The sequence below is a fragment of the Mytilus trossulus genome, chromosome 1 (assembly GCF_036588685.1).
Source record: "Mytilus trossulus isolate FHL-02 chromosome 1, PNRI_Mtr1.1.1.hap1, whole genome shotgun sequence".
Lineage (NCBI taxonomy): Eukaryota > Metazoa > Mollusca > Bivalvia > Mytilida > Mytilidae > Mytilus > Mytilus trossulus.
In genome coordinates, this window is record NC_086373.1 from 34,499,383 (window position 1) to 34,571,471 (window position 72,089).

General features: G+C 32.1%; 2 protein-coding genes across 3 annotated transcripts; both read right to left on the bottom strand.

The window, feature by feature from the left end:
• Positions 1–4,144: 4,144 nt before the first annotated feature.
• On the bottom strand, positions 4,145–28,169 carry LOC134722501 (carbonic anhydrase 1-like). Its single transcript, XM_063586125.1, has 8 exons — positions 28,098–28,169; positions 22,982–23,005; positions 21,639–21,803; positions 13,940–14,097; positions 12,497–12,592; positions 10,437–10,503; positions 4,954–5,111; positions 4,145–4,593 (listed from the first exon to the last, which is right to left on the bottom strand). The coding sequence occupies exons 1-8, from the start codon at positions 28,141–28,143 to the stop codon at positions 4,447–4,449; spliced, it is 861 nt and encodes a 286-aa protein (XP_063442195.1). The 5' UTR covers positions 28,144–28,169; the 3' UTR covers positions 4,145–4,446.
• A 9,271-nt stretch (positions 28,170–37,440) lies between these two features.
• LOC134722512 (probable thiopurine S-methyltransferase) lies at positions 37,441–55,750 on the bottom strand. Of its 2 annotated transcripts, none has more exons than XM_063586136.1 (9): positions 55,638–55,750; positions 42,782–42,908; positions 42,280–42,372; positions 41,268–41,397; positions 40,701–40,756; positions 40,034–40,108; positions 38,995–39,080; positions 38,521–38,565; positions 37,441–37,956 (listed from the first exon to the last, which is right to left on the bottom strand). In XM_063586136.1, the coding sequence occupies exons 2-9, from the start codon at positions 42,904–42,906 to the stop codon at positions 37,844–37,846; spliced, it is 723 nt and encodes a 240-aa protein (XP_063442206.1). In that variant the 5' UTR covers positions 42,907–42,908; positions 55,638–55,750; the 3' UTR covers positions 37,441–37,843. The 2 variants fall into 2 exon arrangements, with proteins under 2 accessions (XP_063442206.1, XP_063442213.1); XM_063586143.1 differs by lacking the exon at positions 55,638–55,750 and adding an exon at positions 44,986–45,248.
• Between the last annotated feature and the right edge of the window lie 16,339 nt (positions 55,751–72,089).

Sequence of the window (72,089 nt, forward strand, 5' to 3'; positions counted from 1 at the left end):
CCTCAATATCAACTCTTTCTACTGTAATTGGCCTTTTTAACTTTATTTGATTCCAGCGTCACTGATGAGTCTATTGACGTAAATATCAAATTCCAATAATGGTATCTGTGAAATGAAATACTATTTATCAAGATGTGCAACCATTGCAGCAACAATTGAATCCTTTTATATAATTATTAAATTATCCGACAAATTTCATTATTTTTCATACATATTCGTTTAACAATTGTTGAATAAAGAAATAAATAGGTACACCTACGGGTGCGGGAATTCTCGCTACATTGAAGACCCATTGGTTGCCTTCGGCTGTTGTTTGCTCTAATTTCGGATTGTTGTCGCTTTGACATATTCACCATTTCCTTTCTCAATTTTATATATATTTTGATAAAAATACCATTTCATTTTCCAGTCATAGGTTCATCCGAGTTCAAATTTAGTGTAACCAAAAAAAGACAAAATTCCGTTTGAAAGTTTAGTAGGTCTATTCAATTGAGTTTTAACATAATTTAATATAGTTTTAAAAGCCTTCGATTAATACTGTGACCACCACTTAAATGTAAGCCTCAGGACATTTACCAACTCTAAGCGGATTAGTCATTTCTAAACTGTTTCAAGTTCAATAGGAGAACAAATATTTAAATTAAAAAAAAATGGTCGCTAGATGAAAAGCAAGTACGGGTTTCAAATCTCTCATAAATTTATTTGAATGTTCAAATCAAGTCTCAATTAAGCACATTGACCGAAAGACGGACCGACAGACCGTGTGATACATATATACTTCCTTCCAAAACAATTTATCTGTATGGGTATCAGAAACCTTGGCAAATCACATGGTAAACACAAAAACGAAAACCTTGAATTTCCTGCACTGTTTTGAATACCTAAATAACGTAACTTAAGTTATCCTCAAAAACAACGTTATATTGCTGCGTCTTCCAAGTGCTCCTCAAAATCTCATTAAATAGATAAAGGCAACAGTAGCACAACGTTGTTCACTTGTTCTCGTCTTCTATTTATAAATCAATAACAACTTTTTTCAGCATGCAAATCCGGGCTTCAAAGTCATTGTAAAACTTCCTTCTTTATGGGCGGCGTAAATCAGATGTTGATACTTAGAAATAAAAAAGATCTGTTAGAGAGTACATACTATCTACGTTTCTTTCCTGTAGTTTTTAAACAGCTGTTTATTCTACCCTTGATACAAGTTTTGCTAATTTGATAGACAATATGAAAGAATTGGTCCTGCTTTTCTCATCAGCAAGTATTGTTTTAGGGAGGGATAAATGCTACTTTGTAAAACATATCATTGATTCAAACATACAATTCTCTAAAACTGACATTATCTAGGTTTTTGATTTTTATTTATTGATCATATATATTTCGTGTGAAGGGCGTGTTTTTAGCAAACAATCGGCATTCCAATTTGAACCAACTGTGCTTCTTTTTTTTCGGCTTGTTTCATTATTCAAACGAGGCTGTCTTCAAACAGAAGACTCTTATAAAGAATAAAAGAAGCTGGTATTTACGTTCTATAGATGATGTCCTCTCACTAAATAATTCAAATTTGATAACTATGTTGAACGCATCTATTACATCAAATTTGAAATAAAGGAATCAATTAAATCTACCTCGTACTCTGACTTGCATCTAGAAATTGAAAATGAGGTTCGGTTGAGAATAACATTTAACAACAACAAAAAAGAAGAGATAATTGAAACTTCCCAGTTGTGAACATTCCATTTTTATGTAGCAACATTCCAACAGGTCCTGCATATGGAATATACATCTCCCAGTTGATACAAAATTCCAACTCTTATATTTTCTATCATGATTTCCTTGATAGAGAGTGGTTTCTTACAAGGAATGTATTGAACCAAGGGTTCCAAGTAGTCAAGTTGAAATCATCCCTTCATAAATTTATTGGACGCCTTCATTTTTCTATGCCGTGTTTTGTGTGAATATATCTCTTCATTATTTGAAATAAAATTGTCAATTCGTTTTCGACTAATGAATTTGGATGTTTCTTTGGTTTCTTTCGTTCCTCGTTTTAAAATATATTTCGTCCCTCGTTTTGAAATTTATTTCGTCCCTCGTTTTGAAATATATTTCGTCCCTCTTTTTGAAAGATATGTTTACACATCCGTCTATAACTAGTTTAATGTCACATTAAGGTGGTACCCAACACCTGCACTTTAATTAATTTGGCTCGTTTAATTTTCATAAAATTTTGTCAAAGTACTTACTTTGACCCTTTAACAAAAACATAAGAATTTTGAAAATTTTGAACCAGCCGTTTAGTCGGAAAAATTACACTGGTTATATAGCAGTTTGACAAACACCAATTTTGATCATTGAGAAGCTCAATTTTCCTTTGACAACACAGCGTAATTAAAACGTTTAACTGATTTTACAGAGTTATCTCCCTGTAGTATTAGGAACCACCTTAACTGTAGAGTATTACAAGTGTTTCAAAACGAACCTGAATTGTTGTAGTTTAGAAATGTTATTACGTAATTACAAGTACCACACCACCAGTTCAAAATCCCTCTTCATTGTATATTCATTCGTTTCCTTTTTTTCAATTTTTACATCTGTCTAAATAATTTACCTTTTATATACTACAACTTAATAAGAACCATGCGTATCCTGAATTTCATCTCTACAAGCCAATAGTCATAGTCTTGTTTTTGCTATTTTAAGTTATTATTTGTCAATTACATTTTTTAAGATACGCTAAATATAAGTAAAATTCATAAAAGGGTAATTAAAGAAGTCGTCTGACATTTTGGTTTAAATAAACAGCAGAATGAACTCAACATTGTGAATATGTTGGCCCTTTCGTCTCTTTTCTTCTCCTTTTTATAGCGTTTTTTCATATAATAGACAAAACATACATTTTGCACATTTGTACTAATTCTAACCATGTCGGTCATTATGGTTAACGGGCAAGCAGGGTCATTGGACATATATTTCATAAAACTGAATGATGATTGCGGACAACTTTCGATAAATTTGGCCCAGTTGTTTCAGAGGCGATTCTTGTTTTGTAAAAGAAAACCCATGATAACCACGACAACACCAATTGACGACGAGAATAGATAATTTGGTCCAATGGACCAAGTGAGTTAAAAAAGCAAGGAAATTGCATTTTGATTGACAGTTGGAAATTCATTTAAAAAAAGTCTTTAGTAAATACTTCAACATGATGAGATGTCCGGTTTTAAGGGCAAAATTCGAGGTGGCAAAATTCATTGTACCTTAACATGTGAATTGGGCTAATGGATATATTTAATTTTGCTGAACAGCAAAATACTTTCAATTTTTATGTCAAGTCATTATATTAAACGACCCGGATTCGACAACTGAAGTAAAACAAGTACGATCAAGATAACAACTGAATGCGGTCATCAATTAAAACCTCTGTACCAGACATCTTATGAGAAAGGCTCAAGTTATACAATGGATCATAAAGTGTTGTAGCCGACCTTATGTACTAAAAAAAGTATAATAAATCTATTTTAATTTTTAGAAGGTTTTTTTATATCCAATAGTTGCTTTGAAGTTTTATAAATATATATACATAGAAATATAAAATTTTATATATTTAATATAGAAATGGAAATGATTTAATATATTTAATATAAAAATGAAATGATTTTAGATTTAGATGAAGTAAAAATTATGAACTATGACCGTTTTTAACTTTGATCAGAAAATTTAGGTACGGTCAATTAAGAACCATGCTCATATAAGAAGTCATTGCCGTGACTTCGGATCTTAGAGAGATTAAATATTGCAATTTTGCATTGCAAGTTCCTACGTTGTCCAATATTGATAATGTGGTTTATAGAAAGTTTGATCTCTTCTGCAAAGTGTGATATAGTCATAATTTAAACATTTGAAGGTTTTCTTGCAATTGCTATTTTATTATATTTTGAATAATTGGTGTAAATGTAGGTATTTTATTGGAAGCCATTTTCCTGCATTTACTTTCTTTGGGACGCTTGAAATTGTTTTTTTGTGTGAAGTAAAATACAATCCAATCAGTAAAGTTATGAAGAAATGCTATTAAAGTCGGTGGTCCGATTTTCAAGGTCAGGACTTTATATTCATAAGAAACATGAGAAGAAGTTGTATATTTATAGAGTCACAATTTTTATGACCTGAATATGTTCACCCTTCTAGTCATCCCAAATCTTGCTGTTTCATTACAGGATTGTAAACTATTTTACAACAAAAGAATCAAACAAATAATAATAACCTTGTACTGTAACATAGTCTTTTTAGTAGATACTTAATGTTAAAAATAGTATGTTTATGGCCTATAGAATCACAAAAACACGCACTATTTAATTCAGCTGCTTCACTATAAATATTTATTATCAATCTATTGAAGTATTGTAATTAATACGTTCAATTTGAGAGATGTTTCATTAAACCCAAAGTCTAAAAGTTGTTACTCCAAAGACTATTCGGCTCTTGGTCTTTACATGTGGTGTATACCTTTCTTCCATGAAGACCCTGAGTAGGGCGATTGTTGAATTTGATTAGATGGTTCCCGTTATCATCACAAAGGGCTCTGAACTTGTTCAACTGAAAAAGATAAAAATTTAAGTTCACCGATTTTTTTTTACTTTAACCTAGAAATTTAATACTCACGCAACACCAGGCCAGATTGAAAACTTTGACTTATAATAAAACTTTACCCCTTCAATAACAAAACGAAGTCCTTGCTGGAACTGTTGGATAAAAAAAAATAGCAACAAAAAGCGCTGATTATTTTTCTCAGAATGTGTGCTGAATTAATACATCCCTTTTCAATTATAAAAAAATATAAAAACTAATAATATAAAGTTAAAACTATTTAACTTTTCATTTCACATAAAAAAAAACGTACATCTTAATTGCACAATACTCTATAAAGTTTTAACTATTAATATTGTTAACACCCACCTGTCTCTCGGAAATTGTTTGCGGTTGTGACAAAATTGTCCATGTTACACTTTCGAAACAACCAGGTGTGGTGAGACTGCCATCATATCTATAGAAACAGCGGGTGTTTTTCGGCAGAAGGTTTGAGAGTGACAACGAATCGATACTGCTTTCAGAATCTGAAAAAAAAATCGAATTTTATGAATTTAAAAAAAAATTCTGATGTGTGAATTTGTTTTAATGTTTTTTTTTTTATTAAAAAAAACTTTTTTTTTTGTTAAAACCATTGCCAATGCCTCTGTTACTTCACTAAAGGTACAATATGTGCAATACGCATTCCAATGGTTGATTGATATATAGAAATATGATCGTATGAACTTTTTCGATCCGTCAGAAAAGCCCAATGGACTTTTTTTAATTGAGAAAATGCATAAATACGTAGGCATGTCCGGTTGAAATGAGGATGTTCAATACGATAACTTGGGAATGTAAAGTGCAAGAGAACCAAATCTGTGAGGAGCCAATACGTCAATTTAAGTAAAGCAGAATTCTGTCCTTATTCACCAAACCCTAGTACTATAGTGGAAGTTGAACTGACCCTCCTTTTATTACGGGTCGCGTCTCTTTATAGAACTTAGATATTAGAAGTTATCAAAGGTTATATGAGATGTGCTGTTTATTTGTTCTATTCTAGTTCTGAGTATGAGTGAAATGTTTACCACTGGGCGATAGTCAAACAGCAATAAGTCAATAATATAAAGGTTAGATATTTTGCAATGTATTTTCACGTTGCAAATTATGATTTAAGGGCATCCGATACATCCGAAAGAAGTCAAAGGGAAAATGTTTGACATGTTTTAGAGCGAAAACATCGATACTGTTGGTGATAAAATAATAACAAAAACAAATGTTACAAAAATATGAACAGACTCAAAAATGTGGTCATAACTAAAACCTTCAGATGCAAAACCAAAATGAGTTTTTCGATTTCCTTCATTAAAATTTAAGAAAACATGTACAGTTGACAAAATAACTACTAATAACAGATAAGTCATTTACTTTAAGCATAACTTTTAGCTGAGAGTATTATAAAGTATACATATATACTCCAAATAAACTCATCATAGATACCAGAATTGAGTTTTTTTATTTACGCCAGACGCGCGTTTCGTGTACAAAATACTCATCAGTAACGTTCGATTCAAAAAATGTGAAAAAGGTCAAATAAAGTACGAAGTTGACGAGCATTGAGGCCCAAAAATTCCTAAAAGTTTTTCCAAATACAGCAAAGGTATTTTATTCTTAATGTAGAAAAGCCTCAGTATTTAAAAAAATGAAAGTTTTGTTAAAACAGTTAATTTATAATTATGAACATATTGATGATACATGTAAATCAAGTCAACACAGAAGTGCTGACTACCGGGCACTATTAAAGATACAATACAGGGTATACCGTGTGTAAGACAATACAGATGACATTATTTACATATCGTGTAAGCTGTCAACTAAAGTTTGTCTGATTTATTAGGGTGTCAAATTCATTTGAACGAGAACAGATATTTGGACACAACACATCATCTAAAACACCGAAAGGTGATAATATATAGGTTACATTGCATCTCCTATCTACCCAAGGTCTCGTCATGATCGATAACAGATAACACAGAAGTAATAAATACTCTTTTCTTCAATTAATACTAAAATATAAAAGTAATCCGTTATGATAAGGCATGCAGGGTATCATTGTCTAAAATGCAATTAGTTTACTTCGTATCAAAAATACAAGACATTGGCATTTGTTTTTGTTAGTTCCAGATAATATGTTGATTTTAAGGCATGTGAAACTTGCTCTATGAAGTAACAAAACAGAAGAAAAGAAACTATAAAACTTGATATTCAATCAATTTATGATTTTGAGTCACGGAAAACAGATCTCATGTACGTACATTAAAGGGAACTGTTCTAAAACTTGACTTTGATATCTGAAAATCATTCCCGTTTGTATCCATATCATGATAATTAAAACATGCATTTTTTTTTAACTGCATTCCTGTAATTGAATCTTAACAGTTTTCAATAAACTTTCGGATAGTATTTCCTTTTTTATACCATTAGTAAAGATACACAATAATGATGCCGTCAGCATGTCATTTACACCTAAACATTATGCTTAATGCAATAAAATAGATTTCAATAGTTTAGGTTAAGGATCTTTCAGCTATTTCACCTAATGTTATGTGAAAGCATAATACATGCATAATATCACATTACATTAATGACATCTTGGTTTAAGTATTATATGTAATCTTCCCATATCTGACAGGCGTCAGCCACAAATATATTAGATTTTAATTCATGTTTTTCTCTGACTGCTTATGAATTTTTTACACTTAATATATAGTGGATGTACTGATTGCTAATTTAGTCTTAGATGCATGTCTTTTTTTATAAGTTGTTAGTGGTTTTAAGTGTCAGTAATTGCAAGTACTCTCAAATCTGTAATTGGTTAATTTTGGTTGTTAGGATGTACAAGTACCAAGCCACGTTCACTCTGTGTTTCTTTAAATGTATTTATATTTGTATCTATCTTATGAGTTTTTCAACAGATGTTTTTATTTCGATCTTATGTTTATTCACTGTCCCAGGTTAAGGGGTGGTTGGGATCCCGCTAACATGTTTAACCCGTCAAAATGTCAACTGTTCATCAACTCCTAGAAATATATAATTGCATATTAAACTCCTTGGGAACAAAAAGATATAAACTGTTTTGTATTCTGTGACTCTCTAAAGCTTTCTACAAAGTTTGGCATAGGGGCCTTATATGTAAAATGAAAGCTTATGGTATTGACGGAAACCTATTGAATTAGTTTCAGGATTATCTACACGACATAAAACAGAGAGTAGTATTAAATAACTTGTCTTCTTCCTTCTGTAATATTTCATATGGTGTTCCCCAGGGATCAGTTCTGGGCCCTCTTCTCTTTATCTTATATATTAATGATATTGCTATAAATAAGCTTACAGCTTCACTGTGTCGTCTATTTGCTGACGACACATAATTCAATTATTCTGGTAACGACGGAGAATAGATTAAAAAAAGGGACGAAAGATACCAAAGGGACAGTCAAACTCATAAATCTAAAACAAACTGACAACGCCATGGCTAAAAATGAAAAAGACAAACATAAAAACAATAGTACATATGACACAACATAGAAAACTAAAGAATAAACAACACGAACCCAACCAAACACTTGGGGTGATCTCAGGTGCTCCGGAAGGGTAAGCAGATCCTGCTCCACATGTGGCACCCGTCGTGTTGCTTATGTGATTACAAATCTGGTAAATAGTCTTAATTCGGTAGGTCACATTCATGAAAGGGAAGGGGATTGTAGTTACGACGTAAGGAACATATCTGATTTCATTTGTGAAACGGTTATTCCATAACGGTCAACCAACTCGTGATGGCGTCTGTAAAATTAACGAAGGGATGATTTCAACTTCACCATTTGGAACTCTTGGTTTAATAGCTTCCTATTGAGCAGTAACCCTCTATCAAGAAAATCATGATAGGAAATGCAAGCACGGGAATATCGTATCAATTGGGAGATATATACCCCATATGCAGGTGCTGCTAGAATGTTGCTACTTAGAAATGGAAAGTTTACAATTGGAAAGCTGAAATCATTAAATCTGTTATCGATCACGACTTGAAAGAGCTGGATGTTTGGTCTTCTAAATGGCTTCTGTCATTTAATCCAAATAAAACCGAAATTATGATTTTTTCAAATATTAAGACTCCAGACCTTAGCTTTTCCTTATATGGTAAAATTATACCATTAAGTAAATCTCATAAGCACCTGGGAGTTAATTTCAGTAATGGAACAATCATATTGAATGTATAAGTGCAAAGAAACACTTAAATGTTTTACGTAAACTTAAATACCGATTATCTCGAAATAATTTAGAAAAACTATACTCAGTTTTATTCGACCCATTTTTAATATGGCATTTGCCACGGATGTATGGGATAATTGTGGAATAGGCTACTCACTTAAATTAGAAATTTTGCAATTAGAGGCCGCAAGAATAGTAATAGGTCTACCAATATTTACAAAAACTGAAACTTTATATTCTGAGGTTAGCTGGGAATTCCTTTTTTAAAAGAAGAAGGAGGAGAAAATTACAGATGTTTTATAACATGAACTAAAAGCATGCACCAGAGTACCTATGTAATCTTGTACCTCCTTGTGTACAAAGTACAACCAACTATCCGTTGCGAAATGGTCATGATATTATTGTTCCATTTTGTAGACTTTCCCTTACTACTGAATCGTTTATTCCCTCTACTATACGTGAATGGAATAAACTTTATCCAAAATTCGCAGTTTCGACTTTATTTCTAATTTTAAGAAAGAATTAAAAAAACGATAGTTTATTATGATAAATTTAAATGCTTTATTTGTACGGCCCAAGGAAATTAAATATTATCTTAACGCTTCATTCTTAAACAATGACCTATTTAGAGCTAATATTATAAATGATTCTTCTTGCCATTGTGGGTCCGATATTGAAGATGTCTACCATTACTTCTTCGTTTGCCCAAAATACACATTACTAGTATGTAGAAAAAACTTATTCCATAACCTTAACTTGTTATCTGAAAACTTTGTTTAAGATGCAAAACTATTAATTTGCGGACACATTGAACTTTAGAACGAACAATATATTCAAATTTTCAAACATGTTCAAAATTTTACAAAAAGGTCAAACAGATTTCTTATGCCTTGATAGAACGTTATTACTACTGGTACGGAACGTCATCGGTGTCATCAATACACAAGTCATCGTCACAGAAGTATACGACTTTTTCTCGTTTTACTTTCTTTCCTCTTTTTCCACCTATAAAAGCTAGTACTAAATAGTATAAATTGTTTGCTTTATATGCATGTCATATTATATTTATATTGTATCTTTACTTTATTATATTATTTACTTGTGTCTAAACCGTTTTGCTTTAATTTAGCAAATAAAATATGTTTAAACTAAAATAACCCCACAAAAGTCTATATGTATGTACCTGTACCAAGTTAAGAGCCTGTGATTCAATAGTTGTCGTTTGTTGCATTGTTTAATATTTTTCGTTCATTTTGTTTTGTTCATAAATAAGGTCGTAAGTTTTCTCATTGGAATTGGTTAACATTTGTCATTTCGCGGTCCTGTATAATTGACTATGAGATGGTTTGTTTTCTCGTATGGTCTATGCCTAGTATAACATGACTACGCATGCGTCTGTCAATATCTTTATACCTAGTGTAAGAGTGTAATCACAAATAAAATGCCTATAGATGTTATAATGATTATAGAGTATGACCTGAAAGAAATTTTCTATCCTAAAGGAAATTTCGGACGCGATGACAATAACGCAAATCCGAAACGCAGTAGTCATGGTAGTTCAATTCATTTTTTTATTGTGGTTTTATTTTAATTTGAAATATACATACTTTTGGATTTTACTTTTTCTAAACCTTCAATTAGAGGTTTCAAGTCTTCGTTGTCTTCACCTGTAGTCTGCAATTGTCAAAATTATAAGTATCATTAATATGTACCTCATTTTCATATCAAAATTAATCATATAGTTTCTTATGTACCTCATATAGGTATTTCATGGTTTTGGTACTTTCCAAAATAAAAGTACGACCTAGATTCTAGCAAAACCTCCCTCATGTATACTCGACACTATAATGTTGGACACATATCATAAAACAGTTTAACATGTACCTTAAAGTTTTGAGTATTTCATCCAAAAGTGTATAAAATGAACATCATTTTCCAAATTCAAAATAACTGTTTGAAAGCAACGATATGTTCATTTTGGTTAGCTATGTCTTTAAAAAAAATTTGACAAAATAAATGTAAAATTTGCAATTATGCATTAGAATACTGTAGACTGCAATATATTGATATAATATGCAATTGCTTTTAAAATATCTAAGTTATGATAAACAGTGGTCTTTGGAAACTTTTAGATTTTGACCATAATTAGAAATACAGGGAAAATTTACCAACCTCAGAACGCTGACAATTAATGTACTAACTTTTAATAATATACAAGATTTTTCCTTTAAATCGTGGAGCTATGTGATTAAAGGTGGACAACTCAAAACCTTTTTAATCATTTTGAACGGATCGTGTTCAATATGCAAAACATGTTTCCAGTGGTCGTTAAGTAAGTTATTATTTCTTGGTCAGTGTAACTCGAAAACTTTCATCTGACTGCAACTTCAAATTAAGTTTAACTAAGGTAAATATGTGGTCACTAAAACTGTTGTTATGTAGTAGCAACACGAATGTTAGTACACGACGTGATGCCGGTGATGTACCGTATATTAAATTCTCAATTTATATTGCAAGTGTTAAATTCATATATTCAGCAAGTATTTTTCTATAGCTTTAAACTAAATGCAATGTCTTTAACTCAATGAGAATAAATTTAAGGACATACGATTTCTAAATTCTAAATTTCAAACAATGCACTACATGTATCAAAATACGTGAATTGTAAAAAAAAAAAAGGTATGGTCTAAATTTAACCGTATAAAGGTTTATGTAAAAATGTTGAGATAAATAAATGACCAGGTTTGTTTAGTTCATATCCTTGTGATACAATGTATGTCTCCTTGTAATTGGTAAATTAAGGCAACAGTAGTATACCGCTGTTCGAAACACATTAATGAATTGAGAAAAATACAAATCCGGGTTAAAAACTAAAACTAAGGGAAACGCATCGACTATAAGAGCAGAACGACGACACAACAGAAACACAAAATTAAAATGAATAACACACAGAAACGAACTATAATATAATAATGACCATTTTCCTGACTTGGTACAGGACATTATAAGAAAAAATGGTGGGTTGAACCTGGTTTTGTGGCATGCCAAACCTCACGCTTTTATGGCAATGTTAATTGACTTTTTTTTTTATGGGAAAGAGTTTCATAAATGCCATCCCATCCTAAAGTATATTTTTCCGACTAGAAAACATTTTGAAAACTTCTACCTGAATCATCTTGTTTGGTTCATACTTTCTCGGTAGATTAATTTTGCCAGACTACAATACACACTGATTTACATTTTACGAGTGACGATGTTTAACATTTGCAAGAAATAATATTTGCTATTTTTGCAATACCAAATACATGGATAGTCTATTGAACAATAAACACGTTTGAATTAATTTTAGTAACTTTTTTATGTGTTAATTTGATAGCAATTTACATTACACAATGTTTTAAAGTAGTTTGTTGATGTTCAAATCTTTTAAATCGATTAAGAGGAGACAACTCAAGGTAAAAATAAAGCTTCTATATAGTGTTTAGCATTTTATCACAAAGTGATTATTCATAGCTACAAATAAAAAGAACACTTTTAGCATTTTTTTATCATTATTTCTACATTCCAAGAACGGAACTTAGCATATTGGTAGTTCCGGGCAACATATTGGAATTAAACCTTGAGTTTATAGAGTTGCGAAGAAATAATGAATAAAAAAAGAACCCACCTCAAAGAGAATGGCGATGACAGCTAGTCCATCGCTGTGTTTCATTGCTTCCTGAATCGATTTGTAAGCCAGGTAATTGTAGTTCACAATATGCATCTGTTAACAACAAAAATACTTCAATACTAATGTTTTGCAGTGCTCCAGAAATTAGTATCGCCATCTCTACCCGATTAATACGGTATATGGAAACATATTACTTTTAGTAATCCCCCGTTTAACATTAAATTTATTCGTTTGCATTTGATAAACTAATAAAATAGAACGTAGACTTCTAATGGAAATATCATTCAACAAAGGAGTAGGTCCAGTAAGACCCCTTTTTGGCCCCAAAATATAGCAGTTTTACAAAATTGTTAAAATGTAAATTTTCAGTTATTTATTAGACAGAAGAATGCTTCTGCTACATAAATATGGGCTGTTTTTGACAATACAATACACATATATCTGGTACTAGCACCATTAAGTCGTGCTAAATTACTGAAATCCTTACAATTCAAGCATTTTAGTTAAATTTTGGACGGTGTTCGTGTAAAACAAAAGTGGCCGCATTCGTGTTCATCCTTAAAATTGAAATGTAAGTTGTATTTGATAATAATACATAACATATATAAAGGTTGAGGATAAAGACGGATGCGGCCACTTTCATTTTTGACCCAAAAAAATCTGAAAAGTGATATTTTTCGGCATATTTGGTAGATTTTTCATATTTGAGCTTGTATCAGATCGTCTTAAATGACTAAATCAGTTAAAATTTTTCACATAAACTAATCGAATCAAATGAAATAGCTAGAGTCTTAAGTGTTTAAAAAGTGTTCAAAGTCTTTCATCAGATGAACCTGAAATTTGAGGCCAAAATCGGCCCATACTGGACCTTCTCCTTTCGTGTGCATCCTGGAGTTACTTCTATCAAGAACGCCAAACCCGAAACATGTTAAAACCAGAGATGTAGCAACATTAGGAGCCTAATGTCCTAAAGTTACCCCCGTAAAATAATAGCCATATACGAAAAACATATTGGTGTTGGGTGACTATTCATAGTACGGCATTTTAGTCTTATAAAATAACTTTGCTCTACGATCATTCAAGTGAAGTGGCCTTTGTGGCCTATTAAAGTAGTTAACACTGGGATTGATAGTACAAATGTACGAGTCGCGCACGTGGCAGGTACGCTCGACAACAATCGATTGACTACGTAGGAGTGTCAGGTTTTTTTTTTTACCAAAGCCTGTGGTTCACTCTGGGATCCAGCTTCCTCCACTAAAAAAACCTGAACGCCACGAAACAAAACAGAAATGATAAAAGTGGCGTTTAAAAACTGATCAATGTAATCAAATCTTCCAAGTGGAATTATGAGATTAGATAATACCAAACCAAGAGATAATGACAAAGTATATTATTTCCATGTCTCAACCCTGGTTTGTGGGTACTTTATAAAATACTAACCTCCAAAGGAAACGATTGACCTTTTACCAAATGTTCCGATCCAGAGGAACTGTCTTTTCCCCAGTGGAAATGGAACTGCATGGTTTTAAAGATTATTCCCGGAAGATGGTTTCCCGTAACAAACACACTGTGATTTGGTGAATCCACTTTAACCACAGCTATACATGCATGAAAATGAATAATTATTTGGAATAAATAACATTTCAAAGCAATAATTATAAGTCAGAATGTCTCATGAAAAGAAGAGCTTAGTATACCCTTATATAATTGATGACTTGCTCTTGTTAACATATGAAGCAGACCCTTAAAAAAAGACAAAAAAGAGAGCCTCTTGCAAAGTTCTTTAATTACTATTATACTATATAAATTATAACACTGCTTGCAAAGTTTCACAACAATAGGATATACATTATAGACAATATGTTAAATTCTATACTCATCTTTGCGTGTTAAATTTTGACGTTAAAATTGGAAAATTTCAACTATCAACATGTTGGGCTTTAAAAATTAAAATATTGCAAAAAACTTCCATTTAAATGCCTTTATATATCATTTATTATGAACATAAAGCAATAGAGTACTCATTTGATTTATCAGACTTAGCATAATTATTCAAAAGTCAAATTTATATCGGCCTGGGCCTAAAAATTGAGGTTTTTCAATGAAAGGGGGCCTTTCATGAAGATGTAATATTTTCCAGCAATTTTAAATTTGTGAAGCTTTTTGGTTATAAATAATCCTTACATATGTATTGCATGTACTTGAAATGGAAAGAAAAGTTACAAATATCATTCATATTAGTTTAAAAGGGTCTTAAGCCAAGTAAGACTGGAAAAAAATAAGGGTCAATTTAGGCAGTGCCTTATATTTCCATTAAAAAATGCATATTGAGGCTATAAGAAATAAAAAAATGTCTTTTTTTTTTTATCATTTCTATACTCATGTGACATGATACAACAAATCTCAGCACAAAAAGGCTCTTGCAATTAACTTTTCTTGCAGAGAGTATGGTCTGATTCAAAGATTTTTGGCTTTTTAGTGAAAAACTTGAATGCAGTTTTAGTGTCAACAGGCTTACATTTAAACCACTTACTATCCTACAGAAGAAAAGAAAGATATGTGAAATGGAACAGGTACAATAGACATTGTAAAGTGCTTTTGGTTCAAATTTAGTGAGGTCTTTATTGTGGACTTCAAATTTTATGTACCAAGAACCCCACTTTTGACTTCATCCAAACAGGGCGTTAGACAAGGGTCATTTATACAACACGTTTTGCACATATTGTCTGAGATAATCTTCTTTTCTGTAGATCCTGAGTTCATAAACAAGTTAAGGAACTAGATAAAGGCATAGAAACACAAGTATTGACACATGAAAACCTGTCAGATAGAAAGTCAGGATGCCATGTACAAATGTATGCATTAATATTGAAAAAGCCATAAAATGCCTATTTTGACCATAAAATGCCAAAATTGGTAATTTTTGTAGACATTCTATAGAATAAAAGTTTGAATCCTTTAGTTTCATGCTATTTGACAAATTGACACCACCAAATCATTTAAGGAAGTTGCCCAAGTACAGATTCTATATTGACAGACTTCACCTCTTAGGTCCGAGAACACAATTAATTCGTAGTGCATTTCTTTTAGAACATAAAGGAAAATAAAAAAAAATCCCACCTGCGCTTTCTCAATGAAACTTTTAGTGTGTTGTACTACTTTTTGGACAAATTATATCAAAATTGTAGAAAACTTCATCGTCTCTAACTCAAAATATGAACAATTTTATCTTTAGGGCGTCTTGAAATCATTTGACAGCTTCCGAAAATCCTATATTTCAACCTTTTTCACCTGGACCAAATCACTTCTTTCCTTTTAAATTCGGGACCCAATTTTTTTTACAATGTAATTTCACCCCCCTACTTACAATTTGAGGCATTAAACATGGATAAATTAATTTGGAAGGGGTATTAAAATTAATGGCAAGTAACCCACTATTAACACTAGGGACTATATTCGTGAAAATCAAGGGACGGAACAACGAAAATCAAGGGACGACAATTGTGGTCTCGAACCATTTGTCTGTCTGGATTGTAAAAACTACAAAATCAGATAGTGATGAATATGCAAGTTTTCAACAATCCTGGAAAATACGAAAAATACACCTTATCGCTATTTAATCCAATCTCGGAAAGACAGTCAAATGTACAACTCCCTGTTTGGGTCATGTGGCTGAAAATAGAGGTTTTTTAGTAGAGAGCTGATGGAGTAAAAACTTTAGAAAGCGATCATCAAGAAACTTTAAGGGGGTGGCGGGTCTAAATCATTTATATAGGATTTCTCTATATTTTTCTATAAATGAACTTTATATTATAGTTAATAGAAAAATAAAATAAAAAAAGTCTTCCAAAGAAGCATATATTTATGTAAAGTGTTTTTTTTCTGTTGAAGTAATAGGAGAAATAAAGTTAATATCGAAATAAAAAAGAAAGTTATTACAGAAATCGCTCAAATTTTACAATAATTTAGTTTAAGTACAGCTTACATATGGAAATGATATTAAAAAATATAGGTCACAGATGAGTTGAAAAAGATATTTCAATTTTAAACCAAAAAAAATGGCATTTACCCACCAAAGGGAGATAATTTAGAACTTTTTCAATGATGAATACATTATAAAACAGGGACAAAACTTAAAGGGGGGCCCATTCGCCCATGACTCCTAGATTTTGAGCTGGGCCCCTAAACTTTCAGTTAAATTTTAGTTGAACATATACAAACTAATTATGAAATATCTGGTCTGGGCTCCTAGCTTGACATTCACAAGTTTAGTCCCTGTAAAAGTCATCTGGGGCCAACACAAATTTATTGTTTTGAATGATTTTTGTACCATATGATAAAGTAACAACTACAAAAGGTAACAAATAAAATTTGTAATGAAAAACAAATGGGTTTTTTTTCTGAAAATTTTATACCCTCGAGGCTCCTTAATATAGTATGATCCATTTTTTTCGAAATTAAAATTGAAGTAAAAAATTATTTTGTTTTAAGTTTTTAGGTAAGGGACGACATCAAAAGATCAATGTAAGATAAAAAAAAAAAAACTTAATTCAAATAGTTTGGGGGTTGAACTGCTGCAAAATTTGGTTATCTGACATTGATTTTCACATGTATCCATATGGGTCAATCAGTTTTTCCCAAATTAAGTTAAGAAGGGGGTAGGGGGGTCAGTGAAAAAACTATGTGAATTAAGTTTTTAATCCTTCATTGAACTTTTGGTGTCGTCCTTAAGTTAAAACAGGTCTCATAAAAAAGTATTGTGCATCAGTGTAAATTGCATGAATTCTTAAATCACATGTATATAAATCATGGACTATAATTCTTTATAGCAATATCTGTTAGCCATTTAGGGGTCTTTTGCATTTAAAGTTCAGATTAAGTGGGTTTATTTTGTGAAAAATTACCTCAATATAAAGGACAATATATATATAGACAATATATAGACTCAAAAAATGGTATATCAAACAGAAGACAAAAAAGGGAAAATATAGTGAATTTTGGAGAATTTATATTATTAAATGTACATGCATTTGAAATATTTAAGATCCATGGTGACCTAGCTACCAGTTTAGAAAACAGTGATTTAAATGCTAGTCTATTAGAGGGATATTTCATTTTCATTGGTAGTAGAAATAGAATCTTATTTTATCATAAAGTCCAATTTGAAAATGATTTTGGGGGAGGGTTGGGATCCCGCTAACATGTTTAAACTTTAACCCCGCCACATTATTTATGTATGTGCCTGTCCCAAGTCAGGAGCCTGTAAATCAGTGGTTGTTGTTTGTTTATGTGTTACATATTTGTTTTTCGTTCATTTTTTTTTTACATATATAAGGCCGTTTTCTAGCTTGAATTGTTTAACATTGTCTTATCGGGGCCTTTTATAGCTGACTATATATGCAGTATGGGTTTTGCTCATTGTTGAAGGCCGTAGGGTGACCTATAATTGTTAATGTTTGTGTCATTTTGGTCTTTTGTGGATAGTTGTCTCATTGGCAATCATACCACATCTTCTTTTTTATATATGGGAATGAAGATGTAGTAAAGGCTGAATGCCAGTTTTAGTCTTATATATGTACTTTATAATTTTAGTCTTGCATGTATATAATTACATATATGTATGTGTACATATATCACTGATTTAGTGGCAATGATAAATAGACACTGACAAGTCTTCAATGGTGGATCCAGAACTTTTCAGGGGGGGGGGGGGGGGGGGCAGTCATGCTTCAGTGAGTGATTCCCTATATAATCAACCAAATTTTTCCCATAAAAAGGGGGGGCGGCCCCCCTGGATCCACCTATGGTCTTAGATAACATTTTATAGTTATGAATATTTTGTCAGTTGAATAAAACAAGATGGAGGTGTGTGTGTTCTTATTTCCAACAGAAGGACACTAAACCTATATCAATATGTGCATGAAGCAAATTGATAGTTGCTAGATACTGAATGATTATACCACAAGAAAGTTTTAACCTGTGCATATATATACTTAAAATACGATAAAAAAATCATGTCTTTTTCAGGACTTCTGAATCCAACCATGTAGTATGGAATGTTCTTGAGATATGGTTTTGGTCGATGGATGTTCACGAAGGACCTGTAGTACAAAGTATATCACTGGATTTAGCTCTTTGTCTAAGTGTATTTTTAAATTACTTTGCTTTGAGCTCAGTTCATTGTTATGCAATTCTTTCTTTGTAAAATAAAGATTTGACAAACAACTCTCATGTACAAGGATTTGTCAAAGTAGTATCACCTCTTATGTACAATGTTAGTATTAGGGAGATAAAAGCATTCTATTTTAATTTGAACCAAACATATTATGTTTGTTCAACTATGTTAAAAAAACGATAAGTTCTATCTAGGCTTATCGATTTCTTAAACTATATTTCATTGTGCAGTTTGAAATTTTTATACAACCACAGAAATTTTTGCGGTCCTAAATAGGTATCCTGTCGTCGTCGTCCGAAGACAGATGGTTTCCATATAATAACTTAACTATAAGCAAAAAGAAATTAGTAAAATTATAACACAATGTTTATAACCACAAAAGGAAACTTGGGATTGATTTTGGGGTTATAGTCCATAAGGTTTAGGTTCCAAAGGTGCCCAAAACAAGCATTAATTTAGTGTCAGTACAAAAAGTTGTGTATAAGTATTTCAATTGCTCTGAAATTGTACCATAATGTTTAATACCATAAGTAGAAGGTTGGGGTATATTTTATATATTGGGGCAAACAGTCGAGGAATTGAGGGCCAAAAACAAGCATGTTTGTAGAGTCGAGACCATAAATTGTCCAGAATGGTTGTTGAATTACCTAAAACCAATGCTTTATGAAATCTTCTTTGAAAATTAGAGTTGTCTTTCTCTGTCCAGAATAGTAGTTTAATCAACTTAAATTAATGCTTTATACAATATACAATGCGAAATTCACTACCAACTGATAAATTAAAGCAGTCTTCAATAACCATTCAGTGATTACAAGCACTTTGATTATCATTCTAGGTTTATGCTCTTATACAAATGGAAACATTGAAGAATTATTTAGTCTTAACTTAAGTTTTTTTAACTAAATATAGTGAACCATACCAATAGTAAGCAAATACATATGAAAAAGATGTGGTATGCTTTCCAATGAGACAGTTCTCCACAAGAGACCAAATGACACAGAAGTTAACAACTATAGGTCTTTGTACGGACATAAACAATAAGCAAAGTCAATACCGCATAATCAGCTATAAAAGGCACCGAAATGACAATATAAAACAATTCAAACGAGAAAACTAATGGCCTTATTTATGTTAAAAAAAAAATAAACAAAAAACTTATATGTAACACATAAATAAACGACAATCACCGAGTTACAGGCTCCTTATATCATGTTCTCAAATCTAGATATCATCTCCCATATAGAAAAAAAACGCGTGAAAAAATTAATCTATTATGTGTTGCTCTCCTAGATACAAAATTTATCCAAAATCAAAGATGTAGAACATATTCTATCATAATCATTCGGTAACTAGTGTTATTACTGTCTCCTCCATGCCTGTCTTGAACATAAATTTTTTTTTAAATAAATAACAGTTCTAATGCTCAGGTTGGTTGTCACCGTGCAACACAGTTAATAATATAAAAAAGAAGATGTGGTATGATTGCCAATGAGACAACTATCCACAAAAGACCAAAATGACACAAACATTAACAATTATAGGTCACCGTACGGCCTTCAACAATGAGTAAAGCCCATACCACATATATAGTCAGCTATAAAAGGCCCCGATAAGACAATGTAAAACAATTCAAGCGAGAAAACTAATGGCCTCATTTATGTAAAAAAAATGAACGAAAAACAAATATGTAACACATAAACAAACGACAACCACTGAATTACAGGCTCCTGACTTGGGACAGGCACATACAAAAATAATGTGGCGGGGTTAAACATGTTAGTGGGATCCCAAGCCTCCCCCTAACCTGGGACAGTGGTATAACAGTACAACATAAGAACGAACTATAAAAATCAGTTAAAAAAGGCTTAACTCATCAGATAGACAAAAAAATAACACCATAAAGGAAAAACATAGAACTCCTTTTGTCATAAGACAATGTCCAACATCCAAACAGACTATCCACACTCATCTGTGTCCACACTTGTTACTATATATAAAAATATTAATTTTCGCGAACCATTTAGGTCACGGAAATTCCAAAATATGGCATCAGTAAGGAGAGTTGTACAAATAATGTGAATACACAGAACCCCCATCCAAATCATCTTTAGCTAAAAGTATTCATCTTTTTCTATTTTATATGTACTAACAATTTTCCATTTTTCTATAATTTCGATTAAAATGTGCCAAAATCTGAGTTAAAATAGATCGAATGCCCCAAATAAACATTCCCTGATTGGTTGAAGTACTGTGGCGTCGATGTAAAGCATAGCAAGCCTCGTTTCACTTTAATATATAGTGATGGTGTCCTTCTTTTCAAGCAATAACCAATATGTCAGTGAGTGCTTGCATCTCATATATTCCAGTGAACTTGAAGTTAAGAAAAGTACCGAAACTAAAATGTCTGCTTCATATAATGATATTTGCCCTGATATCGAAGCATCAGGACTTTCATAACATTCGTGTGCTTCTGAAATATAATCACTTCTCTAACAGTTTTCAGAAGAAAAACGAATTGATTAATATATACGATGCTTATTCAAATAAACTCGTCATAGATATCAGGATTTAAATTTTAGAATTACGCCAGACGCCGTTTTGTCTCAAAAGGACTCATTAGTGACGCTCGAATCAAAAAATGTTTCAAGTGCCAAATGAGGTACGAAAATGGAGAGCATTGAAAACCAAAATTTCCTAAAAGTGTCGCCAAATACAGCTAAGGTAATCTATTCCTGAGGTAGAAATGCCTAAGTTTTTCAAAAATTCAAATTTTTAATTTATAATTATGAAAATATCATCAATGATAACTCAAGTCAACACAGAAGTGCTGACAAATGGGCTTCACTGCGATATGTTTTCGTAGTCTAAGATCTTTAAAACCTAACCTAAACGTCGACTGTAATACTTATAGCAGTTTTGTTTATTTTTATTTTTCTCTTCTCTTATTTTTATGCGTCTATTTACCAGTATGTCCATTATTCCGAAGAGTGAGACTGAACTCCTTTGTGTTCTCAAATCCATTAAAGTTCATAAAAATAGATTCATCCAAGGTTGGGTGACTTGGTATATCTATAGGTGATTGATGCTGTTTACCACAGTCCGGGTACTCTTTGTCCCAATGACCTAGGCCTGAAATATAACAAAGACAAATTACGTTATTTCTTAATAAAATTAATGTATTTTGAATATAGTATACTTAGAAACCAGCAACTCAGTGCTGTTTATCATGTTAAATTTTCCGTTTTTTATTTTGTAAACAAATCGGGTTGTTGGTATCCTTTTTTTCACAGTTTGTCATGTGGGGCCTGTATATATCTGGTTATGTGGTTTTGATTTTGCTAATTTTTGAAGCCGTACGATGACCTTTAGTAGTAAATTTAATCGTTCTTAGTCTGTGGTGGATATTAGCCTCATTACAATCATACCAGATCTCCGTATTGCTTGAAAATGTTTTTATATTCGAACATCATTATGTATGAAGAATTGAATGCTTCTCTTTGTATAAATTATTCGGGTGTTAAACCGAAGTAAATTTTGTATGAAGCGCGATCTGTAAAACTCATCATGTTAACCTTCAAAGTACAAATCTGATCAAATGACCAAGTGGATCTTTGTATGACCAATCTGAAATACTTTCAATGTTTACCTTTACATGACCAATCTGCAACACTTACTATGGAGCCCTTCATAAGACCAACCTGATGAACTCACCATGTTGACCTTCATAAGACCAACCTTATAATCTCACTTTGTTGACCCTCATAAGAACAACCTTATAATCTCACCTTGTTGACCTTCATAAGAACAACCTTATAATCTCACCATGTTGCCCGTCATATGAACAATCTGAAAAACTTACCATGTAGACCATCATATGTCTAATGTGAAACACTCACAATGTTGAACTTTATAAGACCAACCTTATAATCTCATCATGTTGACCCCTAGACTTGCTAAAATTCCTTTTCTATTATTTTTCTCTTACTTATTTATATGTTTACTGATAAGTGCCAGCCTTCTGATTGCCCTTTGAGAAAGGCTTCCTCCTGCAGATGTCAGTATAATTGTAATCTCCTAGTTATAGTAGTAAAATTATTAAAGGGGCAAAATTGAAAGAAAAAAAAGAAAAAACATAATTAGGAAGGGATATGTAGCAAGTCTAGTTGACCCCTTAGGACCAACCTTCTAATCTCATAATGTTGACCATCTTAATACCAACCTTATAATCTCATCATGTTGACCTTCATTATACCAACCTTATAACCTCGCCATGCTGACCGTCATATTGGCCAATGTGAAAAACTTACCATGAAGACCTTCATATGCCCAATCTGAAAAACATACAAATTGCCATTACTTGTAAATATCTTGCAACCATTTAAATCAAATGTTAAATTATATTCTTTATATTTTATTCAAGTATGTAGAGTGGAATATAATACTATTCTGAAAGTATGTAACACAGTTTAAAAAGCTCGGATTAAACAGTCATTATAATGAAACGAATGTCAACATTGAAAGTGAAACAAAGATGAACCATTCCGTTGACTGATTCGATCCACAAAAAAAGTAATTCTTATTCTGGTTAAAACGTTGATTGCTTTTAACATGCAATAAAACAGTCCTAAATAAATCTTATTACAAAAGGTCGCAAACTATAATTCATGTTTATGATTGTATCGGGTTATGTTACCGTCGCCAGAATTCGGAGGTCATCTCGATAGTTAATTAGATGGCTGGACTAAAAATGCACACGAAATTCTAATATATTCAAATTAGAGAAATACTTTGGTAACTGTTTATTTCAGACATATTGTAAAGAATTTTATAATCAAATATGAGAATGTGAGTCATATTAATAAACATGATCAAGATTCACCTTTTGATTAATATTAATTATGTTATACAAAATAGAATTTAACGTATGGATACAGTTTAAAGACCAGCAAATTGAATCTACAAAAAGACAAACAAAACATCAAAAATTCAACAGTTCCAACAAAATACAACATCGAAGGGTATGAGTTCCAAGAACAATAACCTTTTAAAACAAACAAGCCGGCAACATCATAAATACTTAGTGCATTTATGTACCCTTTCAAAATCTTCAATCTCAAAACAATATAAAAAAGTAAAGTAACAAAAATACCGAACTATGATGAGATTCAAAACGGAAAGTCTGTTATCAAATGACAAAATCGAACGATGGATAACAACTGTCATATTTCTGACTTGGTTCTTATGTAGAAAATGATGGATTAATACCTTTATATGCACATTAGTTGTATTTAATTTCAAATTGCATTTATTTATCAATATATTGTTGTAAATAATCCTGCTGTTGCATAATATTAAATTTGTTGAGGGTAAAAGAAAAAAATAGTTTATATTGAAAAAAACATTTTGAAAGAAATTACTTAAAATGTGTCATAAAATCCATGTTCAGAGAAAGAGGGAAACTGTACCCAGCTGAGCCAAGACGTAAACTAGAGATGCATGTTATTAAACATACAATTGTGACAAGTAAATATGAAGACTTCGTTTAACCAAATTAAATTAAAAGTAGCATTATGATTCATGGTTGTGAAGCTAACATTCTTTTTTGATTGGGGACAGAAAATGTATTTGTTGATGAGACATTCAAGTACGTATTTAGTCAATTTTAAACAACGTACGGACTAAAGAATGGACAGAACAAACTAACTTTTGCCTTTTAAGTTTCTGTGAAAAAAAAAATTTGCTTCGGGAATGTAGTTAAAATATAATATCAAAAAGAATTTTAGCATTATTCATCTTCATTTTTGAAGAAATAATGGATGTCGACATTTTTTTTCCAGACGTTAGCAGGTTGATTCGCTTTTTTTTTATTAGCCGTTCTGTATGGAAGAATTAGCTGATCATTTTGCTACAATTTTATATACATGTAAGATATGCCAAAATAACAAGAAAAAAGTTATTTTGCTAATTGTGTGTTAAATTGGTGCCAGTACACTGTTTCCACCATGAGAAATTGAATGTACTGACACTCCATTAACCGCAGTTACACTGCATTGTTTTATTCATTGAATCAATATAAGAATAAGGATATGTGGTATGATTACCAATGAGACAACAAATAAATGGATGTTAGAAATTATATGTTTGTATTTTAGGCATTTTCATGACATTTCGAGCCACAACCTTCATTAAGTTACACAATACTTATGCAACGGCAGGTATAATTCAGAAAAGGAAGCATTCGCCGTTGTAAAATACCATAATTATACAAAGCTACATAAGGTTATGCTTGTGTATTTAGTTAAAAGTTTCTGTCTTAAATATGGTGAAATTGTCTCTGTAAATATTTTTCTTTATACACCCTACTGATCATTCAATTGAAGTTTGGTTGAATTTGGTTGAGTAGTTTTAGAGGAGAAGATTTTTTAAAGTTAGCAAATATGATGAACAAATTGTGAAAAATTGTCAGTAAAGGACAATAACCCTTGACAATTTTGGTCATATTAACTTATTTGTAGATCTTACTTTGCTGATCATTTTTGCTGTTTACAGTTTATCTTTATCTATAATAATATTCAAGATAATGACCAAAAACTGCAAAATTTCCTTAAAATTACCAATTAAGTGGCAGCAACCCAACAATGGGTTGTTTGATTCATCTGAAAAAATTTCAGGGCTGATAGATCTTGACCTAATGAACATTTAACCCATGTCAGATTTGCTCTAAATGCTTTCGTTTTTGAGATATAAACCAAAAAATGCACTTGACCCCTATGTTCTATTTTTAGCAATGGCGACCATGTTTGTTGATAGATCAAAACTTCGGATACAATTTATAAACTAGATACCATAAGGAACATTCAGTTAAAAATTGGAAGTATTTGGCCTAGTAGTTTCAGAGGAGAAGATTCTTGAAATAGTTTACGACGTGACAGACGACAGACGACGGACGACGACGGACGCCAAGTGATGGCATAAGCTTACATGGCCCTTTGGGCAAGTGAGACTAAAATTCAATGCTTGTGGTAGTAGGTGGTTATACTGGCAAATTTTTGGACCAAGTTAAGAGATAGTATACATGTACTTGACTAGGCAAAAAACTGCCCATATTTACGTAGTAGAAGCATTCTACTTTCCAATAAATAACTAACAATTTTGTAAAACTGCTATATTTTGGGGACAAAAAGGGGTCTTACTGGACTTATTCCTTTGGAAGAAGAGGCTGTTTGACTGCTTTAAACAGTAAAGTCTAATCTAGCACAAAGTACAAAGATCTTCTTTTTTTCAGAGCATGCCAATAAACGTGTACGTAATATACATACGAAATACGCTATTTGAACGGATATTTTATCGGATATCATACAATATCTCTTTCACTAAAGTCGTGGAAACCTTGCACATTTTTCGTCAGTGTCCTTTGTTTACCTACTGTGTGACCAGAACATACAAGATTGATCAAAAGTGTTATCGTCCTGAATACATGTCAAATATTTGACACTGGACATAAGAAATCGCTACAAGCTACTTCAAGTAGTTTTACGGTGAGATGGATATCAGTATCATTAATATATCAGTCATCAGTTCTTGGAACCAGCAAACAGTAGTCAGTACTAGTAGTAAACCAAATTTACAAAATGCTATTTAAAAAAAATTATTAACTTATATCTTGTGGCGAATATAAATTACTTTTTTTTTTAAATTTAAGATATAATATAGCTTAAATTAAAAAAAAACCTGAGAAATAAGTTTTAAAGAATTCGACATACGCGTATATATATTGAATATGTAAGTCAATGTTAACCTTCCGAATTTTCTCTGGTCTTGAATCTATTTCAGTATAATCATTACGTTTAATGCAAACTGTATGTCAAATGGAAAACTAATCGCAACTGTTTACACTTACCATATAAAAGAAAATATAGATTACACTAATGTTCTTTGCTAAATTTTCTTTACAAGTGTGTAACAAGAAAATCAAACTTGTAAAAAATGATTTATAACATTTCTAATGATCAATATTTGTCATCAGTTAACATATAAACTTGATTCACAATAAAACCGGCTTCTTAAAATTTATATAAAAAAATATAAAATAGTGTATTATTGGACTACCGAGATAATTTCGTTCTTTTAAATTCGGGCTTTTTTCACAATTTCTTTATTGTGAGTATTTAAAAAAATCTTGCAAAGTATGACAAAACGTTGTTATTAAGTCTACTTTCATTTTTACTTCGTTTTTTTATACCTATGGTCTCCACGCTCTTAGTATATTGAAAAACATGTGCACCAACTCTTTGGGGTATGTATTAAGCCTGTTGCCGGGCCAACTATTCGCCTTTTGTTCAACATAACCTCTGTTAATTTGTCCCTGGGCGAATGAACCTCCTAGTATCCTTAAAGTCATATGAAACTTCAAATTTGAAAAAAATGTTGAACATGTTTAATATAACGGAATGGCCAAGTTTTACTCTAAAAGAAGTGGACGGTAACTTAAAGACCTGTTGCCGGGCTAACTATTCGACGTTTGTTCAACATAACATCTGTTAATTTGTCCCTGGGCGAATGAACCTCCTAGTATCCTTAAAGTCATATGAAACTTTAAATTTGAAAAAAATGTTGAACATGTTTAATATAACGGAATGGCCAAGTTTTACTCTAAAAGAAGTGGACGGTAACTTAAAGACCTGTTGCCGGGCTAACTATTCGACTTTTTTTCAACATAACTTCTTTTAATTTGCCCCTGGGAGAATGAACCTCCTAGTATCCTTAAAGTCATATGAAACTTCAAATTTGAAAAAAATGTTGAACATGTTTAATATAACGGAATGGCCAAGTTTTACTCTAAAAGAAGTGGACGGTAACTTAAAGACCTGTTGCCGGGCTAACTATTCGACTTTTTTTTCAACATAACTTCTTTTAATTTGCCCCTGGGAGAATGAACCTCCTAGTATCCTTAAAGTCATATGAAACTTCAAATTTGAAAAAAATGTTGAACATGTTTAATATAACGGAATGGCCAAGTTTTACTCTAAAAGAAGTGGACGTAAACTTAAAGACCTGTTGCCGGGCCAACTATTCGCCCTTTTTTCAACATAACTTCTTTTAATTTGCCCCTGGGAGAATGAACCTCCTAGTATCCTTAAAGTCATATGAAACTTCAAATTTGAAAAAAATGTTGAACATGTTTTATTTAACGGAATGGCCAAGTTTAACTCTAAAAGAAGTGATCGTAAACTTTTCTTAAAAAACATTATTAAAATAAGATTCCAACTTTTGTTTTGATTTTACAGTTTTAATTTCTTTTAAAGTCGGCAAACAGTAAATTTTAAAGTAGCAAAAAGATGATTTATTTAAACAAATGACTTGAAGTGCATTTTAAAACAGTTTATGCATATTTTTTTTTAAATATACAAATTAATCACTCACCACTTGCAGCTGACAGATGAAACAACAGAAAGAGATACACAATCATCTTTTCTTGCCGTGTAAATCCTTATCTGTCTGATGCTTAAATCCTTTTTATAATTTATACCAATCAATAAATATCAATTTGTAACATATGTTTTTGTACTCTTTTTATCTACCAATAATTTTAAAATATTGTCGTTAAAAACAGACTATAATAATTTTGATTACATTGTTTGAGAGTTTAATATTGAATCGAACTTGAAATCAAAGAGGTCTTATTGAAAAATTTCCGTTAGAACGATCAAAATGTCGTAAACAAAATTGAAATTCAGATTTCAGATGCAATGAGACGTAAAACAAATTACTGGCCATTAGAAAAAGCAGAATGCTTTCAAACATTATCATCGCATGTAATATCTATCTACGGCCACCCCTTCTTCATGTGGTAAACATTTTGGTTTATTAAACGACATTGCCCTCTCACTTTGCAAGTCATACGTTTCTTGGCAGTTGTTATGTAAACTCCCCTTAAATAACACACCTCTGATATGAGGACAATGTCCTCTTGCTTGACAATGGCAAACGTTACTCGACAGTTGTTGATAGACTTTCCTTCTATACAGAATATAAGACACATGCATAAGATAAAAGAAAACTCATTCTTCATTTGAGAAGTCTTGAATTTTGATAAACTATTGTTTCGGGTAAGGGTGAAGGTTGGTACCTTTTAAAACGTTGAAACCCGATTCATTTGTTTGCACCTGACCTAAGTCAGGAACTTGATGTTCAATAGTTGTCGTCTTTTTGTGATGTTGTTCATACGTTTTTCTTGTTTCTCGTTTATTATATATATTAGACCGTTAGTTTTTCTGTTTTAATTGTTTTACACTAGTCATTTGTTGGGCCCTTTATAGCTTGCTGTTCGGTGTGAGCCAAGGCTTCGTGCTGAAAACCGTACTTTGATCTATAATAGTTTTTCTTTTACAAATTGTGACTTGGATTTCATGCGGGTTTCAAAGAGTTCCAATGGGGAAAAAGTAAGAGAAAAGTTGTATCGTCGAACTGATGTTCATCCCAAAAATTACCAGATGCTATAACTGATAAACGACATTATAGTTATGACCTCATCATTATATTAGACCGAAAGGAGACACAAATGACGTCCCTGCAACAAGTACATATCGAATCCACTGAGAAAAGACTACATATAAGATAGAGTCAAGGGGCACAACGCCACCAAGGAAAGAAAAACTAACAAAAGGATAGAAAAATCGTTCCATTTATCATAAATTCTGCTATGACATTTGAAAACTAGAGGCTCTAAAGAGCCTGTGTCGCTCACCTTGGTCTATGTGAATATTAAACAAAAGAAGCAGATGGATTCAAGACAAAACTGTTTTTTTGGTGATGGTGATGTGTTTGTACATCTTACTTTACTGAACATCCTTGCTGCTTACAATTAGCTCTATCTATAATGAACTTGGCCCAGTAGTTTCAGTGGGACATGGTATCAAAATTTTACAAATTTTATAAAAAATTGTTAAAAATTGACTATAAATGACAATAACTCCTTAAGGGGTCAATTGACCATTTCGGTCATCTGGACTAATTTGTGAATCTTTCTTTGCTAAATATTATTGCTGTTTATAGTTTATCTCTATCTATAATAATATTCAAGATAGTAACCAAAAACGGCAAAATTTCCTTAAAATTACCAATTCAGTGGCAGCAACCCAAAAAAGGTTGTCCGATTCATCTTAAAATTTCAGGGCAGATAATTCTTGACCTTATAAACAATTGTACCCGATGTCAGATTTGCTCTAAATGCTTTGGCTTTTGAGTTTTAAGCCAAAAACTGAATTTTACCCCTATGTTTAATTTTTAGCCATGGCGGCCATCTTGGTTGGATGACCGGGTCACCAGACACCTTTTTTAAAACTTAGTACCCCAAAAATGATTGTGGCCAAGTTTGGATTAATTTGGCCAGTAGTTTCAGAGGAGAAGATTTTTGTAAAAGTTAACGACGACGGACGACGAACAACGGACGACGACGGACGACGGACGGCGGACGCAAAGTGATGGGAAAAGCTCACTTGGACCTTTGGGCCAGGTGAGCTAAAAAAGGTTAATCGGTCTCTTTCAACGTTGAATAAAGAAGTACGTTGGGAAGATATAATCTAAATATCTGCAGATACTGTAAAAAATATTTAATATTATATATGTTTCGTTGATTATTCATGATCTGCAACTGGACACATGAACACACCATCAATTGTATAGTAAAATTGCTAATTGCAGGATCATTTTTATATCAGATAAAACTGTTTGGTTTAATATATTAGTAATGACAGGTTAACGACGCCTTGTGATATTATTATAAAATTGAGAATGGAAATGAGAAATGTGTCATATTTTTGCATTGAGATATCTCATATGCAGCAAAATCACCATAGTTTTTAAATTTAAAATTTGATTTTATGGGTGGTCATACTTTGGTTCTTATTAAATCTTTTCTTTTTGTAAAATCAAATTTTGATATGTATCCAGTGATCGTAAAAAAAATATTGTTTCTTAATGCAATTTTCAACTTAATAACGGATACGAATGTTTTTATGACTTGTGAAGTGTCATTAAAGGTACCGCACATTCCCGCCCCTCCCCTAAAAATAATATTAAATAGAAAGTCGTTTCGACAAGTGAAAAATGTATCTTTGTGCATATATGAGCCAAGAATAGTGCATAACGGTCAAAAACATTGCGAAGGCGTTTACGATCCCGCTAACATGTTTAACCCCAACTCATTCTACATGTATGCGCCTGTCCCAAGTCGGGAGCCTGTAATTCAGTGGTTGTCATTAATAGATGTGTTACATATTTGTTTTTCGTTAATTTTTTGTACATAAATGAGGCTGTTTGTTTTCTCTTTTGAATTGTTTTACATTGTCTTATCGGGGCCTTTTATAGCTGACTATGCGGTATGGGCTTTGCTCATTGTTAAAGGCCGTGTGGTGACCTGAAGTTGTTAATTTATGTGTCATTTGGTCTCTTGTGCAGAGTTGTCTCATTGGCAACCATACCACATCTTATCTTTTATATTTGTTAATCTTTTATGAACAAATAAATTAAAGTCCTGGTCATTTTGTTGTTGTTTTTGATTTGGTATGATGGTACATATTTTGTTGTTTTTGATTTGGTATGATGGTACATGATTTGTTGTTTTTAATTTGGTAGGATGGTACATAATTTGTTGTTTTTGATTTGGTATGATGGTACATATTTTGTTGTTTTTGATTTGGTATGATGGTACATATTTTGTTGTTTTTGATTTGGTATGATGGTACATATTTTGTTGTTTTTGATTTGGTATGATGGAACATATTTTGTTGTTTTTGATTTGATATGATGGTACATATTTTGTTGTTTTTGATTTGGTATGATGGTACATATTTTGTTTGTTTTTGATTTGGTATGATGGTACATATTTTGCTGTTTTTGATTTGGTATGATGGTTCATATTTTGTTTTAATTGCTTGCATTGCTTTAATTTTCTTATTACACAATCACTTCAATACTGCGCATTACGTCTTGACATTAGTTTCTGTTTCAAATTTACGTAGAATTTCTCCAAAACTAATCGAATGAATTAATCCTTACAAACATTTCTATAAAGTATGTTTACGCCAACAGATTGTAGGACTTCAAAAGAACATTTCAAAAAGTTGAGCTTGCTTTCAGAAAAAACGGAAATTCTTTGATATGATATAAAAAAAATAATATCGTGTTTTGTAATGTATTATTGTTTACGAGTTTATTGATTTTCCAGTACTGAAATGTTTAGTTCGTTATTTTGTGTACGTTTTGTAAGTCCATCTTTAGACTAAAGCGAGGGACGAGTACGTAATGAGTCACATGCCATTGTGGCTGGCTAAAAATTCAAATGAACTTGCAAATTTCCCATGAAATAAAATATTGGTATAGAAGTGTCCATTTAGACCCACACTCAACTATCCCTACAAAATCTTTTACAACCATAAATATGGCGGCTATAATAATGTGAGACAGGATAGATTTTCCTTTGCAATATAAAGCAGTACATAGATTTACCACCAAGTCTGATTAGCGGAAAGTAGGATGACAAAAAAAACAAACATGCACCAATAACTTTCGAGAGCTCATCAGATATTATTATTGTTAAATGACCGAATGAACAATGGGCATTGATTGTACTGGTGTAATTTTAACATTTTTATATTTCGTGTTTCTTTATTAATAATACTGTTTAAGAGTTAACTTTGTTCCCAGTGTACTGAAATATTTGACATGCACTTTTATGTTTATTTTTTTTAAGTCCATCGTCTGAACGTAAGAGGCGATCTTTAAACCACTAGTTTAAACCCGTCAGGTATTCAGCTGCTTGTTTCAGGTCAGGAAAGTCGTCAGTGCACGAAAATGAGACGCATTACCATGCTTTGCACCACTTAAATCAAAATCAAAGGAAATTTCAATCCCATAAAACAAAATAAAATTTAAAAAAATCATACTAGTTTATACGGTGCATTAGTATGTATGCAAGATGCAAGTTTACCACGCGTGCATTTTACAATGCCATATGTTTCAAAGGTTTCATAAAATCTATGCTCTTTCGGTTTACATACATTATTTTCATGCATAATGTTTTTAAAATTGCTTGTGTTTAGACACATTAAAAAATATCAAGGTCTACATTCTTACGTGTTGTAGTTTTATAATGTAAAAATATTCAATATATTCATCGATAGAATCATAATAAATATATAATGTAGCATGACATTAAAAAGTCATTTCTTGATTAAAAATCACAATAATAAGAAAGAAAAAAACAGGTTTTCACGTTCATAACGCCGTCATAGGTTGTTGATCTACTACGTCCTTGTACCTAAATTGTTTGTTTATTTACAATGCATCTAAGGTACTTAAAAAATATAAAGTGAGATGTTGGTAAGCGCAAATGAAACAGTAATTCAAAAACACAAAAGAGACCGAAAAGGTAGTATGCGGTATTTACTTTTAACAAGTATTTTATTATATATGGTTCTAAGTTGCCCCAAATTAAAAATTATACTATGTATAAATTGAGCAGTATCTATAAAAGATCTACGGTCATAGATCTACCATCACAATAAATTTCTTTAAGCACAAATGAAACTTTAAGATGTAAAATAAAGAAAGCTGCCGACAAATACTTAATTGGAATATACACGTATGGCGTTGTTATTTACATTTCCAGCCAACACTCTCTTTTTGAACTTAATCAGTAAAATAAGAAATGCAATGGTTCACAGAAAAAAAGGGCAAATCAAAATAATAAATGTACCGAGTAGAAAAAAAAATGGCAACAATAAACTGTCTAACTATTGTACAACAACCAAAACAAACAGTTCGAAAGTCAGAATATATGACCATGCTAACAGTACGTTCAGGATATTGATTCGTGTTGTTTAGTCTTTATTATTTTTCTGTGAAGTTACTTTAAAATCTTTAAAACGCAGAGGTTAAATTGGAGAAATGAGATATCTATACTATTAAACGAGAAGACCTCATTTTTGGTGTCGCTTCTCTTCCCTCCACAATAAATCAATCATCATGCCTCTGTGTCCTAAAGGTAACATGCATAGTCGCATTTGTCATCCATTCTTATGATTATTCAGATTGAGTTATTTTGGGAGAAAAACGACAAAAAAGGAGTCCGGATATGATTTCGTCATCGGACTAACTTTTAGTCATAGATTAGATTTCCGGTTTGAAAGATGCACAAATACAACCAATCGTATGACAGATAACTAAATATGAAAAATAATAAGCCAATCAGAGCGTTCTCCATAGCATGGGGCTTAGATCGTATGAACCACAACTGTTATACCTCCTTATAGAGGACACTAATTATTTTTCGCGTTTATCTATATGTAAACTACGATTATGATACTTTAATATATAGAGACTCTCTGTATTCTGTCTTCTGTTTTCTTTGAAATGTTTACTATTTAAGGGGTCATACCAGTCTAAATTGAAAACTACGTTCAAACCTATGACTGCGTTGGATAAAAACCGCAATTTTTATACGTGTGCATGTCAAACAAATTTCGTTGTAGAAGGGTCTAAAAACAGCACAAACAACATTTTCCAAAAGACCAAAAGAGTGAAAAAGTATATTTAAACAAAACGCATTTGACTAACAGGTCGAACAACTGATGTTCTTTAACCCTGCTGACTGCCATTGACGATTGCCAAATAAAATTGATCACAAGATGTAACAAAATGGATCCTAATATAAATTTAATACGTCACAGAAAAGAAAAAAAAATGTTAACTTGTGGACAGGATGTTGTGCCACAAACATTCGGTGTCAATATTTCTTTAGTAAACCATATCCGGATTTCGACAATAAATGTCTCTTCAGTGATGTTAGGGATCGAAACGGTATTTGGAAGGCCAAAAAAAGTACCCTCATTTTTAGAGAAAGTACCCTCATTTTTAGATTAACTCTTGAATTTTAAGAGTCAATATATAGGATGAACGGATCATATAAACCGGAGGGAAAATATGATACATGCCCAAACAAAAAAATATAAACGAGTCTAAATTGAAAACTACGTTCAAACCTATGACTGCGTTGGATAAAAACCGCTATTTTTATACGTGTGCATGTCAAACAAATTTCGTTGTAGAAGGGTCTAAAAACAGCACAAACAACATTTTCCAAAAGACCAAAAGAGTGAAAAAGTATATTTAAACAAAAGACCAAAATAAGTACGTCTGAGTCAGTGACAACCCTACAACAGATGTATCCATCGGATCGCCATCAATGATGTTGATACATGGCTGTGTACATAATGTATATTCAACTTGCGAAAGCAAATTTACAGATCTAACATTGTTGGGTTGATGTTTAGACGAGTTGTATATACATTATGTACACAGCCATGTATCACCATCATTGATGGCGATCCGATGGATACATCTGTTGTAGGGTTGTCACTGACTCAGACGTACTGATGAATATAATTATTTTCTGTGACTGTATCTTACATTAATTTGTAGGATCCTTTACTATAGACAATTTAGCTGATCTGTAACAATAACATCTTCATGTCTTATATATCATGTACTGTAGTAAGCCGCTAGATTAAAACTGACGTGGAAAGGTAACACATGCCCACCGCAAGCTCTTTTTTTTTGAGAGCCCAGGTGGTCGTGTGGTCTAGCGGGACGGCTGCAGTGCAGGCGATTTGGTGTCACGATATCACAGTAGCATGGGTTCGAATCCCGTCGAGGGAAGAACCAAAAATTTGCGAAAGCAAATTTGCTTTCGCAAGTAAAATGTTTGACACAAGTACAACCAATCGTATGATGGATAACAAAAATGGAGAAAAAGATAAGCCATTCAGAGCGTTCTCCATTTCATGGTGTTGAGATCGCAATAATCACAAATATTATACCTCCTCGGAGGTCTATTATTTTTCGCGATTCATATCACGGTGTTTAGATCGCAAGAACCACAACTATTGTACCTCCTTAGAGAAGATAATTATTTTTCGCGTTTATCGACATGTTAACTACGATTTTACTACTTTAATATATAGAGACTATCTGTATTCTGTCAGGGACCTTCTATGTTAGTATAGAATGTCGGCCCTGATTCTGTCTACGGTTTTCTTTGAAATGTTTACTACTTAAGGGGTCATACCACTTGCATACATATTAAAATAAGTAAAACATGCTGTCTACTGTTTTCTTTGAAATGTTTACTACTTAAGGGGTCATACCACTTGCATATGTATTAAAATAAGTAAAACATGCTTAACTTCATCTAAAACTACCTCGACCAAAAACTTTAACCAGAAGCGGGACAGACATTGACGGACGGACGAACGAGCGAACGGACGGACGGACAGACTAGCCTAAAAACATAATGCCCATAAATGGGGCATACAAAATTATTGTTGAAAGGGAAAATAGTGATTTGGCAAAAATGAAAGTTAGGTAGAGATTAAGAGTAGGCGAGCATTTTTCGGGGCGTCGGGATCGTGTGTTTTTAAGCTCGGGATTTGGGGATTGATCCTTACTGGATCCGGGAATATATTTTTCGATTTCGTGATTTCGGGATATGCATTTCCTTTAATTCTGCATTTCTGGATTTCATGGTTTTTAGCGCGGGATTTCGGGATCAGGACCCTCCGACCACCCCTCAAATTAGCCTTAGTCATTTATACATGATGCATATCCTACCATTGACATCTTCATGAGGCTTAAAAAAAAAAAAAGACACTGACGGATTGTCCTAGATGCATATTTTATTAGACTAATAATGGTCTATATATAAGTAGTTAGATTTATTTCATGTTTAAAACGGTGCAAATTGTTAATTTTATTTAACTTTTACCAAAAGCAGCATTGAAGCAATTAAAGGAGAAGAATAATTGTGGTCTGAGGCCAGACACACGAAAATATTTGAATTTAACAGATAGGAAACAAATATCGGACTTTTGAACAAGGAAGAAGGCTGTTGATACCTTTCATAAAATTACCCATACATACTATTTTTTACAAAAAAAATCATCCTACAACAGTCCACAAGCTGTATATACCCGCGATTTCGCGGGTGTGTTCTAGTTTCATTTGAAAACTGCTTCGGCAATAAAGATGATACTTTATTAGCTTCATTTGTTCTGAAAATAAAATACGCAAGGAAAAGGCACATTGTATAAACATAGCCAAATTCATCTATAAGGTCAACTTTGCCTTCAGGAGGGAGTTGGATCCTTAGTTAGTTTCTTACAGTTTCTTAATTCATAAACAGAGAATTTTTTAACATTTTGTTAGAAAAATGTCAGCACTGAAACATTGACTACTGAGTGGATAATGCTATAAACAAGGCCGTAAGTTTTCTCGTTTGAATTGATTTTAATTGTCTTATCGGGGCCTTTTATAGCTGACTATGCGGTATGGGCTTTGCTCATTGTTGAAGGCCGTACGGTGAACTATAGTTGTTAATGTCTGTGTCATGTTGGTCTTTTGTGGATAGTTGTCTCATTGGCAATCATACCACATCTTTCTTTTTTTTATTTTGGCTTCTACTCTCCTATTTTTTTTATTGATATAAAGATACAAGAAGATATGGTATGAGTGTCAATAAAGTCAATGTATTGTTTTTATAAATGGTTCACAATGAATGATATATACCAATTTAGGAATGCGAATATAACTGAAGCAGATGTTTATCATGGAAACGTCAAATTTCGCCCAATCTTCTGCCATATACAAATTATACAAACATCATTTATTTTTTTATATCATAAAGTATTTCAAATAATACAAAAAAGACAAATACAATAAAATGTTAAACGTTGTTTCTTGTAAGCAACGAATATTGAACAGCATTGGAGCATTACACTTTGAAATAACTAACTTTTCTTTAGTCGCTAAGAAAAGAACCAGGTAGACTCCAAATTTATCTCATATATTCTTCACTGTTATTCGAAGTTTCGTTTGCCTAACGAACAATTTAGAATGCAAATATAGCAAATATGATGAAGGTACAATGACAAGTGAAATGTATTTGATAAACATATGAAAAACAATACAAGGATGGTGTAATGCTGTTGAAATAGTTCTTCCATTTGAAAATTATGCAATAAACATGACAAATGGAGTAAGCTATACATGATCTCGTTCTTATTGCCTTTAATATAACTACAATCCGCACATTCATGCACCGCGTGTCATTTCTACTTCATTGTTAGCATATACACCTCCTCTACGAAAGACTTTATTCCCCAACTCTCCTGCCACTTTCCAAATGCATTCTTTGTATCGATTTTTCGTGATGAACATGCTTTTCCTGAAAGAGAACACAATTAAACTTTTACTTCAAATGAACTAGAAACCTGGTATATTTGACGAGTTTTTACTTTGTAAGAACCTTATAGCATTTTATTCAGCATGTAAGGGATACAAATACTTATTATTTTATTGTTGTTTGCTTAACGTCCTGTGGTAAATATTTCATACATGTTTTAAAGAACAAGAAAAAATTAACAATTTGTCTAGAATAAATAAGTCCTGTAATAGAGGCCGTCTGTGAAGAAGGTCGACAAAATTAAGATTGCCACTAAAAAGTCCGTGTATATTTGATATGGGTAAGAAATGTTGCCTTGCAACGCCAGGCTATGGACACACTGTTAGTACCTGCAGGATTGCCTAAACTTTATTTTTCCTTATCTCTAAACCTACAGATATGCTGAAGATACAAATCTGTAGAATTGTCTTCTCGGCATTGACATTTGTTGGTGTACTTTTTATGTCATAACAATTATAAAGAAGGAATTTAAATGTGTTAATACCATCGCTTCAAACAAGTTATCAGTTAAATATGATCATTAAATTAAGAAGAGAAATAACTTACCGAAATATTTTTTGACATCCTGTTCAGTACAGTTAAATGGTGGACCTGTAATGGAGTAATTAGGTGTAAAACAAAATGTATACCTCACATAAAACTAAGATAAAAAAAAAATTATGTTGTTGTTATAGCTGGTAATATGACCGAGGGATATAAGTAACTCATCTAAAAGCCAGTCAACACTGAGGTTGTGAATTCGAATCCCGGATGTTGCATGTGTGATCTACTCCAATCTTAATTGACTATGGTTGTCTGTTTTCCTGCCAAAAGTAGTTCTCTCTTGACACTACAACCTCCTCCATTAATACAATCTGACCTTCAAAATATAGCCAAAAGTGTTTCAAGTGGCGTTAAACACCAAAAACAAGTTAACAATCATCAATATATTTTCTTGTAGTTTATTTGAGTTTACTTTTTTTTTGGTATAACCCAATTATTTTGTCAAAACAAATTTCAGGCTATCAGTATCAAACATACCTCCAAACACTTTGTTATCTACCAAAAAGCAGTCCAGTAAATATTTAGTGTTCTTCTTTAGAAGGGGAATAGTTACATTAATATACCTGTAATGAAAAAGCATTTGAAATATCAATCTGTAAGATGAAATAATGTGAACAATCAATATGTAATGTGCATTTAATTTTTTAATTAATTCGTAAGTGTTACTTGGCCTTTTTGCTTTTGTAAATCGCTTTCGTATTGAAGACTGTGTTCATGAAAAGTATTACTTACTTAGGTTAACTAAGTTCGGTTCTTTTACTGATACAGGAACGAAAGTTCCTCTTCATCAGTCTCTATATCTAAATCTTCTTCACTTCCGGTGAGTATTGAAAGTATCGGAAAAATTCAAATTGAATCTTTATCTAGAAATCAACATTCTCATTTTTCTGAGAGATGATTTGTTTGTCATCAAATGTTTATTGACGAACTTCTATATTTTAATTTTTGCAGGGCAGGAGCATTATTATCATTCTTTAATTGCCGAAACAAGTTATAAATGAACGGATTCTTTCATATCTGTTTATAGCCTGCAATCGATTTTCGCTTGAACAAAAATATTGGTAATGAACAAAGCCATATTACAGATTTGAGTTGTCGCCCGTTGAACAGTATTTTTTACAATTTTAGTCGTTCCTTAACAGATTATGTATTCCATGGCAAAATTGCTCGGCTATTCTATTTTGATTTTATTCAGATATAATTTTTTTCATATATTTTTTTTCTCTCGCAAACCTACGAAGAGAGTGTACTGTAATTATTTGTGATCAAAATCGAGGTATTCAAATTTGATTTTATGTATTATTGTATCAATATCTGACAAAGACGAAATATATCTATTATATTTTATTAGTTCGACAATTAAAGATGTTTTAATTGGTTTACTATAAAATTAAATACTGCAAATGATTTCACTAAACAAAGACAAAACCATCGCTGAATAATTGAAATATTCAAAAAATGCTTCATGTGTCATATTTTGTGTCAAATCAATCATAGTGTTATTAATCTTACTTACTCTTGACGCATGTGTGCACCTACAGCAACAAATGATCCTCTATCCCAAACACAGTCAAACGTTCCTATCACAGAGCTGAAATAACACAAGACATATTATCAATGATAGTATAATCTCTCACATAAATTAATGCGCAACTCTATCTAGGCGTAAAAGACCATTTCTTTTAGATGGTATTCATGACAGAATTATACCTTAAAAAGTTCACATGTACATTTTCCTAATATTCTTTCCTCTTTTCATTGATCATAAAATAATATAGTATTTGTCACTAACTGTTAGTAGGTTAAATGAATTTGGGGAGTAATATATGTAATAATATTAATACTAAAAAAGTAATCCTGTGTAAGGATGCTAACACAAAAGTGACCAAAACGGACCCCAAATCATTGTTCTGTGGTATCCATGATGCTGCATAACGTGTGCATGTGTAAAGTTTCATATTTTTCATATTTTTTCTGTTTCCATGGTTACGTCGGCCTTTTTAGAAATTTTAAAGTCAAAAGTAATGTCTGCATATGGTAAGCAACAATTGTTTGAAGTTTTATCAATTTTGAAGCTTTTTGAAAATTTTCACATTTCTGAAGTTTCCATGGCAACGGCGGCCATTTTGGAAATTCCAAATATTAATACTAAATGATTTTAGTGTTTAATTAATCATTCTTACCTTGACAATTTAAAGTAATCGCATCTGTATATTGATATTTTTCGTCCATCTGTGGCCTGAAATTCAAAAAAGTGTACTGTATAAAATAGTGGGCATCATGTATATCTATCCTTAAATCTTTTGGCTTGTTTTATTTTTTCCGTATTAGAATAAGAGATGTGGTATGATTGCCAATAAGACAACTCTCCACTAGAGACCAAATGACTTAGAAATTAGCAAGTATTGGTCACTGTTCGGCCTCCAATAATGAGCAAAACACATCATGCATAGCTGTAAAAGATCCCGAAATAACAATTTTTATATCAATTCAAACGAGAAAACTAACGAGCTCATGCATTTATGAACAAAACAATTAACGAAAAACAAATATATTATTCCACATCACACGACAACCATGGAATTTGTTTTTTCTTCTGGTTTAAAAAGAGCATTTCTATTGCATTATACATAAAATCGCATCCCGAGAAATATTTTCGTATGTACATGAGTACACTATCAAAATCAGGCGTTTTCTATAAGGGGCTCCTTTTTTCATTGTAGTATGAATCATTGAGCTGTAATACTTACTTTATAAAGGAGGCCGTCAATGCCGTTAATGGGCTCTGTTTTGTATGGAATGTTTTGTTCTTCAAAGAATTCTCGACAGCCTAGATCAACGCCTTCACATCCGACCACATCATGACCTTTATCGGCTAACCTAAAATAAGAATAATTCAAATGTTTGTATATACATGTACCAGAAAAAGTATACTGTTTTATCACAGGTAAAGGGGGAATACTTTGACAGATTTATTTTATATAAGCACAGAAAACTGTGCCACCTAATGAGAGAGAGTTAGCAGCCCTTAACAAAAGATAAGTCCCGGCTAAAGAGTAGTTAACAACGATGAAACACTTATCTGAAATCAACTGTATTTTAAAAAAAATTTACTAATGAAACAACAATTAATTTAATTGAACGAAGCAGTCTTTGTAATACCATGATGTATTTAGCGAAGATGCTGAGAATACAAATTGGTCGTGGTCTTTGTTCAAGCGTTTTCCTTGATATAGTCTGCTCTTATTACCTAGCTACATGGAATTTTGAACACATTAGGCAGTCAAAATACAAAGATTTGATTGTTTTGAAGATATTATGGTTCTAACGTTTATTTTTTATTGGTGCAAGAAGAGGGATACACAAGTTTAAAGTGTAATATTCATAAAAAAAATGATGCACTTTCTCATCTCTTTTAAATTTACGTTCTTTCATAAATGCAAATAACGGCCTCACGACGAGTATCAAAGTATATATGTCAAACTTATCTGTCCCTTTTAATGAACCCGTGAATAAATATAGTAATGCAAATACAATATCTTCAATAAATAGCTTGAACAGTGGCAGACAATAAATCAATCCTAAGATATTTAAATAATTTAAATCATATCTTTAGTGCATGCGTCAAACCAAAAGTGGTTGTATGATATCCAAAAGCGCATAAAAGTGTACCAGAAAAACAGTTTCAATGGTAACATTAAAACAAATATTCAAGCTTAAACAAAATTACGAATATATTGTATAATGTATTTTATAACTTACCATTTCAAATCAATAGACTTGCCACACAGCGGCAGAAAGATCCGCTGTGAAGACTTTCCATCGGTCAAAGCTGTGTAATGTTTTTCTAACATCCTAAATAAAGTATAATGCTTTGGGGATTATTCAGAACAGGAACCTTTTACGAAATATATTTGAACAGTTTGCATGAGCATTATCTTATCAAATGCACAAAACATAGAGATGTTCCGAACATATTATCCAGACTCTGATATTGAAATTGATCTTTAATGTATCATTTTATAAGCCTCTTTGTGAGGTACAAATGCAAAAGAAAGTTAACGTACCTCTTGAATGTACAATGAGGGATATAAATGTGAATGAGATTAACACCAGATAAGATGAGTTGGATGATATAAGTTTGCCAATGCAAATTGAAGTAACTTCAAATGTTTTCTTACATAGTTTATGCTTTTTTCGAAATGCTGTTTACGTATATATCAAAATATGTAATGTTCAAAATATGAAATGTTAATATACATACGGATGAGCTCGTGAAACATGAAATTGTGTTTGTGATTTGTTCCATCTCTCTCCCCAGTCATCTACAGACATATCAGTAGTATCATCATAATCTCCAAACTGATTTAGTTTTCTTGAAATTTCCATGGCTATAAATAAAATTATTATACTTTTATTACTAAAAGAATTAAGCAAATACTTTTAAATACAACGTTAGAACTACTTATGCAATCTATTTTCCTGATATTACTCCTAATACTATTCTGTAGGTATACAGATTCCTAACAATGTGAGAGACCTCATCAATCACTTCTGTTTATTAATTAGGAGGCAATACACTGTAGTTTGCTGGTGTTCTAAACTGGAGGACAGCCTGGCATCCTGATCCAATCTAATCCTTCGTCGATACTGTCGATCAGTTACCCAGGATCCCAGACTAAACTTGTAGACATATCCAAGTGTAAAATACCCGAGGAAATGAAATCTGTTTTAATAAAAATTTTGACGTTTTGTAAAGAAGTTGGCAAATATGAAAGAAAAACGACGTAATTTCACCACCATTAAACCAAACATCGTGCGTACCGTCATGGCATCGACCAATAAACTTTCTTTTTCCTTTTTTACTTTGTCTCCTCTTTGTTCACCTATGAAAGCTAGTATTATATTGTATAAACTGTTTGTTTTATATGCATGTCCATTATATTATACTATTATTGTAACTTTATATTGTATTATGGAGAAGACTTCATAAGTATGATTTACTTGTGTCTAATCCATTTTGCTTTAATTCAGCAAATAAAATATGTTTAAACTAGACCAATAAACAGCTGCGCCACCAGCGCATGATACGCCTTCGTCTTGTGTGTGAAGTTTTATGCAATAATCATAAATAGTTCTGAGATACGGCGCGACACGTAAAAACTTATCAAGAAAAAAAACAGAAATTTAGATAACTATAACTAAGAAGTGTGTAAAGTTTTAAGCAATTATCATAAATTGCTTTTGAGATCCAGTGCGACATGTGAAACCCTCCCCCTTTTTAAACTCAATAACTCTAAACTTGATAAATGTTAAATCATCACCAAAAAGTATACAGATCTTTAGATTAATATAACTAAGAAGTGTGTAAAGTTTTAAGCAATAATCATTATAAGTGGTTTTTGAGATACGACGTGACATGTGTACAACATACCCGTGTTAGTTAAAGTCCCGGAACTCAAAAAAGTTAAAATTTTATTTTTATCAAAAAGTATACACAACGTTTGATCATCATAAGAAACAACTATGTAATGTTTCATGTTATTTGGATAAGTGGTTCTCAAGTTACGGTGCGACATGTGGAAACCGGACAGACAGACGGACGGACGCCGGACATTTGTATACCATAATACGTCCTGTCAAAATTTTGATGGGCGTACAAGGACAGAGAAAGATAAACTTGAATGTTTATAATTCGCTAAGTACCAAATAGCCTTCAATCAATTGACTTATAGGGAGCGCATGGGGAATAAAGCAGACGTATTATTTGGGTAAGAACGAAACTGCCTGCTTCAGCGTCATATGAAATGCATGTGTTTTCTTTGTGCAGTCCATACAGAGTAAACACAATAGTTACTGTTTACATTTTTTTTTAGATCTGGAAACTTTTTCTGGTGTAAAAACATCGATGACCACGAAAACATGTTGCTCGGGAGTTAGATGTAAAATACCACTTTGTAATAAATGTTCCACCTAATACGAAAAGATGGTTAGCAATCTTGAAAAGTTAAATAACTTTAATAAGAAGTCGATTTACTATTTCGGCCATGTTTGACTTATTTGTAGATGCCTTGCTGAAAGTTATTAGCTTTTCTGTCAATAGCTTTCAATTCCAAACGCAAAATGGTAAATACCGTCATTTGAGGGTAATAACTCCTAAAAGGAAAAGTCTAGTGACTGAATTTAATTGACTAATTTTCCTGAATTTGGCAAATTGCCTTATTTGCCTCAAAACAGATAATTTTTGCTGTTCAATTTTAATAATAAAAAAAAGTGTTTGTGTTTTCATACATGAACACAAAAATATTTATATTTAACGGACAAAATGCGCTATTTTTATACCATTTAAATAACTGCATGCTGTACAAACTTTGTTATATTAGAATATCAATTTTATACGTGCAGGTTGCAAAAAATGATATCCTTTTTAACATTATAATCAAAATATTAATAATAAAAAAATCCTACCGTCTTTAAACTGCTAATTTTAAAATTATGTTAGTTGTTTCGTGAAGTTGTACTTGTCAATCCTTATTTTATTGTTATCTATATCTTCTTAAACAATAATCCAAAACAATTTGGGAATTTCATTGGTTGTTTATGTCACACGTTGTGAATGTAATTAATTTAAGCGAAAACTAATGAATGTTTTGTGTAAAAATTAATCTATTATTTACTCGCACTTATTTTGGCACGTTATATACTTGCCAGATGACTGAGAGTGATTCAGCAGTTTTTTTTAGAACGGGGTTTAAGTCAAGTTTGAATAATTATGTTAACTTTTATACATGTACACAATGAATAGGAGAAAAATCACCGACTTCCTTTTATATTTATACTGTCATGATATGACAGTTTTCTATTTAAATTTAATAAATGATGCGCATCTTTATGCATTTGTTGAACATAATCTGATCGAATTTTGTTGATAGTTATATGAGTGATGTACGTAAAGATCGAATTTTTCAATTTGTTTTTTAAAAAGCATAATACCAAAAGTAACACGTGTTTAATCTGCAATCAGGATGACATATAGAATTTCATTTATTAATCATAGGTGTAAAAGTAACTTATTTCAAATGAACACAAAACAGGATGATTTTAAACAAACTGTTATATATATACATGCATGTTACTGTATATACTAAGTATGTATATCTAAACAATTAACGTAGTAAACCACAATCAAATGCACTTGTGTAGCACACCCGGATGTGGAAACATACATCATTCGAGTACATGTATATTACAGCAAACTCTCATGCGGACGTGACTGTAATTTGAAAAAAAATATCCATGAATGCTCTAATAGTTTAACGATTGACTAGTGACATAACCTTCACCGTTTTTTACTTTTGTTTACATGTAATCAAGCTATGTTAATTTCTTATTTTGTAAAGATATCTTAGGTAAATGCCAAGCAAACGTGGTTAAGTCATCATCATGAAGCTAGCAGTGCTTGGTTCTTATTATATAAGAAGAATTAGTTCAATATATGACGATGCAATGAAAAAAAAAATAATGTATTTAATTTCACATTTAACGACAATGTTATCAATAATTTGATTTTCCTTAATTTGAAGTTAATGCGACATTAATCCTTAAAATACATTCAATAAGTTAATCTTAATGTTTCTCTTTTATATATCATAAATCGAGCAATACTATTTTTCAATCCAATTTAATTAAACACTTTAAAAGCGAGATTTAAAGTCGTGATAAAAAAGTTTAAACTGGTATTAATTAATTGTCTGATTAAAGACGAAAAACTGCCAGATCATAAAAGTACACATGAAAAATTTCATTAGATGACTTTGCAGAATTGAGAACGTTCTTTTTCTTCAACACATGGTATCGTGGGAAATCAGGTAAAATGTCTACAAGGCTGGACAAGGACGACTTAACAATTTGATTACCAATTAATTTTTCATTTACCAGTTCATTTTTGGTCCTTGTAAAGCAAATAAGTAATAAATTTTAATCACCATGGGTATTAATTCGTCTAACTGTTTGAGATATGGTGGATTACAAGAGTTCATAATAATTTTATATACATCTTTATGTTGTAACATGTAAAAGACATGTGATGTTACATTTAATGATATCTATTACTTTTGTATTCCCTTTACTCACATGAAGCTAATATGTAATATAAAATATAGATGTAAGAAGATGTGGTATCAGTGCTAATGAGACAACTCTCCATCCAAGTCGCAATGTGTTAAAGTAAATCATTATAGTACATCCAACACAATTTTGCATTCATTTCTTCGTTAAACATTAAGGCTTAGTGAGTGCTTGGAACCCTCTTATTTTCAAGAACACATGTCTAAGAAACAATTTTTTTTCAATTCCAAAGGTCTCGGTCACAACATAATAATTTTTAGGCCTAATGGCTAGGTCAAATAAAGCATAGTAATGTAAAGGTCTAAGTCACTTCAAGTTAAATTCAATGTCCAAGGTTCAGGTCACAACATAGAAGTTTCAAGGTCAAGAGATAGAAATAACAGAAAAAAACATATAAGTAGAGAGTTTGAAGATGATAGTAAGGAGTTAACTTCATTTAGTTTCAATAAGTAGGTAAATAACATGACTAGTGTTACAGAAACCTTATAGGAAACAGTTCTGCTTTCAATCTTGATAATTAAACTTTGCTAAATTGTACTTCATCTGGGAGAGGTTGATATTTTGTTTTGATTTTAAGATTATAGGTCAAAGGTTAATATCCCTGTCTGATTTAAAGGACCAAGTACATATAATGTACAACACTTACAAACCAACATCGTTTTGACGAACACAGAATGAACATCAATTCAGATGAAATGATCATTTTTTTCTGTAAATTTTACTTGGTCCATACTTGCACATGTGTATGCGTCAGGAAGGTTCTACTCCACACAACATACCAGTTGTGTTTGTGTATACCTGGTATACGTATCTAGTCTTGCCCTAAGACGCCACCAAATTTATAAACGAATAGAATACATGCTTGTCTGTATGTTGCATTTATGGTGCACGTAAACAATAACACTTTGTCTATGCTGAACAAGAGGTTTCAATAAAGTATCCCTTTACAGATACATTTGTATGCAAATTAATACCATACAGAATTAGAACTATGTTATGCAAAACTAAATATGATATACATGTACGACCACATAAACTATTTATATACTTTTTATATAAAATTTTCATGCCAAAACTGCAGAATCATCCTGAATGTAGCTTTCTTTGAATTGAGTAACCAAGAAATGTTAAAAGATAATTTTAATTTATTACACACAGTTTATGGGAGCAAACTGTCAGTGTGAAATTTTACATAATAATGTGCATTAAGCTGGGACTAAAGGTAAAATTTGAGAAAAGTTCGTAAAGTTCGACTTGTGAATTTACTATGAAAATTCGTCTAGCAATTTCTCTCGGTGAACCGTTGTATACATGTGTTATACAACGTATTTTATTGAAAACTTATATACATGTATAAATGCTCAATTTTATCAAATTTTAACTAAAATGTACATTCTGATCACTCGGTTATTTACGAATACTTTGAATTTGTTTAAATGCATGCAAATATTGATGACTACGTTGTTTTTGCGAGTATTGCTAGTTTCAAGACGTACTATTTCCGTCAAATATTATACAAAACGCGACATATTATGGAACTTGTTTGCACCAATTTACGTTATCTGTGCAATATCACAAAAGCTTCTACTACATTGAGCAATGTAAACTGCCAGTCTTAAAACTGGATAAACGAGAACTTCCGTATAAAAATTCATTGGCGGAATCGTTTACTATTTTTTGGCGCAAAGGTAACATTGGCGCAACGGTGAGTTGTGACGTAAACGGATGTCTCCCAAATTGATGAAGTTAACTTAAACCCGTTTCAACCTCAGCTCTAAAATAAATCTTTAAAGGCGCATCGCTTTTACTGTCACATAAAATTAGTTTCTTTTAAAATATAATTTTGTATCTCTTTGTAAGAAGGTGTGTCATAAAATGACTTTTTTAAAATAACATCTTATTTTCGGACCTCCTACTATTTAAAGGTATAATTACAATGATGTTTTTAATAGATACCTTTAGAAATAAAATATGAGACCGATGTTTATGTCATGAGGAAAAAGAACTACCAGACAGTGCGCTTTCCAAATAGTATCAATTTCTGTTAGATACGTTGTTGATAATAAGATCATACGGATGTGACATAACACAAAAAAGTCCATTAACTTGTATAGGTAATATCTTAAGCAAAGTTATTAACAACTGAGAATAAAATGCTGATTCACGACACTGGAGGAAAAAATATAAATTACAATGTACAAGAAACCCTTGTTTAAGTCAAAGCTGATGATTTCTTTAACTAAACTGATTCGTCATCGTATCTAGTAAATTGATTTATTGCAATGTATGTGACAACAGATTGTCTGTCTATTGCGATGATCTTATTTGTTGTCACTTATGATATTAAACTTGTGAACATAGGGAAATGCTCGAAAATTCTTTGTATGTAGTTTGTTGTGAAGATTTTTTTCCCTCTTTATTCAAATCTTTTTCAGAACTCACAATTGTAAGGTGGTGAACAGCAACATCAATCAATCAATATTATATAAAATGTTCTTCCTCCATTACAATTCAATCCGACAATCTGCATCTACGAATCAGTCTAAATCCCAGTCTTAAATGTTAAGTTTGGGAAAACATTTAGGGTATCTGGTAGGGTATTCCAAATTATGAGAGCTAGGATAACTTGTATGTCTTTATGAGAAGTAATAAATAACATCGAATGGAATCTGGTTGCGATGTTCTTACTGGGATTAACTATCATGACAATGGATTCTCAGCTAGGTGGTACACAATTTCATCGTGACTCGTCGTTGTAGTTATTTAAAACGAAGATGTGGTATGGTTGCCAATGAGAAAACTCTCCACAATAGACCAAATGATACCCAAAATTAACAACTGTAGGTCACCGTAGTATCGGTTTTTCAGTTCATAGATCCTGAGCTCACTTTTGAAAGATGCTTTCCCATTTTTGTATCATTTTACCAATGACTAAATGGTTTATGAAGATAATAGTTGGTTTCTGTTGAATGGAGAAGTTGTTTTGCCATAGGTTCTATAGTGACTAACGTGTCTTTTCCCATTAATAATAACTCCGAAGAAGGCGTTGGTAAAGTTGGCTTGGGTGACCAACTTTAATGACTAACCCAGTATTGTGCATAGCTGTAGAGGATGTAACATACAATTGACACGCTAGTGTTGATGCTCATAATGCGTTGTATAATTGTCAATTCTGATTAGGAAGTAAGATATAACAGTGGCAACAAGTTCAATCCACAGGATTAACTTGTGACATTTTCCAAAGAACTTTAAGTGACAAAGTGGTAGAATGTGTTTAGAGGTCACAAAGTAGGTTATTCAAAAGTATTTTCTATTTGATTAACTTCTAAATAACTTCTTTTGATACCAGAATATATCTACGGTTGTCAGGTTTGCAAGAAGATAAATTTATATTCATCGGTCATTTTATACCTTTAAACCATGACGATATTTATAACTTTGCTGTGTCATTGTTTGGGATTAACGCTTTTAACTAAGTAGGGGGTATTAATATTCAATCTGTGTAATTTCTAATCTAGAAAAAAATGAATAAACGGAGAAAAATAAAATTTATTATCTAAATAGCAAATGCACAAGAAGCATATTTTGCACTGATCTATGTACAAAGTTGAAATGGAATGACCTTTAATAGCGACATGTATACAATGATGAAATGTCCCTTGTTTGACCTCTATTGCTGGTTATTTACACTACCCACTGATGTTCTATTATTGACAAGGCCATATGAACGATGATAAAGCTCAATTTCACTTTGTGAGGTAAATGTAAAAATGGAAACATCATTTTTTATTCATCGTTACTCACGATTTAACACCAATGAAACTACTAGCTCATCTAAGATGATTAAAAATCCGGACCACTTATCATTTACGTACAACATTGAAATTAATATGATTATGTTAATTCTGAAGGTTTTTAGGGAAAGAAGATCGATTTAAACTGATCGCATTACCATATACAATACTATCATCAAATGTTCCACCCATAAATAAACTACCTACAGCATTAGTTTACAAATACATAATACGTGTTAAAACTTCGGATTCTCCAAAATAAAAGTTAAAAAATATATTTGAATTTCAGAAAGACAGAAATCTTTAACCAAGTAATTAATTAACATATAAACAACCTAAAATGTTCTATACATGTATACAAACAACATCGAATAAAAAATGTATCAAGACAGTTTGACTTGGTAAAGGTACAAACTGTAGTTCGGTTAAGTCACTTTTTATGCCCGCGTAACACTGTCCCGGTTTTAATATACGATGGACACCCGAATGCGAAAATTGTAAGTTCGTACGAAGTTGGTCCCGATCTCGTTAAAATACCAAAAAGTGACCGAAGCAAGTACGATGAATAACGAAGTCTATACGATGGTGCCGTAATTATATACGATAGCAAAAGATGGACATACGAAGGTTAACCGTAGACGGGTATTAAAACTTCATATATCAGCCGAAGCCTACACGATGGATCACGAAGGCTACACGATGGATTACGAAGGCTACACGATGATGGCGCGATGGCCATACGATGTGTAAAAGACGTCGCGTACAGCTTACGATGTATTTAAATTACATGCCGAAGGCATCACGCGTTTTAAATTGTCTGATCAATTTTGAATATATATTATATTGTACATTTCATTTTTGGATTAATCATAAGACAGCAGACCGTGGGCTTGAAGGGTAAAACTTGACTCTGAGTCTCTGCATATAATTCCACCAAAATGAGGGAGAGGGGGAGGAAGAGGAAAAGGGAGGGGTATGAGTCTAGCAGGAAAGTACAAGACCAAAAGAAAAATAGATATAGAAGTGGAAAGTTCTGAATCGGATACCCATAGCACAGAGAAAAAGAAACAAAGAACTGGAAGTCCGATCGAAATTGAACAAGAAATCCATAAACATAACCAAAAGCCCCAAAAGACGGAACAACAAGCGTCGACGCCTCCCCTAACTGATAGCAGACAATCTGATTCTTCTTCTAATGAAAATGGAGGTAAATATATGGAAGGATGTGAAGAAAGCAACAAATGCGGCAAAATATGACATAGATCTATAGAAAACCAAAATGGTTATGGAGTTAACATTCGTGTGACATCAACTCAGACGATACATAAATAAAGGGCTGCGCTTTAGCGCATGATACGCCCGTTGCTCCTTTAACTTGTCTTTTATGCTTTAAATGAATTTATATGATCAACTAGACTTATTGTGAGCCCTGTCCAATACCCCCCCCCCCCAAATAATAAATAAAAATGCACAAAAAAAATGGCACTATTAAGGTCAATAGATATAAACAATTTATCAAAGTTGCATAAAATTTTGTGAAAGTGTTAGTTTTTGTCCCAAAAGTGGAAAATCCCCCCTATTTTAAGCATAAAAATTCATAACACGGAAATGTAAAATCTGAAATTTATAAAAATTGAAAGGAAGCTTACATCAATAGATATAAACAATTCACCAAAGTTTCATGGACATTGGTGAAAGCTTTTTTGAGTAATTGTCCGAAGTGTTAAAAATCCCCCCTTTTTTATGAATAAAGCCCCATTAATCCAAAACTTAAAATCTGAAATTTATAAAAAATTAAAAGGGAGCTTACATCAACAGATATAAACAATTCACCAAAGTTTCATGGACATTGGTGAAAGTCTTTTAGAGTTATTGTCCGAAGTGTTGACCCCCCCCCCTCCCCCCACTTTTTTTTTATGAATAAAGCCCCATAAATCCAAAACTTAAAATCTGAAATTTATAAAAATTGAAAGGGAGCTTACATCAATAGATATAAACAATTCACCGAAGTTTCATGGACAGTGGTGAAAGCCTTTTTGAGTTATTGTCCGAAGTGTTGAAAATCCCCCCTTTTTTTATGAATAAAGCCCCATAAATCCAAAACTTAAAATCTGAAATTTAAAAAAAACGAAAGGGAGCTTACGTCAATAGATATAAACAGTTCAATTAAGTTTCATGGAAATTGGTGAAAGTGTTTTTGAGTTATTGTCCGAAGTGTGGACGACGGACGGCCTGCCAACGGTATACCATAATACGTCCCGTCTAAAAAATCAGAATAATGAAGAAAAAGTTGGTTTCTCTATATACGTGTAACTGCAGTGTTGGTGTACGAGGCGCGTTTATGATTTTCATTATGTTACTTGATATGAAAAATTGACAAAAAATAATATTTTACTTGTAAAAGTAAATCCTGAGCCTGTAATAGCTGCACTTCTTGTTCCATTTGAATTAATAGAAACAACGCTGTCGCCTTTCTTGTTCTCATAGAATCATATGATGTGAGCTCCATGTTTTGTGAACGTCTTTTTTAACTGTCGAACATGTATTAGACTGACCAGTGCATATCGTGCATAGCACTTGATTTGCTCTCTGTAAATTTGAGATCCCCCTGCAATAACCCTTTGAGGTGGATGTAGGCCAAAAATACAATTTTCCCATAAGTATTTTGTGTACCCTTCATTTCTGTCAATTTATTCTCGTCCTAAATAAGCATGGACTCTCTGTCACTGGACGTTTGGTAACCAATAATTATTTTTATTGTCAATGTAATGTAATGGTACGCAAAATATGCCAAGTACTGACTCCCCAAGTTCAACCTGCTTTTACATGTTATTGATAAACTGGTTTCTGGATTTCAAACAACATTAAGCAAACATGCAACAGCAATTTCATAACTTCTCTACATAGACAAGGTCTACTTATAAAGAAATTGGCACTCATGGAGAATTATAGTTCACGATTTGAAACAAACTCGACAATTGCAGTTTCCCTGTTATCACCTTCTCATTCTTTGACAGGGAAAACAAATTTCGCCAATCTTGATGCACATATCACCTGATACAATTTGTCCGAGTATGATATCGGATATTTCCCGACAAGAGTCGAACATTTAGAAAAAAAATAAACTTTTATTTTACATTACAAATTTTATTAATTACCTTTAGTAGTTGTTACTTTATCATATGGTACAAAAATTATTCCAAAAAAAATAATTCATGTTGACCCCAGGTGACTTTCAAAAAGTCAATATCATTTAAAAAGCTCTAAATTATCTCCCTTTGGTGCAAAAATGCCTTTTTTTGGCATTAAAATTGAAATGTCTTTTTTAACTCATCGGTGACCTATATTTTTTATTGTTGTTTTCGAATTAGCTGTACATAAACTAAATAATTGTAAAATTTGGGCGATTTCTGTAATTTAGTTCTTTTTTTATTTCGATATTACCGCTATTTCTCCTATTAGTTCAACAGAAAAAAAGGACTTTTACAAAAATGCATGCTTCTTTCAAAGGCAGATTGTGAGCGTAAATGAACGGTGACCCCAATTTTTTATTTCATTTTTCTATTAAGGATAAGATAAAGTTCATTTATAGAAAAATATAGCGAAATCCTATATTAAATAAAAAAAATCATTTAGACCCGCGAGCCCCCTTAAGTAGAAAATTACAGTGATCATGTTAAGCTTTATAATGAACTGGTTTTCAATCTGTCTCGATTATCTATGGAAACATAAATTTCGTCGTAGATTCCTAATATATCCTTGTCGTTTCTATGACATTACTTACGGCTTTGTCATTTTCCTGGTCGTGACAATTTTTACTGCAAATAACACTCAAAGTGTTTGGCATTTGAGGCATGCAAAACTGAATATCTTTTCGCTGTCGAAGTGCCTGCTTGGTTTGCCTACGAATTTTAAACCGTTGTCTATATATTTATGAACAGTGCCTCATCTTCTGGGACAATTAAAACTCAATGTTTACACATGAATTTGGGTTTTCGATATATTGGTGCGGCCAACAAAATGTATTACTTAGTCAAATTTTCGGCTCTCCCTTGACATCATTTGAGAGTATGGTCTTGAGGAAACGATGATAGTCCGTCGGAAGGGGACGATAAATGGCTGACCCGTGTTAAGAGAGAGCCATATCTCTTGCACATTAAAGACAGTCACCCTTGTAGATTTCGAAAAAGAGTAGGCTAATGCCGCTACAAGGCAGCACTCGCACCCGCAAAGTGGAAAGGGATTAATATAAGTTGCAAAACTTGTTTCCCAATCCACTATAAATAAACATGTTTAAACTAAACTTAGTACCCCATAACATAATGCCATTTTGTTACTGCATGATTGCTGTCTTTAAAAACATTTCTGAAACAACCCATATCGCACATTACCATGTTAGTAAATAATTTATAAGTTTAAAGGAAAACCGATAAACTTGATGGGTTAATTAAAATAAATGATTTATACGCCTATATTTTTTGAATTAAAAACATATTTTAACTGACTTTACATGCACATAGAACGGCCAGTGAATCATCTAAATGAAGAAAAAGATGAATAAATTGATCAAAGCGATATGCAAAGACATTCTTGTGGTCACTTAAACTGCACAATTTACTTAAGATTTGCAGAAGCTTCTTTGAAAACGACAGTGTTAAAAAAAAAATGTTAAAGCTCGCTGTTATAGTATACCATAAGCTACGATTTTTCTGTTTTCAGAGTAAACACAATAGATATATCTACAATCAATTTCACATATCATGGGCGGCTTAGAATTAATCATAACCAAGGACAACTCATTTATCATATACGGTATTCTTTTGATATGTGATGTAAAATTTTGTGCATCATCATATGTCCCAAGGGTTTAAATATGCATATTTACGATTTAGATTATTTTGAAACGAACTGAATGTACTTTTAAATGATTGTATGTATTTTGTATTATTGTAAATGATTAATTACTTAAACAGAACGGGATCAATATCTATTTGAACTCTCTTAAAAAAGTATGCATCATTATCTCATATGAAAAGAAAAACAAACAAAAACATACCAAAGCAATATTTTGATATGAAAGAATAGCTTAGAATATGTAATTGTTAAATACTTTTAATTTACTGCATTAAGTCGATTACTTAGAATGTTCATTTTAATTTCTGCTGATTCACGCTTTAAACTAATAGTTTTACGACTTACCGTAATTCAACGGAGAATGACTAAGGGAAATACTTTCTTACCAACGGCCAAAGTCGAATTGTAATTCCTTCAGTTAACATATAAATATACTTTCATAGGTCACGTGCAAGTAATCCTAATTTCTGTGAATAAATTAAGTCTTGTTACTAAGTTTGCATTTTGCATCACGCCATAATAACATAAACATCAATAAATATTTTATCTTACTCATTATATACATCAATTTAAAAAAAATCTCTTTTTGATTCCAAACAAAATAGAATATTATAAAATATAATTTGTATAGCTTGATTAGTAAATCTTAAAATTTGTCATTAGTGTGGATAATATTGAAAAAAATCAAAAATTTCAAACTTTAAAAGTACGATTATTTGACAAAGTATTTTAGACTTTGATAATTAAATTTGAATAGACTTAATTTAGTATCTTTTACTTGCGTATAATGTTTTGAATGGTTTTGAAACTATTTAGAATGTCCATGAAAATTCCCGATCATTCAAAGATCTAAGAATGGGCCTCTGTTAGATAAGGAACCTCGACCATTGACCGAGAAAAAAAAAGAAAGAGAAAAAATGTTAAAAAATCGTTTCTTATATCGTTAATTCCCTCTGTCTGTATTTATTTTACTGAACTGCCATTAAACTTTATTTTGTACACTTGTTTTAATTCAAGGTATTTATAATTTTCGGGATTGTTTTATCCTTTCCATATAAGTTCGTGAAACTAATAGCGATGTTTCCCCTTTAATTGTTTTGCTTTCATTGCTTTTCAAAATGAAAACGAATATCAACCTATTAGATATAAATATTTTGCCGTTATTTAAGACTATCAAGAATAAGATAGATTTAAAAAAAAAAAAAAAAACAACGTCCAAAAACTTTATCATTCTAAATAATTGTGTAAGTTTGAGGAAATATATCGGGAAAAAGCAATTTTCCACTGGCTGACATGTGTCAATTGTTCAATTCCGAGTTTGAACGGGATGTAAAACTATGCATACTTGTTGAGTAGCACCTTTGAAATGTTTTGATATACGCTCACTCAGACAACCATCGAAAGGGGTTATTGAATTATATATCACTATCATGTCGCATGGTTAAACTTTAAACTGTCATTGTCTTATGGACATCCAAAGGCCAGTATTGAAGACATGTCAATAGAATGGCACATTTTCAACACGTGATTGTCTTTTTATGTAAATTTTATTATGAAATGTACGCCCGTTAATGTGAGGTTATTATCCAGTTTGATGAAAAAATTATTTTAAATATATATCTTAACTGCGTTTAGTTGATTCTTTTGAGGCATACACAGTGCATCAGATCTGAATACAATACCGTGAATTAGATGCACAGTTTAGTGCTCGGTTAAGATATTAATGATTGGTGTTTGTTTATGGTTCAGTGACAAATATTTCATGGAATTACAGAACGACTTGGTAAAAAAGCGATTTCAGATTTATTAATGTCATTACTGAATTTGAATTTACTGAAATTACAACCTATTTTTGTCATGATAAAAAAACGTTATTTGTACTTTCCTCTTTTAACAAGGTTAAAAAACCATACAATTTATAAACCCCTTTAAGTAGAGGAAAGGGTTTTTCTTTCTCGATTTACGGTTAAATATGCACGTATGAGATCACAATTTTGAAATAGCTACAAAACATATTTTTTTCGTAGTCATGATATTATGAATCTAATTTGTACAATGATTAAACATTAATTGTATGGATTTCAACCGTATCAAAGTGTAGATCATTGACGCTACTTACTACGAGAAACACCTGTTTAAATTACCAAAATTAAAACTGAAAATGTTTAAATGATACGATTTCTAGTATTTTATTTCAATACAAATGTACTTGGGGACAATTTTGAAATTAAAATTGGATGATTCTATCAATTCAAGAAAGAAAAGAAAATGAAATATAAATATTTGATTTGGACTATATGAATTTATTTTTAGTACATACCTGTCAATTAAATGCAACAAGTGAAGAAATAAACATGAATCAAAGACTCAGATGACAAGGTTGTAAACCTTATTTCTAAAGCCATAAATACAAAATAATCGGCAGAATTAAATATACATTTTCAAAATAAAAAAATGTCCACCGCTCAGTGTAAACAGAAATTAAATTGTGTCACAATGGGCCGTCTAGGTGCGATAGTTAAATATGACAAACGTCACAAACATGTAGCTGCCATAAACATGATCAAACCAAAACGAAAATACATTACGGTCAATGACACATATTGGCAAACAAAATAAATCCTACCAAGAATGAGAGGTTTCTGTCGCATGCTCGTATTATTGCAAGGTGATACTAAGTCTGATTTTTGTAATATGTATTGTATTTGACGGGACTGTTTTTTGTTATATCTACTTAACTTGACTCTGCATTCATGTATGCCGTCATACTTTGAACGACAAAATTATTTTATGTCTACCTGTGCGAATTTCAAACGCGCAATTTTACACCAGTACTGACAACCTTCCATCCTTTATGGGTGGATTTTACATACATAAATAAAATCGTATAATATAAGCAAAATGAGGATGTTAAATTTAATGTATGATGCCTTTTAGTGTTTCGTTACTTTTGTTGTTTTTAGAGTGATTAAGATGATTACACAATATTGACTGCTGTACCCCTATTTTTGACATTTTTACCTATTGTGTGTGTTTGTTTTGTTCCCGCATCGTTGACAAAGTAATGGAATTTGATGTGACTGTCATACAAGTGAGAGGTTTAGATAGCTATATAAAACTAGGTTCAATCCACCATTTTCTACCTAAGAAAATGCCTGTACAAATTCCGGAATATGACAGTTGTTATCCATTCGTTTGATGTGTTTGAACTTTTAAATTTACCATTTGATTTGGGACTTTCCTTTTTGAATTTTCCTCGGAGTTCAGTATATGAGTATTTTTGAGTTTTTACTTTCTATTACAATGCTTCAAAAAATATTTCAAAGTCCCGTACCTCACCGTTAAATGGACGGATTAAAATAACGGGTTATAATGGGTACAGTGGAGATCACTTCTAACCTCTCATTAGAACTGTCAGGAGAACTGTCATAGAACTTTCACACAATGACAAACAATACGTGGACCAAGGCTAAGGAACAAGAGGCATCCTCCAGTAAACCCAAACCGGCCCTGAAGATTCTAATTCTAAGAGCAAAATATCTTACCATTTAATTTCGTAATTATTTCATATCTGTTTGTATCAAAATGGCAATTTTAGCCTTAAGCGGAAAGTAAAAATGATATTTGATAATGACAACCTTAAAAAATTTTAGTTGCTCTAGAAATTCATTTTGCATTGCATTGGGAAAACCGCCCACCACAAAAACAGATGTTTCGGATGGTAAATCAGATGAGGGAGAAGGGATATACTCTGAAATATGATTCGGGGAGGGGGGAGGGAGGTAAATTTTAAGTTTCGTTCTTTAAAAGAACGTTTTCAATGCATATTACCAAAATAGCATTTAAATGAAATCCGACTAATGGTAGTATGTGTAATGTATGCGACGAAAAATATGCGTTTGAAGATGATTTTCTTTTTATTTCTTGTCGATTATATAACATTTCTGGAAGAGTATTTGTGAAATAATGAAAAATGAAACTAGTGGAACATTTTAGGATATCGTTTAAGCAATGTGTTTTTGTGTTAAGTTATTTGTTAAGCAAATTAGTTTGTGGCTCAGGTTTTTAACATGCAGATCATATTGAACATCGAAGAAGTAATACAAACATGGTAAATGTTTACTAACTTTTTTGTTAAAGAGTACATATACATATTTAACGACTATAAAAAGGAAATGCAATTTCCTTCCTGTTTTGACTTAATTGAAGTCTCCAAAATTGAATATATAACTACATTATGCATGAAAGTTTTGTATTTCAAGAATTGTTAATACACTAACAGCTGATCGTTAACCTCAGAGTTAATATTACAGGATATATCTGGATAAGCGTCGAGTCTAAATGTAACATTGTAACAAGCAATTATGAGGAATAAAATAAAATTAAAACATAATTTTGGTTAATATACTAGACATACTTGCATCTGCAAAGACATCTAGTGAACTGGGGGTCATAACCTTAAGGTTTTAAAAAGTTATCAAAGGTTCCGGGATTATAATTTAGTACGCCAGACGCGCGTTTCGTCTACACAAGACTCATCAGTGACGCTCATATCAAAAAATTATAAAGCCAAACAAGCGCAAAGTTGCAGAGCATTGCAGACCCAGAATTCCAAAAAAGTTATAACGTGATATAACTACCACTTAGTGTACCTTATAATCGGTAAATGGTTTCTAGAACTCAATACACCTGATCGCTATTTAGTCCAATCCAGGATAAACAGTCATTTACACAACTTCCTGTTTGGGTCATGCCGCCGAAAATAGAGATCACCAGTATTGAGCTGAGGGAGGAAAAAACTTTAGAAAGCGACCATTAAGAAACTTTGATAGAGTATGATCCACTTTTTTTCGAAAATAAAATAGAAGTAAAAAATATTTTGTTTGAAGTATTTATGGTAGTTTAAACAGGCCTCATTAAGAAGTATCATGCATGGTGCATTGTTTAAACAGACCCGGGTCCCAGATAACTTCAACTGGATGAAAAAGTTGTGTAATTTTAGAACTTATCCGGAATGGAATAAATAGCGATTAGGTGTATTCCGATGTCACGGAACAATAGGCTTTCATTTATCTATACGAGCTACATTTTAGGCATACGTACAACTAATATATATGTTTCATTCTATTCGAAAGGGGAAAAACCATATCAATGGATTGATTGGTGAATGCCATTATTTTATGCATATTTGAGTTAAGAAAAACGTTAACATAAAAAATATTGAACTCCGAGAAAATTCTCAACGGATGGTTCCTAAGCAAGTGGCTAAATTAAAAGCTCAAAACACATCAAAACGAATAGATAACAACTACCATATTCACGACTTGGTACAGGCATTTTCTTATGTAGAAAATGGTGCATTAAAACTTGTTAAGAGCTAGTTATCATATCTCACGTGTATGACATAATTTATCATTGAAACGTTATAATTAACATTGCCATTAAAGCGGTAGGTTTGGCATGCCACAAAACCAAGTTCAACCCACCATTTTTTTTCTTAAAATGTCCTGTGCTTAGTCAGGAAAATGGCCATTGTTATATTATAGTGTGTTGTTGTGTGTGTTACAATTTAATGTAGTGTTTCTGTTGTGTTGTAGTTATCTTATATTTGATACGTTTCCGTCAGTTTTAGTTTGTAACCCGGATTTGTTTTTTTATTATCGATTTATGAATTTCGAACAGCGGTATACTACTGTTACCTTTATTTATCAGCCAAGAACAGAAGAAGTGCTTATAATTTTAACTTGAACATGTCTATGTACCTTTTGGTGTTGCCAATTAATCAAAGTTTACAAATAGTCTTAATCATATCACAACGTTACATCCTAAATGTCTGAACGTACAAGAGAGAAGGAGAAAATACAACAAACTTCTCAGGATGAACGCTTTTGTTTTTATGTTAAAGGTGTTCTAAAGTTGAGAGAACTTTGGAGGATTATCATTCCAGATAGGTCTTAGTCTAGTAGACAATCAGTAGTAGTTTCTCACATCAACAGTCCAATGCAATTTTAAATCATAAATTGTTTTTAAATATATAAATTGATCATAATTTTAACCTCTATTGGTGATTGGATATTATCAAAGCATACAACACAAATGAATGAAATCACGAATTCCAGAAAATCAAACAGTAAGCAATTACTCAAGTTATAATATGAATGCTAGTGCAAACAAAAATTAGTTTACAATAACCAAAATTTTCAAGAAGGGTCCCTGTTTCAAGAAAAAAAAGGCATAGTTTTATTGTTCTTGGTAACGTCGGGTAAATTCCGCCCGCAACTAGAAAATGAGTGAGAATTAAAAAAGAACAGATTGAAGTTGTCCTTGCTACAGATCACATACGAACCCCTCGATGAGTTGTTGCAAGGGTTCTTGGCGTGCAGAGCGTGGCACTCTACGTAAGGCATCGGTTTCAACGTCCCAATTGTGACCGGACCTAGCTGATACATCCCGCACAGCTCCATTTTGGCGAAAGTTTGCTGCCGGTCGGAAGAAAACCAAAAGTGGCCATATTTCTATTTTATTTGGGGCCAGTTGAATATTGTGGCCAACTTGCTGTGGATATATTTTTTTCCTTTGAAGTAAGAAGATATTTCCTTCAAGTTTTGGGTAACAGTGACGTACAAAGATTCTGTTAAATACATGTGGGTGTACAATAAGGAAAACTGTATGGAAGTGCGTATGATATAGTAAAAACATAGTAAGTGCTCTTGAAAGTGTGATTTGACATTCTAACAAACACTTCATCTAGTATGTTTTCCCTTGTCAAGTTTAACCTTATTCATTTTGATTTCCATTCATTTTCACACATTTTATTATATTAGTCTCCTTCTATTTGGTTAAATATATGCTCGTCTGCTTACTTATAGATTACTTGGTACTTGTTACATTCGAGAGACGCGATAAAGTAATAATTACAGCCATAAATTAATTTTATATATATCATTAAAATCAATGGCCCACAAAAACGACGTTTGTATGACTTTGGAACTTTCTAAAAGCGGGTGTTATAAATACTGTAATATAAGGGTTCATCTGTCAAAATGTGTAACTAGATTTAAGTGTAAACAGACTGATATCTTCCTTTTTGTGTCCGAACGAACGACTACTTTTATTGTTGATAAAACCTTAACATTCATTTCGTACCATGGTTATTTGGAATAACTGAATTAATTAATAAATTATGCTAGTTTTTCTAAATAAGTTAGCGAATGCAAAACCGATAGGATGACAGAGCACATTTTTATGTATACTTTGAAAAGGTTTCAATAACCATCCTTGTACGCTATCATTTATTATTGAACAACTAATTGAAAGCACACATAGAAAAAGATATCAATCAATGCAAGATCTCACAGTGAACAGCGTAATAAACGTCGTCCTGCTGTGTTTATTTGTGTATTATGGAAACCAAACTTTAGACCAATGTAACTAATGTTATTAGGTGGTTTGTTATTATCCGTTTCAACGAAATAAATAGTATGTTCCTTGTATGTGTACGTGATAGATTTGTCCAAGGTTTCTCTTACTTTTGCTGACGACCTATTTTAACAGTTGCCGGAACTATGGGATATTTATATAGGCACATTTCATGTACAAAACATGAAAATCACCGACCTAAAACTCAGGGTCAATAAAAAAGGCATTAAAGACAAAAAAGGCGACAAAATCAAACATAAGCCAACGAAAGAGTGAACACTACTAATACTCCTGACTTGTTTCAGACAAGCAGGCATTGTCAAAGAAACAGGTTGTTAAAACCGGTTCTCACATCTAGCTAACCCTGCCACTTTTATGATAGACCTCTTTTTGTATTGTTACGAGTTACAATTTATGACAAAAATAAGCAAAGACCCATCAAAACAACATCTGATAAACAAATTTAATAATACTTTTAGATATTTGGATGATATTTTGGCTCTCAATAATGACGACTTCAGTATGTATATTAATGAAATTTATCCTGGTGAACTCACTTTAAATAAAGCTAATACTAACAACGACCACTGCCCTTTCCTCGATCTTGATATCTATATCACTAACGGAAAGCTGAATACTAAAATTTATGATAAAAGGGATGATTTTTCATTTCCTATCGTTAATTATCCGTTTTTAGATGGTGACGTTCCCTTGTCACCATCTTACGGTGTTTATATATCTCAACTTGTACGATTCGCTCGTGTATGTAACAATGTCTTAGATTTTAACGAGAGAAATTTATGTATTACTGAAAAATTATTACACCAGGGTTTTCGATATCACAAACTAGTCAAAACATTTACTAAATTTTATCATCGGTATAAAGACATCATTCGTAAATATAGCTCAACATGCAGACTTTTTATACGTTCAGGTATTTCACATCCAATTTTTTATGGAAATATTCTTTATAAAGCACAAAGGTGTCAGTATTCACCTCATAAACTTACAAAACCTTTGAATAGACTTATTAAGAAGGGATATAATTACGATACTGTTGTCAAGTCATTAAAGATTGCATATTTTGGCGTTAATATTGAGTCACTGATGAGGTCTTTGCGTCGGAACTAAACACATTTATTCTAAAAACAGTTGTTGGCATGACACGGGTTATGTTCTTCTCATATATGTTATGATGGTATGATACTAAACCCCTTACGGGAAGGATTGTGCCTGATGTTCATATGATGAAATCATAATCTTTCAGTCAGTTTAATTGAAGTCTGGAGCTGGCATGTCAGTTAACTGCTAGTAGTCTGTTGTTATTTATGTATTATTGTCATTTTGTTTATTTTCTTTGGTTACATCTTCTGACATCAGACTCGGACTTCTCTTGAACTGAATTTTAATGTGCGTATTGTTATGCTTTTACTTTTCTACACTGGTTAGAGGTATAGGGGGAGGGTTGAGATCTCACAAACATGTTTAACCCCGCCGCATTTTTGCGCCTGTCCCAAGTCAGGAGCCTCTGGCCTTTGTTAGTCTTGTATTATTTAAATTTTAGTTTCTTGTGTACAATTTGGAAATTAGTATGGCGTTCATTATCACTGAACTAGTATATATTTGTTTAGGGGCCAGCTGAAGGACGCCTCCAGGTGCGGGAATTTCTCGCTACATTGAAGACCTGTTGGTGACCTTCTGCTGTTGTGTTTTTTTATTTTGGTCGGGTTGTTGTCTCTTTGACACATTCCCCATTTCCATTCTCAATTTTATAGATCCGTTGTACATGTATTGTCAAAATTGGTAAGCATGACAACAATTGGAATCCAGCAACCAAATCTGTGAAAACATTAATCACATACATACATCTCAACTGATTAAAGAAAAATACAAATCATTAAAACAAATCTAACAAGGACGGCAACAAAATAGTTCTGATAATTCACAGTATACAATTTCTCGATCAAATAATAAGTAGTAAACTAGGAAAACAAACTTAAAAAAAGGGATACAACTCTGTAAAAATCTCTTTGGTCCGAATCACATCCAATAACGGGATGCATAAATACCGAGACACGTCTTATTGATATGACAAAAAAAAACAAACCAAAAAACAACGTAATAGCAGGAAGACAAAAAAAAAAAAAAAACACGGTAAAGCTTTTAAAAGAATAAAGTAATAAAAATCTTCAGCACCTACATTCTATATTTCAAAACCATTTTAGTATTTGTACAGTAGACATTCAATATTTATCTTTTTAATTATACTTCATGTCAAAATGCCAAATTATGATTGGTAAATACAAGAAAGATAATTCATCTCATGACAAATACTCTTTACTGCATTACTTTTTATTTGAAATTAAATAGACAGTTTTAACCGAACATACACCATAATAAGTTGAATAGCACATATGAGAGGGTGATCGAGCTGTTGTCATTGGTAAAAATGAAAAAGAGAAAAGATGTTTTCTTAAAGTTTCTTTTGTCAATAATGTTATCGATGGCGTCAACTTAGGCAATATATCCTTCATTATAAATAAGTTCAGTCGAAAATACTTCTTATTTTAAAGATAAGTCTGCTCCAATAATTTCTTAAACCAATACCAAATCAATTGCTAAAAATTTTCAATTACAAACCAGTTGCAGGGTCTCAAAATTGACGACTTCGTCTAAACCTCCTGATTGTACATGTGCTAGTTCCCAATTTAAATATAAACCGGCTGGCCATATTCTTATCTGATACTTCAACGTTGTCAAAAACTCTTCCCTGCGAAATTTTTTATCCAAAGGTCCGAAATATCGGAAGATTAAGTCCATCAATTGAAAAATACAACTGCAAAATACTGATGGATTCAATCGAGAGTTATGCCAGGAAATGGGCTAAATGCTAGAAAGAAGACGTAAATGCCATTTTTGAATGGATTAAGACTGTGAGGTCGTTGATACAAATCCGAATTAAGAATCTTAATGGGTCTATTAATACCCTTGCTCCGTCAATTTTTAAATCAAATGTTGCAAAACATGTTGTTGTCTCCGCAGATAAAGCTCCGAACAACATTGTTTTTGTGTGTTAATATCATTACATAAACTGCTTGATAAATGAACTAAGTATTGACAATTCTTTTGGAAACTCAACATATGCCCTCACGACACTTACCAAAGAGGAAATCCTGGATAATCATAGGTCTGTTCTATGTTCCTTTGGAATTGAGAACTGAATCTCCCATCACTGTATTGGATACCTAAACTACATAAGTGTCCTTACAAACAACGATATATTACTGGGTCTTCGAAGTGCTCCACGAAATATCTTTCTAAATTGTTAACATCTATTTCACCAGCAATCAAAGCCGGGCTCCAAAGTTATTGTTATAAACTATCTATTCTAGAGGTGGTGTGCATCAGAGTGGTTACTAAAAAATTCCAAAGATCGTATAGAGTACATACAATCTAAGACGCTCTCATCGTGCAATAGTATTAAAACATTTGAGTTTTAATTCCCCGAGAGTATCGCTATGATATATCTTTATTACTAAAGTCTGTATAAACTATAGAGGTATCACCAGCCTAGTAGTCAGCACTTCGGTGTTGACATGAATACCAATTATATGATCATTTTTATAAATTTTCTGTTTACAAACCTTTGAATTTTTCGAAAAACTAAGGATTTTCTTACGCCCAGGAGTAGATTACCTTAGCCGTATTTGGCACAACTTTTTGGAATTTTGGTTCCTCAATGCTCTTCAACTTTGTATTTGTTTGGGTTTTTAACTGTTTTGATCTGAGCGTCTCTGATGAGTCTTATGTAGACGAAACGCGCGTCTGGCGTATTAAATTATAATCCTGGTATCTTTGATAACTATTTATAATATTTGCTCAAAAGAAATCTTAAAAAAATGGAGACACGGATTGCAAAATAAGTAGTGAATCCCATTCTTTACTTCATTACGGCTAGGATCACATTTTCTATTTTTAATTTCCAGATTTTTGTGTCTTCCCTTTTAAATTTTAAGATATGTGCCCTAAGTCTACTTAACCCTCAACTACGTTCCTACTTAGTGTTTAGTGCAATATTTCAAGTATAAAAAGCTTCCTGTATGTTTTAGGATTACTACTTGGTTTGTGTTTATTGCTAGTTCTGTTGTCTTTATGAATGGATGAAGTTGCATGCAAGGATGTTTATAAAGTTCAACACACCATCATTGGTTATTTTTCAAATCTCTGTTGAATAAACGACTCAGATTAAAAAAAACACGAAAATAGCAGTATGGTGAATGCATCCAACATTTGACTCTTCAAAATATGCCTCACGTATTTCAAGACCGCTTTTGAATAAATGACAAATATTTTAAAAAAGAAAATAGCATAATTGTGAAAATATATCACACACTTGATTTTTAACATCTAATTGACGTATGGTATTAACAATTTGTGTAGCCTATTTCAATATGTTAGCAAGTATAAAACAATAATTAATGAAAAGTAAAAAGAGAAATGGTAGTCTACATAACTCCTTTCCTACAACGCCTTGTGCAAGGCCAAATTTACAAAATGTTGTGAACTGTTTCAAATAAAATATTTAAATTTTCTTCGTAGAATTTGTTTTCGCAGGGTCTTTTATAAATATTTGTACTAAAGCCTTCGACATTAACGAATAATTACACAAGATGTATGTTTCATTATATACGTAATTCTGATTGGATACACTGCAATATCGTGAATCTCGCGTTATTACATAAGCAACTTCATTACACAATAAAATGTATCCTTCATGACACGATAAATGAACTAAGTATTGACAATTCTTTTGGAAACTCAACATATGCCCTCACGACACTTACCAAAGAGGAAATCCTGGATAATCATAGGTCTGTTCTATGTTCCTTTGGAATTCAGAACTGAATCTCCCATCACTGTATTGGATACCTAAACTACATAAGTGTCCTTACAAACAACGATATATTACTGGGTCTTCGAAGTGCTCCACGAAATCTCTTTCTAAATTGTTAACATCTATTTCACCAGCAATCAAAGCCGGGCTCCAAAGTTATTGTTATAAACTATCTATTCTAGAGGTGGCGTGCATCAGAGTGGTTACTAAAAAATTCCAAAGATCGTTTAGAGTACATACAATCTAAGACGCTCTCATCGTGCAATAGTATTAAAACATTTGAGTTTTAATTCCCCGAGAGTATCGCTATGATATATCTTTATTACTAAAGTCTGTATAAACTATAGAGGTATCACCAGCCTAGTAGTCAGCACTTCGGTGTTGACATGAATACCAATTATATGATCATTTTTATAAATTTTCTGTTTACAAACCTTTGAATTTTTCGAAAAACTAAGGATTTTCTTACGCCCAGGAGTAGATTACCTTAGCCGTATTTGGCACAACTTTTTGGAATTTTGGTTCCTCAATGCTCTTCAACTTTGTATTTGTTTGGGTTTTTAACTGTTTTGATCTGAGCGTCTCTGATGAGTCTTATGTAGACGAAACGCGCGTCTGGCGTATTAAATTATAATCCTGGTATCTTTGATAACTATTTATAATATTTGCTCAAAAGAAATCTTAAAAAAATGGAGACACGGATTGCAAAATAAGTAGTGAATCCCATTCTTTACTTCATTACGGCTAGGATCACATTTTCTATTTTTAATTTCCAGATTTTTGTGTCTTCCCTTTTAAATTTTAAGATATGTGCCCTAAGTCTACTTAACCCTCAACTACGTTCCTACTTAGTGTTTAGTGCAATATTTCAAGTATAAAAAGCTTCCTGTATGTTTTAGGATTACTACTTGGTTTGTGTTTATTGCTAGTTCTGTTGTCTTTATGAATGGATGAAGTTGCATGCAAGGATGTTTATAAAGTTCAACACACCATCATTGGTTATTTTTCAAATCTCTGTTGAATAAACGACTCAGATTAAAAAAAACACGAAAATAGCAGTATGGTGAATGCATCCAACATTTGACTCTTCAAAATATGCCTCACGTATTTCAAGACCGCTTTTGAATAAATGACAAATATTTTAAAAAAGAAAATAGCATAATTGTGAAAATATATCACACACTTGATTTTTAACATCTAATTGACGTATGGTATTAACAATTTGTGTAGCCTATTCCAACATGTTAGCAAGTATAAAACAATAATTAATGAAAAGTAAAAAGAGAAATGGTAGTCTACATAACTCCTTTCCTACAACGCCTTGTGCAAGGCCAAATTTACAAAATGTTGTGAACTGTTTCAAATAAAATATTTAAATTTTCTTCGTAGAATTTGTTTTCGCAGGGTCTTTTATAAATATTTGTACTAAAGCCTTCGACATTAACGAATAATTACACAAGATGTATGTTTCATTATATACGTAATTCTGATTGGATACACTGCAATATCGTGAATCTCGCGTTATTACATAAGCAACTTCATTACACAATAAAATGTATCCTTCATGACACGATAAATGAACTAAGTATTGACAATTCTTTTGGAAACTCAACATATGCCCTCACGACACTTACCAAAGAGGAAATCCTGGATAATCATAGGTCTGTTCTATGTTCCTTTGGAATTCAGAACTGAATCTCCCATCACTGTATTGGATACCTAAACTACATAAGTGTCCTTACAAACAACGATATATTACTGGGTCTTCGAAGTGCTCCACGAAATATCTTTCTAAATTGTTAACATCTATTTCACCAGCAATCAAAGCCGGGCTCCAAAGTTATTGTTATAAACTATCTATTCTAGAGGTGGTGTGCATCAGAGTGGTTACTAAAAAATTCCAAAGATCGTATAGAGTACATACAATCTAAGACGCTCTCATCGTGCAATAGTATTAAAACATTTGAGTTTTAATTCCCCGAGAGTATCGCTATGATATATCTTTATTACTAAAGTCTGTATAAACTATAGAGGTATCACCAGCCTAGTAGTCAGCACTTCGGTGTTGACATGAATACCAATTATATGATCATTTTTATAAATTTTCTGTTTACAAACCTTTGAATTTTTCGAAAAACTAAGGATTTTCTTACGCCCAGGAGTAGATTACCTTAGCCGTATTTGGCACAACTTTTTGGAATTTTGGTTCCTCAATGCTCTTCAACTTTGTATTTGTTTGGGTTTTTAACTGTTTTGATCTGAGCGTCTCTGATGAGTCTTATGTAGACGAAACGCGCGTCTGGCGTATTAAATTATAATCCTGGTATCTTTGATAACTATTTATAATATTTGCTCAAAAGAAATCTTAAAAAAATGGAGACACGGATTGCAAAATAAGTAGTGAATCCCATTCTTTACTTCATTACGGCTAGGATCACATTTTCTATTTTTAATTTCCAGATTTTTGTGTCTTCCCTTTTAAATTTTAAGATATGTGCCCTAAGTCTACTTAACCCTCAACTACGTTCCTACTTAGTGTTTAGTGCAATATTTCAAGTATAAAAAGCTTCCTGTATGTTTTAGGATTACTACTTGGTTTGTGTTTATTGCTAGTTCTGTTGTCTTTATGAATGGATGAAGTTGCATGCAAGGATGTTTATAAAGTTCAACACACCATCATTGGTTATTTTTCAAATCTCTGTTGAATAAACGACTCAGATTAAAAAAAACACGAAAATAGCAGTATGGTGAATGCATCCAACATTTGACTCTTCAAAATATGCCTCACGTATTTCAAGACCGCTTTTGAATAAATGACAAATATTTTAAAAAAGAAAATAGCATAATTGTGAAAATATATCACACACTTGATTTTTAACATCTAATTGACGTATGGTATTAACAATTTGTGTAGCCTATTTCAATATGTTAGCAAGTATAAAACAATAATTAATGAAAAGTAAAAAGAGAAATGGTAGTCTACATAACTCCTTTCCTACAACGCCTTGTGCAAGGCCAAATTTACAAAATGTTGTGAACTGTTTCAAATAAAATATTTAAATTTTCTTCGTAGAATTTGTTTTCGCAGGGTCTTTTATAAATATTTGTACTAAAGCCTTCGACATTAACGAATAATTACACAAGATGTATGTTTCATTATATACGTAATTCTGATTGGATACACTGCAATATCGTGAATCTCGCGTTATTACATAAGCAACTTCATTACACAATAAAATGTATCCTTCATGACACGATAAATGAACTAAGTATTGACAATTCTTTTGGAAACTCAACATATGCCCTCACGACACTTACCAAAGAGGAAATCCTGGATAATCATAGGTCTGTTCTATGTTCCTTTGGAATTCAGAACTGAATCTCCCATCACTGTATTGGATACCTAAACTACATAAGTGTCCTTACAAACAACGATATATTACTGGGTCTTCGAAGTGCTCCACGAAATCTCTTTCTAAATTGTTAACATCTATTTCACCAGCAATCAAAGCCGGGCTCCAAAGTTATTGTTATAAACTATCTATTCTAGAGGTGGCGTGCATCAGAGTGGTTACTAAAAAATTCCAAAGATCGTTTAGAGTACATACAATCTAAGACGCTCTCATCGTGCAATAGTATTAAAACATTTGAGTTTTAATTCCCCGAGAGTATCGCTATGATATATCTTTATTACTAAAGTCTGTATAAACTATAGAGGTATCACCAGCCTAGTAGTCAGCACTTCGGTGTTGACATGAATACCAATTATATGATCATTTTTATAAATTTTCTGTTTACAAACCTTTGAATTTTTCGAAAAACTAAGGATTTTCTTACGCCCAGGAGTAGATTACCTTAGCCGTATTTGGCACAACTTTTTGGAATTTTGGTTCCTCAATGCTCTTCAACTTTGTATTTGTTTGGGTTTTTAACTGTTTTGATCTGAGCGTCTCTGATGAGTCTTATGTAGACGAAACGCGCGTCTGGCGTATTAAATTATAATCCTGGTATCTTTGATAACTATTTATAATATTTGCTCAAAAGAAATCTTAAAAAAATGGAGACACGGATTGCAAAATAAGTAGTGAATCCCATTCTTTACTTCATTACGGCTAGGATCACATTTTCTATTTTTAATTTCCAGATTTTTGTGTCTTCCCTTTTAAATTTTAAGATATGTGCCCTAAGTCTACTTAACCCTCAACTACGTTCCTACTTAGTGTTTAGTGCAATATTTCAAGTATAAAAAGCTTCCTGTATGTTTTAGGATTACTACTTGGTTTGTGTTTATTGCTAGTTCTGTTGTCTTTATGAATGGATGAAGTTGCATGCAAGGATGTTTATAAAGTTCAACACACCATCATTGGTTATTTTTCAAATCTCTGTTGAATAAACGACTCAGATTAAAAAAAACACGAAAATAGCAGTATGGTGAATGCATCCAACATTTGACTCTTCAAAATATGCCTCACGTATTTCAAGAC

Coding starts and splice junctions, on each gene's coding strand:
- LOC134722512 (XM_063586136.1), bottom strand. CDS start 42,906: ATGGAAATTTCAAGAAAACTAAATCAGTTTGGAGATTATGATGATACT. Junction 40,757..41,267: donor TTGACGGCCTCCTTTATAAA/GTAAGTATTACA, acceptor TTTGAATTTCAG/GCCACAGATGGACGAAAAAT. Junction 37,957..38,520: donor GGATGTCAAAAAATATTTCG/GTAAGTTATTTC, acceptor GTTCTCTTTCAG/GAAAAGCATGTTCATCACGA.
- LOC134722501 (XM_063586125.1), bottom strand. CDS start 28,143: ATGATTGTGTATCTCTTTCTGTTGTTTCATCTGTCAGCTGCAAGTG. Junction 21,804..22,981: donor GGCATATGAAGGTCTTCATG/GTAAGTTTTTCA, acceptor GTTATATTTCAG/GCCTAGGTCATTGGGACAAA. Junction 10,504..12,496: donor TCATCGCCATTCTCTTTGAG/GTGGGTTCTTTT, acceptor TGACAATTGCAG/ACTACAGGTGAAGACAACGA.